The sequence below is a fragment of the Ranitomeya imitator genome, chromosome 3 (genome assembly GCF_032444005.1).
Source record: "Ranitomeya imitator isolate aRanImi1 chromosome 3, aRanImi1.pri, whole genome shotgun sequence".
NCBI lineage: Eukaryota > Metazoa > Chordata > Amphibia > Anura > Dendrobatidae > Ranitomeya > Ranitomeya imitator.
In genome coordinates this window covers 133,171,455-133,243,543 of record NC_091284.1, presented here as the reverse complement: position 1 = coordinate 133,243,543, position 72,089 = coordinate 133,171,455, and positions in this window count along the sequence as shown.

Below are 72,089 nucleotides of genomic sequence, written 5' to 3'. Positions count from 1 at the left end.
GTACCATCAGTAACCACCAGAGGGAGCCCAAAAACAGAACTCACAACAGAGGTGTAAGAGTATGTGCACACGTTGCGGATTTGGCTCCGGATCCACAGCAGATTTGGCCCTGTTTTCCATGCATTGCACAGTACCATGTAGTAACATAGTAACATAGTAACATAGTTAGTAAGGCCGAAAAAAGACATTTGTCCATCCAGTTCAGCCTATATTCCATCATAATAAATACCCAGATCTACGTCCTTCTACAGAACCTAATAATTGTATGATACAATATTGTTCTGCTCCAGGAAGACATCCAGGCCTCTCTTGAACCCCTCGACTGAGTTCGCCATCACCACCTCCTCAGGCAAGCAATTCCAGATTCTCACTGCCCTAACAGTAAAGAATCCTCTTCTATGTTGGTGGAAAAACCTTCTCTCCTCCAGACGCAAAGAATGCCCCCTTGTGCCCGTCACCTTCCTTGGTATAAACAGATCCTCAGCGAGATATTTGTATTGTCCCCTTATATACTTATACATGGTTATTAGATCGCCCCTCAGTCGTCTTTTTTCTAGACTAAATAATCCTAATTTCGCTAATCTATCTGGGTATTGTAGTTCTCCCATCCCCTTTATTAATTTTGTTGCCCTCTAAACGTATGGAGAACCAAATCCACAGTGCACATGTTGCGGAAAATTCCACTCGTAACCGCTGCAATTTATTTTCCGCAGCATGTCAATTCTTTGTGCGGATTCTGCAGCATTTTACACCTGCAATTGGAATCTGCAGGTGTAAAAACGCAGGTGAAATCTACACAAAAACTGCACTAAATCCACTGTAAATCCATGGTGAAAACGCAGGGCGTTTTACCTGCGGACTTTGCAGAATCCTAGAGTAAAAATCCGCAATGGAATCCGCAACATGTGCACATACCCTTAAGTTTATCTCCGATCATTGGTGTCTGCTGATGGGACTACGGCTCTCATCAGCTGATGCCTGCTTCTGCTAATAACAGAGAGAGCATGGGAGTATTCATCAGCAGGCGCTTGCACTGTAAATAAATATATATTTTTTTTAAATGGCGTGGGTTCCCTTGTATTTTTGATAAACAGCCAGGCAAAACTCACAGCTGGGGGCTGCAACCCTCAGCTGTCAGCTTCAGCAAGGTTGATTATCAAGAATAGAGGGGTCCTCACTCTGATTTTTTTAATTATTTAAATAAATAATTTTAAAAAAAGTGAGGGGACAACCCAATTTTTGACAACTAGCCAAGTTAAAGCAGACAGGTGGGGGCTGGTAATCTCAGGCCGGTAAGGGGCCATGGATGTTGCCCCCCCAACCTAAAAATAGCAGCCCACAGCCACCCAGAAAATGCGCATCTGAGGTGGTGGCAAGTGGGGTTCATATCTGTAGGGTTGATGCCACCTTTGTATTGTCTGGTGACATCAATCCCACGGATTAGTAATGGAGAGGCATCTATATAAGATATCTATCTATTACGAATCCTATAGTAAAATGGTAAATAAAGACACCGCCAGAATAAAGTCTTTTATTTGAAAAAAAACACACTTTTCCATTTCTATTTAAAATTAAAAACATAGTTATACTCAATTAACGCCTAATTCCACTGAATCTCTCATCTTCTGTAATAAAACAAAAATAAAAAAACAATAATATCCCCTCACCTGTTCATCATTCTTTCCCACGTCATAATCCATGTCTGGGGGATAAACGGTTTTCAATCTTAACGGTGCCAAGATGCCACCCTCCAGGCTGAGAACCACTGGTTCTAATCTAACCCAAGAAGAGGTGCGAAACCGGCTAAATAAGATCAAAATAGATAAATCTCCGGGTCCGGATGGCATACACCCACGAGTACTAAGAGAACTAAGTAATGTAATAGATAAACCATTATTTCTTATTTTTAGGGACTCTATAGTGACGGGGTCTGTTCCGCAGGACTGGCGCATAGCAAATGTGGTGCCAATTTTCAAAAAGGGCTCTAAAAGTGAACCTGGAAATTATAGGCCAGTAAGTCTAACCTCTATTGTTGGTAAAATATTTGAAGGGTTTCTGAGGGATGTTATGCTGGATTATCTCAATGAGAATAACTGTTTAACTCCATATCAGCATGGGTTTATGAGAAATCGCTCCTGTCAAACCAATCTAATCAGTTTTTATGAAGAGGTAAGCTTTAGGCTGGACCATGGTGAGTCATTGGACGTGGTATATCTCGATTTTTCCAAAGCGTTTGATACCGTGCCGCACAAGAGGTTGGTACACAAAATGAGAATGCTTGGTCTGGGGGAAAATGTGTGTAAATGGGTTAGTAACTGGCTTAGTGATAGAAAGCAGAGGGTGGTTATAAATGGTATAGTCTCTAACTGGGTCGCTGTGACCAGTGGGATACCGCAGGGGTCAGTATTGGGACCTGTTCTCTTCAACATATTCATTAATGATCTGGTAGAAGGTTTACACAGTAAAATATCGATATTTGCAGATGATACAAAACTATGTAAAGCAGTTAATACAAGAGAAGATAGTATTCTGCTACAGATGGATCTGGGTAAGTTGGAAACTTGGGCTGAAAGGTGGCAGATGAGGTTTAACAATGATAAATGTAAGGTTATACACATGGGAAGAAGGAATCAATATCACCATTACACACTGAATGGGAAACCACTGGGTAAATCTGACAGGGAGAAGGACTTGGGGATCCTAGTTAATGATAAACTTACCTGGAGCAGCCAGTGCCAGGCAGCAGCTGCCAAGGCAAACAGGATCATGGGGTGCATTAAAAGAGGTCTGGATACACATGATGAGAGCATTATACTGCCTCTGTACAAATCCCTAGTTAGACCGCACATGGAGTACTGTGTCCAGTTTTGGGCACCGGTGCTCAGGAAGGATATAATGGAACTAGAAAGAGTACAAAGGAGGGCAACAAAATTAATAAAGGGGATGGGAGAACTACAATACCCAGATAGATTAGCGAAATTAGGATTATTTAGTCTAGAAAAAAGACGACTGAGGGGCGATGTAATAACCATGTATAAGTATATAAGGGGACAATACAAATATCTCGCTGAGGATCTGTTTATACCAAGGAAAGTGACAGGCACAAGGGGGCATTCTTTGCGTCTGGAGGAGAGAAGGTTTTTCCACCAACATAGAAGAGGATTCTTTACTTTTAGGGCAGTGAGAATCTGGAATTGCTTGCCTGAGGAGGTGGTGATGGCGAACTCAGTCGAGGGGTTCAAGAGAGGCCTGGATGTCTTCCTGGAGCAGAACAATATTGTATCATACAATTATTAGGTTCTGTAGAAGGACGTAGATCTGGGGATTTATTATGATGGAATATAGGCTGAACTGGATGGACAAATGTCTTTTTTCGGCCTTACTAACTATGTTACTATGTTACTATGTTACTATGGTGAATGAGCTGCTGTGAGCGTAGCATCAGTAACTAGCAGTGACATCATCGAGGTTATCGTCGGTCACTGAGGCTGTGTTTTCAACCTGGCTGAACTGCAGTGACCTCTTAGAGAGTCTCACGGTGCAGAGGCGTGTTCACCCAGTTCAAATTCACCACAGTGAAATTCATCCAGTGAACTCGTCTCTGCACTATGATACTTTTGCTCACTGTGCTAGCAGTGATCTCATCGAGGTCATCTCAGTTCATTGGTTTGGCTGGGAATACAGCCTCAGTGACCGGCACTGTCCAGGTTGAAAACTGTTTATACCCCAGACATGGATTACGGCGTGAGACAAAACGATGGACAGAGGAGGGATATTGTTTTTTTTTTTTTAATTACAGTAGACGAGAGATTCAGTGGAATTAGCCATTAGGTGAGTATTACTGTGTTTGTTATTTTTAAGTAAAAAAGGAAAAGTGTGTTTTGTTTTATTTCAAATAAAAAACTTTTTTCTGGCTGTGTCTTTATTTACCATATAAAGATAGGGTTAGTAATGAATGTGTTAGGGCTAGCGGAACGCACCGAGTAATAGGTAGGTAGCTACAAGGTGCGTTCACAGCCCGGGGTCCACCATGCAGTGATATCTGCTGCTAAGTAACGGCGGATGGACTCTGAGCTCACATGTGGGTTAGGCTTCACCCCGTGTGAACTGGTAGCGAACTCTGTTGCCTCACAGAGTCATGCTGTACACAGAACTAATAACCTAACTAGGCTAATTGCCCCCACTGATGCTAGCTGCCTGCCTGAGTGTACAGTCCCAATGCTAACAGCTTCACACCACATAAGAACTGAGTGGTATAGTATCCACTGGCATAAGCCAAAACACATTTGATACTAGCATGCGAGCCTTAAATAGTTGCAGCACATATAGGGCCTTCAAAGAAGGACCAATGGAGTTGCTGCAGTACCTGAGCATGTGACCCAAAATCTCCACTGAGAGATCTTGCCCTGGGCATGCTTAGAGTGCAAAGCAGGACTTAGTCCTAGCACCTACAAGGACCTTCCAAGAAGGACCAATGGAAGTTGCTGCAGTACCTGAGCATGTGACCCTAGATCTCCACTGAGAGATCTTGCCCTGGGCATGCTCAGTGTGTGCAAAGCAGGACTTAGTCCCAGAAAAGGCTGCTCGCCGCAGATCAGTGCAGGGTACAATAGCAGAGCCTGGAGAGGCAGTAGTAACCCTCTGCACAGTATCAGTCCCAGTAAGATGCTGGGAGCGACGTCTCCGCTGAGCAGGCTGCACTGCGGCCAATGCAGAATGGGAGACCGCAGCAGACATGGATCGAGATTCCCCCTGTGCAGCAGAGGAAACTCGACTTCTAAGATTACCCCCCCTCCTTGAGCCTCACTACGCTCAAAAGCCGCAATGAGCAGTGGAGCCCGAATGTGCTCCACAGGCTCCCAGGTTCTATCCTCTGGACCGTGGCCCTTCCAGTCCACCAGATAAAATTTCTTGCCACGTACCACCTTGTACCCCACGATAGCATTCACCTCAAACTCATCCGTGGATGAACCCGATGCCCCGGCAGATGACTCAGAAAACCGGGACAAATGAACGGGCTTTAAGAGGGAAACGTGAAAAGTATCTGTGATACCAAGGTGTGGAGGAATAGCCAAACGGTAGACCACAGGGTTGACCTGTTCCAGAACCTTGAACGGGCCAGTGTAGCAAGGCGCAAACATAGTGGACTCAACTCACAGCCTGTTGTTACGGGCAGAGAGCCACACTAAGTCACCAGGAGCAAAGGTTGGAGCGGGGTGCCAGTGTGTATCAGCCAAAACCCTCATTCTCTCCTTGGAGGCCCGGGTGGCATCCTGTGTGTGGTCCCAGATATCACGTGCCTCCACCGCCCAGTCTGCCACCCTAGAATCGGTGGATGACACGGGCATGGGCACAGGGACACGCGGATGTTGGTCGTAATTAAGGAGAAAAGGAGTCTGTCCAGTGGAATCGGCTTTTGGCGTTGTTCAATGCAAATTCCGCCCAAGGTAGTAAAGATGCCCAGTCATCCTGCCTAGCAGAGACAAAATGTCGCAAGTATGTCACCAGAGTCTGGTTGGTTCTTTCTACCAACCCATTCATCTCGGGATGATATGCACAGGAGAGATTCAGCTCTATGCTGAGTAAACGGCAGAGCTCTCTCCAAAACCGAGACGCAAACTGGGGACCCCGGTCGCTGACAATTTTATCAGGCATTCCATGTAAGCGGAAAATATGTTTTATGAACAATGCCGACAAGGCCCGTGCAGAAGGTAACCGTGGAAGCGGCACCAAATGCACCATCTTGGAAAAAATGATCGGTGACTACCCATATAATTGTGCAGCTTCGAGACTTGGGTAAGCCCACCACGAAGTCCATCCTGACCATCTCCCAGGGCCTGTCTGCCACTGGCATGGGGTAAAGTAACCCAGCAGGACATTGTCACGGAGACCGATTCTGGGCACAAGAGACACACGCCCGCATATAGTCCCCAACGTCACGGACCATATGCGGCCACCAGTACGTCCTCGCCAAAAGCTCAGATGTCCTCTTGGTCCCAAAATGTCCACCCACTCTGGACGAGTGAGCCCAAGAGAGAACCTCCGGTCGCAAATTCGCTGGTACGAAAGTCTTGCCTGAGTCAAAGCCAGCAGCTGGAGCGCTGTATCATGGGTGACTTGAGGTCCTAAAAAGACCTGTTTCAGTGTCAATGCAGAATGGGAGACCGCAGCAGACACAGATCGAGATTCCCCCTGTGCAGCGGAGGAAACTCGACTCCTAACAGAATGGGTGTCTAATAGATATGCTTTATCTTTGTGGCTGCGGGCTGCTATTTTTAGGCTGGGGGCCATTATCCATAGCCACTTATCAGCCTGAGAATACCAGACTCCAGCTGTCTGCTTTAGCTTGGTTGGGTGTCAAACATGAGGGGGACCTCACACAGTTTTTTTAATCATTATTTAAATAATTTTAAAATACGGATTGTGGAATCCTCTATTGCTGATAACCAGTCTGGTTGAAGCTGACAGCTGAAAGTTGCAGCCACCAACTGTGATTTTTGCCTACCTGGTTATCAAAAATACAGAGGAACCCATGCTGCTTTTTTCACATTTTACAGAGCAGGTACTGGCTAATGAATAATTCATCAGCTGCTCCTGCCTTCACTGTTATTAGTGGCAGCAGTAGTCCCACCAGCCGACACCAATGACCGGACGTAAACTTTATACCTCCGTTCTAGTCTAGTTTTGATCACTCTTTTGTGAGAGCCCTGAAAGGGACTGTTAGCTATTTAAAGCCCTGGTACGTTGACTTCCGCTGTCAGTCAATAGTTCTCTTAATCTGGTTTGTAGGTCTAGTATGTGCATTTGTTGAGTCCTACTGATTTATCCAGTTCTCTGACCTTGTTAGGGTTGGTGGATTGCACTAAATAAATAAAATAGTAAAGTGCAATCGCAACCCGGGGTCCACCATGCAGAGATGTTAAACTACTGCTAGTGTGAACAATGATGGACCACACAGCGAGCGATTTCTTGCACACACTGAGTTAAACACCACTCAGTGTGAACAGCACATGAAATGAACACGCAAGCAGAAACAAAATAGATGCTCTGCAACAGAGCTGTGTCACTCACACACAAAAGGAATAGATGCTGTGCAACAGAGCTGTGTCACTCGCACACATAAACGGAATAGTTATGACGCTAGATATGACCCCTGTTAACCTCATAGGGAACGAAGCCCGCTCATGGGGTAAAAAGCAAACAGTGGTCACACAGTCAGCAAAAGCACTCAACCAACTCCCCTCCGCAGGTGCCAGAATTTTAATGACTAGACACCAGCCCTGAGTTCATACAGACAATCTCCTCTCGGGAGATCCGGAATTCTAACGGCTTACCGCCGACCCTGAGCACATGCTGGTAATGAACACACTGATGCAATGTCTCATACACACACGTAATGAGAATGATACTAGCGCACCCGCGTGCACCTCTGAGACCCTTTTATATGTTCATCTCATGTCCAGTTGGACTGGACCTTGCTCACAGACCAATCCAGAGCTGCCACATCACCAGAGCAGCTGACGTCTGATCACCAATGAGACACAGCCACATCACGAGCGTCGGTTCGTCACCGCCTACCGGTGGTTACCATAGATTTGGCTGAAGAGCCAGGAGTAACCAGACGAACAGCACAAGCCTGAGCAAGATGCTGGGACCAACATCTATGCTCAGCAGCACCCACAGCAGCTGAAGCTGAATGGGAGATGCAGACAAGGCTTGCGATCTACCCTGTGCAGCGGGAGAATCACAGCAGCTAACAAACCTTGGCTTGTATTTAGACAACCTGCTTGCTTTCTGATTTTTCTCTGACGTGATCTCCTGGTATTGATCCCCACATGATGACCCTTCTTGCTGCTAGCTTGCTTCCCTGGACTGTAGCTGACTCTGTGACCCCAGCTCAGTATGTAAGCCCAGATCCCTGTACAGTGGTAAAAAGGTGAAAGTCAGAGCAACCCCTTGGAGGATTACTATATGTAGTTTCAGAGTTTCGGTGCTGATCTACTGACTCACAATGGAATAACTAGCCCCTTTGCCATCAGTTTTGTGCCGAGCTTTCTGAACACATCAATGACATGCTAGTGCAGTTCCCATCTTTTGACTCCCTTGACACGGCCAGGGTGAGTCAAACATTGCTAACTTTGTATCTACGCCTAAATCTTATCCACCTATTTACCCTTACTGCAGAGCCTATGCAGATTGGGATGACCAACAAGCAGGGAATCTTTAATACATGGGTTTGGTGCATCCTGAGAGTGCATTAGTTTTGAGACCTGGGCAGGTAAGCACAGCTGCTCATTTTTTCTGTATTAATTCTTGTATTTTTGAAGGATTTGTAGTGCTCTCTTTGTGGCTTTGCTATTAAGTTTAGTGTTAGTAATCGCAAGTGTGAGGACCTGTCACGTCGCTGTCGCTGCCGCACTCCGCGCCCTGTCATACATACCTGTTCTTGGCATCCCAGCATGTGTCCTCCTCTGCTGCATCTTCCTCTCAGCGCTCGCTGCCGCCCTCTGCTGTCTGTCGGGTGCACACTCATGCCAGAGTCAGCTCTGTGCGTGCACACTTCTAACTTACCTGCCGGCGCCTTCTTCTTCCTCTCTTTCATCCTGGAGGACTGTCACCCAGAAGTGCTGCGCTCTGCAGGTATATTAATCAGCTTCCGTCCACTCTTCCTTGCCTGGTGATCATTTGTTTCTTCGAATGCTCTTGGCCGCACGCTTGTCCTGGTGTTCTCTTTTGCCTAATAGTATAGGGAGCAGAACGGCACTAGAGCAGAATGTTTCCAAGCATGCAGGACTGTTAATGGACAGCTGTGTATTCAGGCGTCACAATCGTAAAGGGTAATGGTGCTCTGCATGAATGTCCAGAGAGTAATCGGTATGCAGTAAAAGAGAAGAAACTAATGCGGCACTCACCCCGAATTTGCTGTGAAGATTGTGATCTTTAATGGAGAAAGATGAAAATTACATCCATCAGGACATCAGGTACATATGAGGGTGCGGTATAGGAGCACGGACGACGGCCGTTTCGCACACACAGGTGCTTCTACGGGTCCAGGCCGTTTCGCACACACAGGTGCTTCTACGGGTCCAGGTCCTGGACCCGTAGAAGCACCTGTGTGTGCGAAACGGCCGTCGTCCGTGCTCCTATACCGCACCCTCATATGTACCTGATGTCCTGATGGATGTAATTTTCATCTTTCTCCATTAAAGATCACAATCTTCACAGCAAATTCGGGGTGAGTGCCGCATTAGTTTCTTCTCTTTACTGCATATCTCTTTTGCCTAACCCTGCTTTATCCTTGGTTTCTTCCAACGCCAGATCCTGTGTCTCTGCGGCCCCGTGTCTCCTTGTTACCCTGCAGTACCGGTACCTCTACAGCCCTGTGTCTCACTCATCCCGTGTCTCCGCAGTCCCTGTATTTCTGCAGCTTCGTACCACAGCCCGCTTGTGACTCTGCAATCCCTTTATCTGCAGTGTCTCTGTCCTTTCGTGTCTCTGCAGTCTCAGTATCCTTTCAGTTCCGTGTCTCAGCCATCCGGTGTCTCCGCAGTTCCTGTATCTCTGCGGTTCTGTGCCTCTGCCTTTCTCGCCAGTCTGGTGTCTCTTCCGTTTCCTCTGATTCCTCGTCACCATTTTGTCTCTTTGTCTGTCTTGGTCCACCAGCTTCCATGGTGATAGTCCTTCACGGGCCTGCCCCTAACTCTCCCTGCATGGGGGCGGTCCACCTGGTCAGCTCATCTGTGAGGGGATCATCGTCCCCTTCAAGAGGGTCCACTAATTCATTTCTCTTCTAAAATTGTCACAGACCCTAGTTGCGTGTTTGCATATCTTGGCAAAAACATCGAACAATACCTTGGACAAATGTCTTTTTTCGGCCTTACTAACTATGTTACTATATCATACAATTATTAGGTTCTGTAGAAGGACGTAGATCTGGGTATTTATTATGATGGAATATAGGCTGAACTGGATGGACAAATGTCTTTTTTCGGCCTTACTAACTATGTTACTATGTTACCTCATATATTATTTATATGTATATTTTTTGCACTTCATTTTTCAGGTGCAGCCAAGCCCAGAATTTTTGGATTGTAAACTAGGGCGTCTGTTCTCATGGGATGCATTTAGATAGTGCTGGGCAGCCCACCTAATCTTATAGCATGGATGTCACTACTAATAGGCTGTAAGCCAAATAGTGTGCATTACCTGTGTGTGAACAGCATCCTATGCAAGCTGCTTTTGTGTAATCTAGTCTGGGCATTCACCCCCTCCATTGGTAGGTTGGTTGTAAGTGGGTTGTCTCATCAGTACTCTGCACCTGTGATGCTGCCATCTTTACTACATGGGTTTGCTGCAGCCTGAGAGTACATTAGTGCTGAGACCTGGAAAAGTAAGCACTGCTGCTGCTTTTTTGCTGTATTAATTGCTGTTAAGTCACCAAATTAGGAGGACCATGGTGAAGCGATGGAAGATGAGGTGTTGGATGATGAAGTCACCAACCCAACATGGGAAGCTGACATGCAGATAAAGGCCAGCAGCGCTGATCACGCTGATGGTTAGGCTTTTACAGGTCAGGCTCTTGCTGATTATGGAATAGCACAGGTTGCAGGTCACCATTTTTTTGTCTCAGAACCCTCTTTAAAAAAGTCCCAGACTGGGGAACATCTAACTCTTTGGTAGAAAAATTCATTAGTCTTGGTGCTTTAAGAAATAGTTGCCCACCTTCTCCCTCTGGTCACCCCACTGCCTCTTCCTGCCTGTATTTGTGCTTCTGATCCCTTCCCCTCAGCGCTGCTGGCCTTTATCTGCATGTCAGCTTCCCATGTTGGGTTGGTGACTTCATCATCCAACACCTCATCTTCCATCGCTTCACCATGGTCCTCCTAATTTGGTGACTTAACAGCAATTAATACAGCAAAAAAGGGGCAGCAGTGCTTACTATTCCAGGTCTTAGCACTAATGTACTCTCAGGCCTACCCCTAATGCCGGTCCTGAATGGGCCCTCCCGTCTCGCCAGGGCCCCGGCACTTGCCCGGGTACGCCGGGTGCTGACGCCGGCCCTGGTATCAATAGATCAGTGTGTGGCATAAAATTGCATAGTGCTCAATCAAAATGGGGCCCCTAACACCCTCTATAACCTGCCATATGAAAAACGCAACTGCCCAGTGCACAATGCATATTTGTAAGCTGATATGTAGTGTATAAGCATTTAGTAAACTTACATAATCAGCTGTCCCGGTAAATAATGTTCCACAACCACCCCGACAGCGCCATTTTGCCTGACATATGCCCCCTATCTGAGGAAGCCAGTCAGACGAAGCGGCGCTGTCGGGGTCATTGTGGAACGTTATTTACCGGGACAGCTGATTATGTAAGTTTACTAAATGCTTATATACTCTGCTTTGCATAGGAGACAAACGACACACCACGGCAGAGTTATTAAAAAGGCATAGCAGACCAGACAGATCTGCGGCTCTCGCCACTGACCCTTCAACAAGGCATGGTCGTGTGATGATGGGCATAACCTGGTGGTGGCTGTAAAGCTTGGCAAGCTTCACATACTATGCTTGGACCACATGTTAAACTTGATCGTTCAACGGTTTCTGAAAACCTAACAGATTTGACAGATCATTTAGTCAAGGTGTGCTGCGTGGTGCCCATTTCTTCAAGTTGGTTACATCTGCCACCACTCTGGCAGTGGTTGCAAGTGCCAGCTTACTCACTGGTATGCGACATCACCACACACTGGTATGCCACACTGCAAGGCTTTGTGAGCTGAAGAGACCAGTGGTTGAGTACCAACTCCAACACTCCCGTCGGTATTCTGGTCTGCCTTTGCACATAACAACTGAAGAGTGGGCATGGATGTCTGACATTTGTGTGCTTCTCCAACAAGACTTTGAAGACTCCACACAGATGGTGAGAGGCGATGAGGCTGCACATCGATAATGCTTCTGTCTACACTTAAAGGGACACTGTCACCTGAATTTGGAGGGAACAATCTTCAGCCATAGAGGCGGGGTTTTCGGGTGTTTGATACACCCTTTCCTTACCCGCTGGCTGCATGCTGGCTGCAATATTGGATTGAAGTTCATTCTCTGTCCTCCGTAGTACATGCCTGCACAAGGCAATCTTGCCTTGCGCAGGCATGTACTATGGAGGACAGAAAATGAACTTCAATCCAATATTGCAGCCAGCATGCAGCCAGCGGGTAAGGAAAGGGTGTATCAAACACCCGAAAACCCCGCCTCCATGGCTGAAGATTGTTCCCTCCAAATTCAGGTGACAGTGTCCCTTTAAACAGTTGCTGCTCACAATTAATGCTGAAACTTTGCATGCTACCAGATGGAGGAGGAAGACTTGAAATGGGGAGATGCTATCCAGCCTGGCCTCATTTCATCTGCCCAGCGTGGAATATGGAGGCTGAGGAGGAGGAACAGGTAGCTACTGCAACAGAGGCTAGTGCCCACACAGGCTTCGTCCCTTCTCTTATACGTGGATGGGCTGAGGAGAGGAATAAGGAGGAAAGGAGGAAAAGAAGGTTGGGGGAGGAGATGGAAAGTAGTCATCATAGTGGAGACAAGGAAGGGTTGACTGGAGGGAGCTTGGCACATATGGCCGACTTAATGTACCACTGACTTTCCCATGTCTGTCGCATTACATTCCACTTGGCTAAAAAAGAGTACAGATTGTTCACCCTACTAGACCCATGCTAGAATGAGAGCCTTGTATCTTTCCTTTCTGAGGTGAAGAGGTCTACTAAAATAGTGCTATACCAGAAGACCATTGTGGAAAATATGTTGAAAAAATTCCCATCAGATAATGCTAGTGGAAGGGGGCAATTTCCCTTGTGCAACCAAGGAGGAGAGGCGAGGGAGGCCAGGTACAGCAGAGGCAGAGGTGCACTGTCAAAGGCATGGGCCAATTTCATGACACCCTCCCAGCATCCAATCTCTGATGACTGGGTATTTTTGACAAAGCGGGAAACATTTTTAAAGATGGTCAAGCAAAACCAACATACTCCCAAATTCCTCTCACATCTTCTGCTATTGGGTCTTAAAACTGGACACCAGGCATGAGCTGTCCCTCTATGCCTTTTAGGTGCTGTGCTGCCCACTCGCTAGAGTCTTGTCTGAGCGGGTTTTAAGTACTGCTGAAAGGGTCATTACAGACAGGCACTTTCAGCTCTCAACAGAAAATGCTGACAGACTCACTCTGATAAAGTTATCAAAACCTGGATTAGGCTCGACTTCTCTACACCACTAGACAACAGCAGCAAATAAAGTGTTTTTAATCTTCACTATTTGATTCAGGCCCACCAGTTCAGTTATTCTGTCAAGAGTCTATGAATGACTGGTTAAACCTGCTTATAATTTTTTCCTGGCTTTGCACTTTGCACAATGCCTTCATGAGTGTAAGAATACATCAACTACACTTTCAAAATATTTGAATAAGGCCCACCAGTTGTTGCCTTCAAGACTCTATGGATGACCCTGCTTGCAATTTGTGGCAGGCTTTGCACTGTCTTCAGAGCTTGTATGAGTTTGGGAGTACAACAACTACACTTTGTTCACAGTATTTGAATGAGATGCTACTAATGGTGTCTTGAAAGTTATATGGATGACCCTGCTTGTAAATTTTGGCAGGCTTTGCACTGTCTTCTGAGCCTTTATGAGTGTAGGAGAGTCACAACTACACTTTGTTTACAATATTTGAATGAGATACTACAGTTTATGCCTTCAAGCATGGAAAGTTCACTTTATATACAAGTCATTATATAAGAAAAAATGTTTCTTAACATTTTTTTCCTGTAAACTCTAATTTCTCTCTGATTTTGACTGTTTTATTGTCAGTCCTTAAAGTCAAGTAAAGGTGTGACGTTGATGTTCTCAGCAGGGATCTGGGAGTCAGAGATGCTTCAGGGGTCTTTCCCATGCTTTTCTCCTTACATTCACCACTTTTGTATCCATTTCGGCATTTCAATGCCCCCCAGACCTACTTGTAGGGTCTCCTGGAAAAATGCTCGGATTTCCCATTATACTCATTATTTGAAACAAGCATCCGTGCATTAGGAATTGCTTGGTTCGAGTAATGAGCATCCGAGCACATTACTGTCTAACTGAATGACATTTTTTATTTATTCAGCTGATATCACACATTGTACGCATAAGTGATGTTCTCCAAAGACCCAAAGAAAAATTGCATTATTGTTTAAAATAAATGAATAAATTATTACTTATTTGCGAATCTTGAAAAATATGTGTTCTTAGTTCAAGAAGTAAATTTCATGGGGTATATCCTGTTCACTAAAGATTTACAAATACACTCCTCTAAAGTCTAAGCTGTTAAGGACTATGGGTAACTAATGTCTCTGAAAGTCTTGCAGAGTTTGGAGTGGGAGTGGCGGTGGTATCTCAGGATAACAAGGTCTCTCACCCAACCAAATTATTTTGTCAATCTTGAATTGTTGGCAATCAGGTGGGTCTTTGATGAATGGCGCCACTTCCATAAAGGCTCCAAACATAAAATCACTGTTGTCATGGACCACAAGATCTGACGTATATTGAATCAGCCAAAATAACAAATGCTCTGCATGCTACATTGTGCTCTGTTCTTCTCTAGGTTTGATATTGTATTGACATTCAGACTTGGTGCAATAAACATGAAAGCCGATGTTCCCTTCAACTGTTTCTGTCCACTCCAAACCGAGGACTAAGAAAACTTCCCATTCTAGCTGGGTATAGTTGTGTCCTCCACTTCTCTACATCTTTCTTGAGGAGATTGGTAAAAATCAAGTGTTAGGCCCTGACAATATGCTTTCTGAAAAATTATTTGTTCAGCTCCACTGTCATCTACAAGTACCCTCTGATAAGTTGGAACCCAAGTTCATTGAAGTATTTTCTGTTTTCTTTAAAAGGAACCTGTCACCAGTTTTGGCCGATATGAATTAAGGCAGATTAGATATAATGTAATGCGACTCCCCTCCATTAATGAGATACGTCAATACAATATTTTCAAGGAATAAACACTAAACGTAAAGATAAAAGAATAAAAATTAGAATACAGAAATAGAAAAAAATGGCAGCAACAATTAAAAACAAGGGAGAAAAGAAAATGATCCAGCGATGAATGCTGACCAGCCCTGCCAAATCACATTTAATTGTTGCTGCCATTTTTTTCTTTTTCTGTATTCTAATTTTTATTCTTTTATCTTTACGTTTAGTGTTTATTCCTTGAAAATATTGTATTGACGTATCTCATTAATGGATATCTAATCTGGCACCATCTTGGATACAAGTATCACGGCATGCGGATATCAATCCGGATCAAGGCTGCATTGGTTTTACATGGAAATGTGTTGTTTTGTTTTTTGTATCCATATGACAGTGTCTACATATTTTAATTATTAATAACCTCTTGATATGTGCCTATGTTTTATATTATGCCCTGATACTGTGCCTTTTTTACTATCTGTTCATGCTGGATTGATGTATTATTTCTCTAATACTGTGTGCCCATACCTTAGCCCTTCTCCAAGATGGCGACCGCGGTGTGCGCATGTGCGGTGGACCCGGGGGTAGTGCACGCCCCTGATGGTGCCGTTCGGGTGAGGAGTGAGTCAGTGACGTCAGGGGAGTGTTTTCTCTCCCAGACTCCCTCCTTCCCTGGCTAGCCGGATGTGACGTGTGCTCGCCTGGAGATCCGCCCCCCATGCGCACCGGTGAGCGGCGCCGATGACTAACAGCTGTGCCGGATCTGTTAAAAGCTTCCCCCTCCGGTGGCAAGCCATACAAGCCTCCCGAGGAAGCTAAAAGATAGCGAAACGTACGTCGAGGCTAACGGACTCAGCGGTAACCAGACCCATATGGGTAAGCACCATGCACTTTGCGATAGCTAAGTGTGCTTAGTTATGCACTGTCTGCACTTTATTATGGGAACTATCCCTATACTGGCTTTCTAAGTGTCGCATCCTATAGCAGTTTAATAGTCTATTATTACACACGTGCCATACAGGCTTTAGGATTTTTAAAGGTGCACCTACAAAATTAGCACCTTTTATGCTCCATGGTGCCGATACTATATATTCAGGTTACTGTTGCTTTCGTCTTTTTTGCCTGTTATTTTCATTGGATATATTTTTTTTGTGTATTGTCTTTTTTATATTGGTTAATAAAGTTTATTACTGTTTTGCTAGTTTTTTGTATTTGATTAGTTATTTGGGGGTGTTATACTCTGGTTCTCTGTAGGCTATACACTATTATGGGAGTTGTCCTATCGGTCAGTTTTAAATTTGTCATCTGCACCCTTGATAGGTGTTAGTGGATGTTACAAACAATGTCGGTTTTTGTTCAATTTATTATTATTATTATTTCCTCTGTAATACAATATTTTGCATTGTTTTAACAAATTTCTATGATACATAGTTGAAAATATAAAATTCCATTGAATAATTCATAGCAAATTATTGCAAAAATTCAGCATAAGAGCATGTATGTATCAAACATATTGAACATGGAGCATGGAAATTGCAGTTCTTAGCAAATAGTGAAAGCCATCACCACAGAATATATAAACACTTGTGTTGTGCCGTACAACAAAAAATAGGGGAGAATGAGAAGCAAAAGGTATACTACAGGCACCAAACACTCCAAATGGCAAGATAAGTATAATAATAACAACAAAGATGAAATGCAAAAATAATTTTCATTGATACTACACATAAACACTAGTGAATGTATTAAAACCATTTAAAAACAGTGAAAAAAGTTCTCGCTTGATAATAAGATTTTATCAGGTTAAAAGGGTATAGAGCAAAAAAGGCTAATATTCTCAAGAGGCGGTGTGGACTGAGTAATTAAAAAATATATAAGATTTTATGAATCCATGCATAATAACTATGCCTATGCCAATCCTAAAAACAAATCTGATGGATGTATTGAAGGCAAATATGCCTTTATTAATAAATGCTAAACATAATGGAACAGTATAAATTGCAACAATATAATCGCACCATTATGGTAGGGTAAAGGATTATATAGAGTAAATCCATACGAACCACCATTCAGTAGAAAGAGGAGAGTAGCCGACCCTACGCGTTACGCCATATCCCTATAGCTTCTTCAGGGGTAAATTGCTTGAGTGCTTGTGTGACGTAGTATAAATAAGAGCTATCCGATGAGTAGGCAATCACCGTGAGAAAAGGTATGAAGTGGAGGCTTGAAACGTCATATCTGCAGCATGCATCTTGCAGTGGAGCGCACCGCTGGAAGTAGTGTACAAAGGAAAGGAGCATGTGACCAGAAGTGATGCAGTCGTGCATCTCACAGTGGAAAGCACCACTGGGCGTGATGTATTGCAGAGGGAGCATGTGACCTGAAGTGATGTAAGTGGGTTAATGAAAGCCATGCAATGTTATGAATATTCAATATTTATTTATGGTTTAAAATATTGTATTAGGGAGAGCATAATACCCTAGTTGGCCCACGAGATGGGGGTGGAGAGTTATTTAGCTCGTAAATATTTAAGTGGGAGGAGCTAACGGCAGTTAATCTGGGAAACATCTGGAAATTGGAATCAGTTGGGCGGGAGCTCCCTGACAGGTCAGATAGCTCTGCAGTGTGGAAGAAAGGAGCCCAGTCAGACAGTATTCTGAAATTTGGCTTCATCGGGGAGTAAAATCAGAAGGAGCACTGACACTGTGGAATTAGTGGGTCTGCAGTTGCCAGAAAAGAATTGAGCAGTACTGGCAGGTCACTCAGAATGTGGCAGCTTTCTACGTGGGTGGATGTACTCGAGACCAGCTCGAAATGGTTTAGAGGTACCCCTACTGAAGCAGGACTAAGCAGAGATGACGCTGAGAGACCAGAGAACCCGGTCCGTCCCGGAAGCGTGCTTGATGACAGGAAAGGAAAGACAGGGACAGAGGAGGAATTGACTAATGGTGAAAGTAAGAAAAGAATCCAGCTCAGGAAAATGTATAAAATTGAAAATTCTTTATTCAAAATAATTTTTAAAACGAGAAGAAACACTGCATGTCAAAAATCAACAATATCCAAAAAATGGAAGGACAACCATGGTACAGCTGAACGCGTTTCGAACACAAAGTGTTCTTAGTCCACAGCAAGGCCCCTTTAAGTTTTTCACTCTTTGTTTCATTGCAGCCATTTGGTATATTCAAAAAAGTTCATTTTTTTTTTCACATTAATGTACACTCTGCAACCCATCTTGACTGAAAAAAAACAGAAATGTTGAAATTTTTGCAAATTTAGTAAAAAAGAAAACTGAAATATCACATGGTCATAAGTATTCAGACCCTTTGCTCAGACACTCATATTTAAGTCACATGCTGTCCATTTCCTTGTGATCCTCCTTGAGATGGTTCTACTCCTTCATTGGAGGCCAGCTGTGTTTCATTAAACTCATAGGACTTGATTTGGAAAGGTACACAACTGTCTATAAAAGACCTTACAGGTGACAGTGCATGTCAGACCAAATGAGAATCATGAGGTCAAAGGAACTGGCTAAGGAGCTCAGAAACAGAATTGTGGCAAGGCACAGATCTGGCCAAGGTTACTACAGAATTTCTGCAGAACTCAAGGTTCCTAAGAGCACAGTGGCCTCCATAATCCTTAACTGGAAGAAGATTGGGACCACCAGAAGTCTTGCTAGACCTGACCGTCCAGCCAAACTGAGCAATCATGGGAGAAGAGCGTTGGTGAGAGAAATAAAGAAGAACTCCAAGACATATGAAAGCCCGCATAGAGTTTGCTAAAAAACACATGAAGGACTCCCAGCTATGAGAAATAAGATTTTCTGGTATGATGAGATGAAGATAGACCTTTCTGGTGATAATTCTAAGCAGTATGTGTGGAGAAAACCAGGCACTGCTCACCACCTGCCCAATACAATCCCAACAGTGAAATATGGTGGTGGCAGCATCATGCTATGGGGGTGTTTTCAGCTGCGGGGACAGGACGACTGGTTGTCATTGAAGGAAACATGAATGTGGCCAAGTACAGGGATATCCTGGATGAAAACCTCTTCCAGAGTGCTCTGGATCTCAGACTTGGCCAAAGGTTCACCTTCCAACAAGACAATGACCCTAAGCACACAGCTAAAATAGCAAAGGAGTGACTTCAGAACAACTCTGTGACAATTTTTGACTGGCCCAGCCAAAGCCCTGACCTAAACCCAATTGAGCATCTCTAGAAAGACCTGAAAATGGCTGTCCACCAACATTCACTATCCAACCTGATGGAACTGGAGAGGATCTGCAAGGAAGAACGACAGAGGATCCCCAAATCCAGATGTGAAAAACGTGTTGCATCATTCCCACAAAGACTCATAGCTGTTCTACCTCAAAAGGGTGCTTCTACTTAATACTGAGGATCTGAATACTTATGACCATGTGATATTCCTGTTTTTCTTTTTTAATAAATTTGGAAAAATTACTACATTTCTGTTTTTTTTTCAGTTAAGATGGGGTGCAGAGTGTACATTAATGTGAAAAAGTGAACTATTTTGAATTTACCAAATGGCTGCAATGAAACAAAGACTGAAAAATTTAAAGGGGTCTGAATACTTTCCGTACCCACTGTAAATATGAATACATAAATAATTTGGGGGCGTTCTGTGCCCCATATGGGCCACCAAATGAGGATAATAGGGGGTACGTATGGGAGAGAGCACGCCAGACCCAATAGTGACCAATAGTACTCTTGAGGAAAAAAGAAGACAAATAGAAGGCTAAGTATAGATTAGACCCCTAGTAAACCCAAATAACTCAATGCCCAATGTACAAGAACAAACACCCCAAAGACAGCATAACCAAGCAGAATCAGTACTGATATATCATACATTCTTTGAAACATAGTAACCAGAGCTTGATTTCTGTTTTCTATAAAAAAAAACCTGTAAATAACAACTCCTCATTAATGCCCCCAGGAGATACAGAATTCAACTAATAAATCCAACGGAACTCTAAACGTAATAGTGCAGGTGTCATGTCCCCACTGCGAATATTAGAGGAAACATAATCCAGCCCAATGACAGTAGTTCCACTGCATCTATAATGTTCATAAACTGCATTACCGTTGTGGAAAGTTTTTTGCCCATTTTAAGGTGCGTCTCCGCTAGAGCAACATTTGAAAAGTGTTGCTGTATCCTTTTACATATCTCTTGGGAAGTTTGACCCAATTATACAAGTGGGTACAGACAGATAAAAGCATTTACAACATTTCTTGACTGATAATTGACGTATTTGTTGAGCACATACTTGTTATGATACCTCGGATTAACAAAAGTATAGATAGAAGGCATAATACAACAAATAGAGCAATCTCCACAAGAATGTGATCCCTTTAACCCCTTAGTGACAGAGCCAATTTGGTACTTAATGACCAGGCCAATTTTTGCAATTCTGACCACTGTCACTTTATGAGGTTATAACTCTAGAACGCTTCAACGGATCCCGCTGATTCTGAGACTGTTTTTTCGTGACATATTGTACTTCATGTTAGTGGTAACATTTCTTCGATATTACTTGCGATAATTTATGAAAAAAACGGAAATATGGCAAAAAATTTTAAAATTTAGCAATTTTTAAACTTTGTATTTTTATGCCCTTAAATCAGAGAGATATGTCATGAAAAATAGTTAATAAATAACATTTCCCACATGTCTACTTTACATCAGCACAATTTTGGAAACAAAATTTTTTTTTGTTAGGGAGTTATAAGGGTTAAAAGTTGACCAGCAATTTCTCATTTTTACAACACCATTTTTTTTAGGGACCACATCACATTTGACGTCATTTTGAGGGGTCTATATGATAGAAAATAATGAAGTGTGACACTATTCTAAAAACTACACTCCTCAAGGTTCTCAAAACCACATTCAAGAAGTTTATTAACCCTTTACGTGCTTCACAGGAACTGAAACAATGTGGAAGGAAAAAATGAACATTTAACTTTTTTTTGCAAACATATTAATTCAGAACCATTTTTTTTATTTTCACAAGTGTAAAAACAGAAATGTAACCATATATTTTGTTATGCAATTTCTCCTGAATACGCCAATACCCCATATGTGGGAGTAAACCACTTTTTGGGCGCACCGCAGAACTTAGAAGTGAAGGAGCGCCGTTTGACTTTTTCAATGCAGAATTGGCTGGAATTGAGATCGGACGCCATGTCACGTTTAGAGAGCCCCTGATGTGCCTAAACAGTGGAAACTCCCCACAAGTGACACTATTTTGGAAACTAGACCCCTTAAGGAACTTATCTAGATGTGTGGTGAGCACTTTCAACCCCCAAGTGCTTCACAGAAGTTTATAACGTAGAGCCGTGAAAATAAAAAATCGCTTTTGTTTACACAAAAATGATTTTTTCGCCCACAAATTCTTATTTTCACAAGGGTAACAGGAGAAATTAGACCACAAAAGTTGTTGTGCAATTTCTCCTGAGTACGCTGATACCCAATATGTGGGGGTAAACCACTGTTAGGGCGCACCGCAGAGCTTGGAAGAGAAGGAGTGCCGTTTTACTTTTTCAATGTAGAATTGGCTGGAATTGAGATTGGACGCCATGTCGCGTTTGGAGAGCACCTGATGTGCCTAAACAGTGGAAACCCCCCACAAGTGACACCATTTTGGAAACTAGACCCCTTAAGGAACTTATCTAGATGTGTGGCGAGCACGTTGAACCCCCATGTGCTTCACAGAAGTTTATAACGTAGAGCCGTGAAAAAAAAAATTGCATTTTTTCTACAAAAATGATATTTTTGCCCACAAATTTTTATTTTCACAAGGTTAACAGGAGAAATTAGACCACAAAAGTTGTTGTGCAATTTCTCCTGAGTACGTCGATACCCAATATGTGGGGGTAAACCACTGTATGGGCGCACCGCAGAGCTTGGAAGAGAAAGAATGCCGTTTTACTTTTTCAATGTAGAATTGGCTAGAATTGAGATCGGACGCCATGTCGCGTTTGGAGAGCCCCTGATGTGCCTAAACAGTAGAAATCCCCCACAAGTGACCCCATTTTGGAAACTAGACCCCCCATGGAACTTATCTAGATGTGTGGTGAGAACCTTGAATGCCCAAGTGCTTCACAGAAGTTTAGAATGCAGAGCCATGAAAATAAAAAATATTTTTTTTTTCCACAAAAAAGATTTTTTAGCCCCAAAGTTTTTATTTTTGCAAGGGTAACAAGAGAAATTGGACCCCAAAAGTTTTTGTGCAATTTGTCCTGAGTATGCTGGTACCCCATATGTGGGGGTAAACCACTGTTTGGGCGCACGGCAGAGCTCGGAAGGAAGGAGCGCCGTTTTGGAATGCAGACTTTGATAGAATGGTCTGCGGGTATTATGTTGCGTTTGCAGAGCCCCTGATGTACCTAACCAGTAGAAACCCTCCACAAGTGACCCCATTTTGGAAACTAGACCCCCCAAGGAACTTATCTAGATGTGTGGTGAGAACTTTGAATGCCCAAGTGCTTCACAGAAGTTTAGAATGCAGAGTCGTGAAAATAAAAAATATTTTTTTTTCCACAAAAAAGATATTGTAGCCCCCAAGTTTTTATTTTCACAAGGGTAACAGGAGAAATTGGACTGCAATAGTTGTTGTCCAATTTATCCCGAGTACGCTGATGCACCATATGTGGGGGTAAACCACAGTTTGGGCGCACGGCAGAGCTCAGAAGGGAGGGAGCACCATTTGACTTTTTGAGCGCAAAATTGGCTGTCGTGTTTGGAGACCCCCTGATGTACCTAAACAGTGGAAACCCCCCAATTCTAGCTCCAACCCTAACCCCAACACACCCCTAACCCTAATCCCAACCTGATCCATAATCCTAATCACTAACCCTAACCATAATCACAACCCTTACCCCAAAACAACCCTAATGTCAACCCTAACCATAACCCTAATCAAAACCCTAAATCCAACACACCCCTAATCCTAATCTCAACCCTAACCTCAAACCTAACCCTAATCCCAATACACCCCTAATCACAACCCTAACCTTAACCCTAATCCCAAACCTAACCCTAATCCCAAGCGTAACCCTAATGCCAACCCTATCCCTAATACCAACCCTAATCCAAACCCTAACCCTAATCCCAGCTCTAACCCTAACTTTAGCCCCAACTCTAGCCCTAACTTTAGCCCCAACCCTAACCCTAGCCCTAAGGCTACTTTCACACTTGCGTCGTTTGGCATTCCGTCGCAATCCGTCGTTTTGGACAAGAAACGGATCCTGCAAATGTGCCCGCAGGATGCGTTTTTTGCCCATAGACTTGTATTGCCGACGGATCGTGACGGATGACCACACGTCGCGTCCGTCGTACACTGGATCAGTTGTGTTTTGGCGGACCGTCGGCACAAAAAAACGTTCAATGAAACATTTTTTTGTACGTCGCATCCGCCATTTCTGACCGCGCATGCGTGGCCGTAACTCCGCCCCCTCCTCCCCAGGACATAGATTGGGCAGCGGATGCGTTGAAAAACTACAGCTGCTGCCCACGTTGTGCACAATTTTCACAACGTGCGTCGGTATGTCGGGCCGACGCATTGTGACGGCCCCGTACTGACGTAAGTGTGAAAGAAGCCTAACCCTAAATTTAGCCCCAACCCTAACCCTAAATTTAGCCCCAACCCTAGCCCTAACCCTAACCCTAACCCTAGCCCTAACCCTAGCCCTAACCCTAGCCCTAACCCTAACCCTACCCCTAACCCTACCCCTACCCCTAACCCTACCCCTAACCCTACCCCTAACCCTACCCCTAACCCTAACCCTACCCCTAACCCTAACCCTAACCCTACCCCTAACCCTTCCCCTAACCCTACCCCTAACCCTACCCCTACCCCTAACCCTACCCCTAACCCTAACCCTACCCCTAACCCTACCCCTAACCCTACCCCTAACCCTACCCCTAACCCTAATTTTAGCCCCAACTGCTGTTCTCCTGCCGGCCAGCAGATGGAGACAGATGGCGGGCGCACTGCGCATGCGCCCGCCATTTTCTTCTGCCGGCGGCCAGGAGGAGCAGCAAGAGGATCCAGGGACACAGGTGAGTATTGTAGGGTCCCCGAATCCCCCTATTTCTCTGTCCTCTGATGTGCGATCACATCAGAGGACAGAGAATTACACTTTACTTTTTTTTTTGCGGTCGCCGGTAAACAGTTAATTACCGGCGATCGCAAAACGGGGGTCGGTAAAACCGACCCCGATCATGCTCTTTGGAGTCTCGGCTACCCCGGCAGCCGAGACCCCAAAGATTCTTGCGGGGCCGGCCGGCGGGCGCACTGCGCATGCGCCCGCCATTTTGAAGATGGCGGCGCCCACCGGGAGACACGAGGAGCATCGGGGGAGATAGGTGAGTATTGGGGGGCTACCTGGGACCCCTTTTCTCTGTCCTCCGATGTGAGATCACATCGGAGGACAGAGAAATTAAAAAGAGATCGCATTTCTTTTTGCGATCGCCGGTAAACGGTTAATTACCGGCGATCGCAAATGCGGGGTGGGTTAAAAAACCCCCGAATCATGTTCTCTGGGGTCTCGGTTACCCCCGGCAGCCGAGACCCCGGAGAAAATCGGCCTCTGGGGGGCGCTATTCACTTTTTCCACAGCGCCGTTAATTAACGGCGCTGTGGTTTAAGTACCCTTAGCGGCCGCCGTTAAAAGGCGTATCGGCGGTCGCTAAGGGGTTAAAGAGAATAACTGGTCTATTCTATTATCGGAGCTGAAATTGCAACAGATTGTGCCCAGCCGGCTGCTGCTCATGGCAAAAAGAGCAAGAAACCTCAAGGATAACCTTGTTAGAAGCCATTTTACATGAAGTATGACCGAACTGGGGAGGGGCTTCTCTTTAAAGGGATCACATTCTTGTGGAGATTACCTGTTCCTTTATGCCTTTCACCTATAGTTTTGTTAATCCTAGGGATCATAAAAAGTATGTGCTTAACAAATACATCAATTGTCGACCAAGAAACGTTGTATATGCTTTGATCTGTCCATGAGGGTCAAACTTCCTAAGAGGTATGGAAAAGGGTACAGAAACACTTTTCAAATGTTGCTCCAGTAGAGACGTACTTTAAAAAAACTCTCAACAGTGGCAATGCATTTTATGCAACATAATAGGTGCAAAATCAGTGGAAGTACCGTGACTGGGCTGGATTGTGTCTTTTCAAATATTCACGGTGGAGACATGACACCAGCACTTTTATGTTTAGAGTCCGTATTCCGTATCTCTTTGGGTGATTAGTGAGAAGTTGTTATATATGACTTTTTAAAGAAAGCGGAAAACAAGCTCCGGTTACTATGTTTCAAGCAATTTATGATATATCAGCACTGATTCTGTTTGGTCAAGCTGTCTTTAGGTGCTTGCTCTCCTTGCCGTGACCATTGACCTTTCTTCTACTAAAAGCTAATATTGTATATTGGGAATTGTATTATTTGGGTTTATTGGGGGTCTGATTTATACTTAGCCTTTTATTTGTCTTCTTTTTTCCTCAAGAGTACTATGGGTCACTATTGGGTCTGGTGTGTTCTCTCTTCCTTACAGAACCCCCATTATCTTTGTTTGAAGGCCTTGTATGGGAAACAGAATGCCCCATAAGTTTTATATGGGATTAAGGTCTGGAGACTGGCTAGGCCACTTCATAACCTTAATGTGGTTCTTTTTAAGTCTCTCCTTTGTTGCCTGGGCTGTATATTTTGAGTCATTGTCTTGCTAGAAGACCCAGCCATGACCCATTACATCCTGGTGGAGGGAAGGAGGTTGTCACTCAGGATTTTACTGTTCATGGCTCCATCCATTCTCCCATTGATGTGGTGAAATAGTCCTGTGCCCTTAGCAGGGAAAAATCCCCAAAACATAATGTTTCCACCTCCATGCTTGACAGTGGGGATGGTGTTATGATCAGGTGGCCTTGGAGCAGCATGAAATGACCTTCGCTGGAGCAGTGGTAACTTTACTGACCGCAAACCCTGATCCTATCACTGCAACTAGAAGTAGCCGTGGGGTGTGCCTAACCAGACCTAGACACCTCGACACAGCCTAAGGACAAAATATCCCTAAAGATGGAAATAGGAAAACTCTCTTGCCTCAGAGTAGACCCCCAAAGGATAGGTAGCCCCCCACAAATAATGACTGTGAGTAGGAGAGGAAAAGACACACGCAGACAGAAAACAGGGATAAGCAAATGAAGCCGCTTCTACCTAGATAGGAAAGGATAGTACAGGATACTATGCGGTCAGCATAAAACACTACAAAATATCCACAGCAGAAAAATACAAAAACTCCACCACCTAACTAAAGATGTGGAGAGTATATCTGCGACTCCAGCGAGTCCAACAGGACTGAGAAAAACATCAGGCACAGTCTAGCAGGAACAAAATAGAAACAAGATAAGCACAGAAAATAAACACACAGCAGTGTGCCTAAAAAATGAATCAAACACTTATCTTAGCTGAATTGGCAGCAAGCAGGAGAGGCCAGGCAGAGGACCAACACTTCCAAAGGAACATTGACTACTGGCAAGGACTAATGAGTCCTGCACAGCTAAATATCCCAGTCAGAATTGCAATTAGCAGAAACACCTGTCCAAGACTGCTGCTCAGGAATAACTGCATTACCATCAACAACCACCAGAGGGAGCCCAAGAGCAGAATTCACAACAGTACCCCCCCCCTTGAGGAGGGGTCACCGAACCCTCACCAGAGCCCCCAGGCCGGTCAGGACAAGCAAGATGAAAGGCACGAACCAAATCAGCGGCATGGAAATCAGAGGCCGAAACCCAAGAATTATCCTCCTGGCCATAACCCTTCCATTTGACAAGGTAATGAAGCTTCCGCATCGAAAAACGAGAATCCAAACTCTTCTCAACCACATATTCCAACTCCCCATCGACCAACACAGGGGCCGGAGGATCAACAGAGGGAACAACGGGCTCCACATAATTCCGCAACAAAGATCTATGGAAGACAATATGGATAGCAAAAGAGGCCAGAAGCGCCACACGAAAAGACACCGGATTAATAATCTCAGAAATCCTATAAGGATTAATAAACCGAGGCTTAAACTTAGGAGAAGAAACCTTCATAGGAACATGACGGGAAGATAACCAAACCAGATCCCCAACCCGAAGCCGGGAACCAACACAGTGACGTCGGTTAGCAAAACGTTCAGCTTTCTCCTGAGACAACACCAAATTGTCCACCACCTGAGCCGAAATCAGCCTGTCAACCACAGAATCCACACCAGGACAATCAGAAGGCTCAACCTGCCCTGAAGAAAAACGAGGATGAAAACCAAAATTACAAAAAAAAGGCGAAACCAAGGTAGCAGAACTAGCCCGATTATTAAGGGCAAACTCGACCAATGGCAAGAAAGCCACCCAATCATCCTGATCAGCAGACACAAAGCATCTCAAATAAGTTTCCAAAGTCTGATTAGTTCGCTCGGTCTGGCCATTTGTCTGAGGATGAAATGCGGAAGAAAAAGACAAATTAATGCCCAGCCTAGCACAAAAGGCCCGCCAAAACCTAGAAACAAACTGGGAACCTCTGTCGGACACAATATTCTCAGGAATACCATGCAAACGGACCACATGCTGAAAAAACAACGGAACCAAATCAGAAGAAGAAGGCAATTTAGGCAAAGGCACCAAATGAACCATCTTAGAGAATCGGTCACAAACAACCCAGATAACTGACATCCTCTGGGAAACAGGAAGATCGGAAATAAAATCCATAGAAATATGCGTCCACGGCCTCTCAGGGACCGACAATGGCAAAAGCAACCCACTAGCACGGGAGCAACACGGCTTGGCCCGCGCACAAGTCCCAGAGGACTGCACAAAAGACCACACATCACGTGATAAAGAAGGCCACCAAAATGACCTACCAACCAAGTCTCTGGTACCAAAAATGCCAGGATGACCAGCCAACACAGAACAGTGAACCTCAGAAATCACTCTACTAATCCATCCGTCAGGAACAAACAGCTTCCCCACAGGACAACGATCAGGTTTGTCAGCCTGAAATTTCTGAAGAACCCGTCGTAAATCAGGAGAAATGGCAGAAAGGACCACCCCTTCCTTCAAAATACCGACTGGTTCCAAGACCTCAGGAGAATCAGGCAAAAAACTCCTAGAGAGGGCATCAGCCTTAGTATTCTTAGAACCCGGAAGGTATGAGACCACGAAATCAAAACGAGAAAAAAACAAGGACCATCGAGCCTGTCTAGGATTCAATCGTTTGGCAGACTCGAGGTAAATCAGATTCTTATGATCGGTCAAGACCACAATACGGTGCTTAGCTCCCTCAAGCCAATGTCGCCACTCCTCAAACGCCCACTTCATAGCCAACAACTCCCGATTGCTGACATCATAATTGCGTTCAGCAGGCGAAAACTTACGGGAAAAGAAGGCACACGGTTTCATTAAGGAACCAACTTTAGGTTGTACAGTACTGATGGTAAATGAACTGGCGATCCTCTTGGTCCGCTTAGGGCAGACAGAAATGACATGGGAAGCGTCGCCACAATAATAACACAACCTATTCTGACGTCTTAAACCTTGTCGTTCCGTTCTAGACAGAATTCTATCACACTGCATTGGCTCAGGAATTTGCTCTGAGGATAACGCCATAGCGCGAACAGTTCTGCGCTCCCGCAAGCGCCGATCAATCTGAATGGCCAGAGACATAGAATCACTCAGATTGGAGGGTGTGGGAAACCCCACCATAACATCTTTAACGGATTCAGAAAGACCCTTTCTGAAAATTGCCGCCAAAGCATCATTGGAATGGAATCACCGCAGGATCGAGGTTTCAATGCAAAAAACAGTTTACAGTTGTTTTTAAAACTCAAAAATTTGGACCTGTCACCAAAAAACAAATCAGGAGTAGGTATCTTCGGTTCTAAAGCAGGAGTCTGAACAATGTAATCAGAAATACCCTGTACTCTAGCAGCAAGCTGGTCTACACGAGAAACTAATTCCTGAACATTCATGCTAGCACAAGGCTCTTCAGCCACCCAGAGATAAAGAGGGAGGAGAAGACAAAACAGACTGGAGAAAAAAAATGTCTCAAGATCTTTCCTCCCTTCTTCTGAGATGCAATTAACTCATTGTTGGCCAGTAGTACTGTTATGATCAGGTGGCCTTGCAGCAGCATGAAATGACCTTCGCTGGAGCAGTGGTAACTTTACTAACCGCAAACCCTGATCCTATCACGCAACTAGAAGTAGCCGTGGGGTGGGCCTAACCAGACCTAGACACCTCGACACAGCCTAAGGACTAAATATCCCTAAAGATGGAAATAGGAAAACTCTCTTGCCTCAGAGTAGACCCCCAAAGGATAGGTAGCCCCCCACAAATAATGACTGTGAGTAGGAGAGGGAAAGGCACATGCAGACAGAAAACAGGGATAAGCAAAGGAGGCCACTTCTACCTAGATAGGAAAGGATAGTACAGGATACTATGCGGTCAGCATAAAACACTACAAAATATCCACAGCAGAAAAATACAAAAACTCCACCACCTAACTAAAGATGTGGAGAGTAGGGTTGAGCGACTTTTTTCTTTTTTAGAGTCGAGTCAGGTTTCGCGAAACCCGACTATCTCTAAAGTCGAGTCGAGTGAAATCGGCCGATTATGGCGTAAAGTCGGGGATCGACCGAAACACGAAACCCAATGCAAAGTCAATGGGATTATTATTTTTTTTTTTCTCTCTCTCTCTCTCTCTCTCCTCCGTCCCTGAACAGAAAAGCTGGTGTTACACATTTCAAATCGCTACAGCGCACAAGCGACAAGATGACGATAGGCGTCCACGCCCCTAAGACCTATGTCATCACTCTGCCCACGCTCCTTCATTGGCTGAAAAAATGGCGCCAAGCGCGTCATACGAAACGCGACTTTGGCGCGAAAGTCGCGTACCGCATGGCCGACCCCACACAGGGATCGGGTCGGGTTTCATGAAACCCGACTTTGCCAAAAGTCGGTGACTTTTGAAAATGAACGATCCGTTTCGCTCAACCCTAGTGGAGAGTATATCTGCGACTCCAGCGAGTCCAACTAGACTGAGAAAAACATCAGGCACAGTCTAGCAGGAACAAAATAGAAACAAGATAAGCACAGAAAATAAACACACAGCAGTGTGTCTAAAAAATGAAGCAAACACTTATCTTAGCTGAATTGGCAGCAAGCAGGAGAGGCCAGGCAGAGGACCAACACTTCCAAAGGAACATTGACTACTGGCAAGGACTAATGAGTCCTGCACAGCTAAATACCCCAGTCAGAATTGCAATTAGCAGAAACACCTGTCCAAGACTGCTGCTCAGGAATAACTGCATTACCATTAACCCCTCTGTGACCTTAGACGTACTATCCCGTCGAGGTGCCCTGGGCTTATCTGACCCTGGACGGGATAGTACGTCATAGCCGATCGGCCGCGCTCACGGGGGGAGCGCGGCCGATCGCGGCCGGGTGTCAGCTGCTTATCGCAGCTGACATCCGGCACTATGTGCCAGGAGCGGTCACGGACCGCCCCCGGCACATTAACCCCTGGCACACCGCGATCAAAGATGATCGCGATGTGCCGGCGGTGCAGGGAAGCACCGCGCAGGGAGGGGGCTCCCTGCGGGCTTCCCTGAGCCCCCCGCAGCAACGCGATGTGATCGCGTTGCTGCGAGGGTCTCCTCACCTCCCTCCCTGCTCGAGCCCCGGATCCAAGATGGCCGCGGATCCGGGTCCTGCAGGGAGGGAGGTGGCTTCACAGAGCCTGCTCAGAGCAGGCACTGTGAAGCAGCCTGCACTCCTATCAGATCAGTGATCTGACAGAGTGCTGTGCAAACTGTCAGATCACTGATCTGTGATGTCCCCCCCTGGGACAAAGTAAAAAAGTAAAAAAAAAAATTTCCAAATGTGTAAAAAAAATAAAAAAAAATATTCCAAAATAATGAAAAAAAAAAAAAAATATTATTCCCATAAATACATTTCTTCATCTAAATAAAAAAAAAAAACCAATAAAAGTACACATATTTAGTATCGCCGCGTCCGTAACGGCCCGACCTATAAAACTGGCCCACTAGTTAACCCCTTCAGTAAACACCGTAAGAAAAAAAAAAAAAAAACGAGGCAAAAAACAACGCTTTATTATCATACCGCCGAACAAAAAGTGGAATAACACGCGATCAAAAGGACAGATATAAATAACCATGGTACCGCTGAAAGCGTCATATTGTCCCGCAAAAAAAGAGCCGCCATACAGCATCATCAGCAAAAAAATAAAAAAGTTATAGTCCTGAGAATAAAGCGATGCAAAAATAATTATTTTTTCTGTAAAATAGTTTTTATCGTATAAAAGCACCAAACCATAAAAAAATGATATAAATGAGGTATCGCTGTAATCGTACTGACCCGAACAATAAAACTGATTTATCAATTTTACCAAACGCGGAACGGTATAAACGCCTCCCCCAATAGAAATTCATGAATAGCTGGCTTTTGGTCATTCTTCCTCACAAAAATCGGAATAAAAAGCGATAAAAAAATGTCACGTGCCCAAAAATGTTTTCAATAAAAACGTCAACTCGTCCCGCAAAAAACAAGACCTCACATGACTCTGTGGACCAAAATATGGAAAAATTATAGCTCTCAAAATGTGGTATTGCAAAAAATATTTTTTGCAATAAAAAGGGTCTTTCAGTGTGTGACGGCTGCCAATCATAAAAATCCGCTAAAAAACTCGCTATAAAAGTAAATCAAACCCCCCTTCATCACCCCCTTAGTTAGGGAAAAATAAAAAAAAATGTATTTATTTCCATTTTCCCATTAGGGCTAGGGTTAGGGCTAGGGTTAGGGCTAGGGCTAGGGTTAGGGCTAGGGTTAGGGCTAGGGTTAGGGCTAGGGTTAGGGTTAGGGCTAGGGTTAGGGCTAGGGTTAGGGCTAGGGTTAGGGCTAGGGTTAGGGCTAGGGCTAGGGCTAGGGTTAGGGCTAGGGTTAGGGCTAGGGTTAGGGCTAGGGTTAGGGCTAGGGTTAGGGCTAGGGCTAGGGCTAGGGTTAGGGTTGGGGCTACAGTTAGGGTTGGGGCTAAAGTTAGGGTTAGGGTTTAGATTACATTTACAGTTGGGAATAGGGTTGGGATTAGGGTTAGGGGTGTGTCAGGGTTAGAGGTGTGGTTAGGGTTACCGTTGGAATTAGGGTTAGGGGTGTGTTTAGATTAGGGTTTCAGTTATAATTGGGGGGTTTCCACTGTTTCGGCACATCAGGGGCTCTCCAAACACGACATGGCGTCCGATCTCAATTCCAGCCAATTCTGCGTTGAAAAAGTAAAACAGTGCTCCTTCCCTTCCGAGCTCTCCTGTGTGCCCAAACAGGGGTTTACCCCAACATATGGGGTATCAGCGTACTCAGGACAAATTGGACAACAACTTTTGTGGACCAATTTCTCCTGTTACCCTTGGGAAAATACAAAACTGGGGGCTAAAAAATAATTTTTGTGGGAAAACAAAAAGATTTTTTATTTTCACGGCTCTGCGTTATAAACTGTAGTGAAACACTTGGGGGTTCAAAGTTCTCACAACACATCTAGATAAGTTCATTGAGGGGTCTAGTTTCCAATATGGGGTCACTTGTGGGGGGTTTCTACTGTTTAGGTACATTAGGGGCTCTGCAAACGCAATGTGACGCCTGCAGACCAATCCATCTAAGTCTGCATTCCAAATGATGCTCCTTCCCTTCCGAGCCCTCCCATGCGCCCAAACGGTGGTTCCCCCCCACATATCGGGTATCAGCGTACTCAGGACAAATTGGACAACAACTTTTGTGGACCAATTTCTCCTGTTACCCTTGGGAAAATACAAAACTGGGGGCTAAAAAATAATTTTTGTGGGAAAACAAAAAGATTTTTTATTTTCACGGCTCTGCGTTATAAACTGTAGTGAAACACTTGGGGGTTCAAAGTTCTCACAACACATCTAGATAAGTTCATTGAGGGGTCTAGTTTCCAATATGGGGTCACTTGTGGGGGGTTTCTACTGTTTAGGTACATTAGGGGCTCTGCAAACGCAATGTGACGCCTGCAGACCAATCCATCTAAGTCTGCATTCCAAATGATGCTCCTTCCCTTCCGAGCCCTCCCATGCGCCCAAACGGTGGTTCCCCCCCACATATCGGGTATCAGCGTACTCAGGACAAATTGGACAACAACATTTAGGGTCCAATTTCTCCTGCTAACCTTGGAAAAATACAAAACTGGGGACTAAAATATAATTTTTGTGGAAAAAAAAATTATTTTTTATTTGCATGGCTCTGCGTTATAAACTGTAGTGAAATACTTGGGGGTTCAAAGCTCTCACAACACATCAAGATGAGTTCCTTAGGGGGTCTACTTTCCAAAATGGTGTCACTTGTGGGGGGTTTCTACTGTTTAGGTACATTAGGGGCTCTGCAAACGCAATGTGACGCCTGCAGACCATTCCATCTAAGTCTGCATTCCAAATGGCGCTCCTTCCCTTCCGAACCCTCCCATGCGCCCAAACGGTGGTTCCCCCCCACATATGGGGTATCAGCGTACTCAGGACAAATTGGACAACAACTTTTGTGGTCCAATTTCTCCTCTTACCCTAGAGAAAATACAAAACTGGGGGCTAAAAAATAATTTTTGTGGGAAAAAAATTTTGTTTTATTTTTATGGCTCTGCATTATAAACTTCTGTGAAGCCCTTGGTGGGTCAAAGTGCTCACCACACATCCAGATAAGTTCCTTAGGGGGTCTACTTTCCAAAATGGTGTCACTTGTGGGGGGTTTCAATGTTTAGGCACATCAGTGGCTCTCCAAACGCAACATGGCGTCCCATCTCAATTTCTGTCAATTTTGCATTGAAAAGTCAAACTGCGCTCCTTCCCTTCCGAGCTCTCCCATGCGCCCAAACAGTGGTTTACTGCCACATATGGGGTATCAGCGTACTCAGGACAAATTGGACAACAACTTTTGAGGTCCAATTTCTTCTCTTACCCTTGGAAAAATAAAAAATTGGGGGCAAAAATATAATTTTTGTGAAAAAATATGATTTTTTATTTTTACGGTTCTGCATTATAAACTTCTGTGAAGCACTTGGTGGGTCAAAGTGCTCACCACACATCCAGATAAGTTCCTTAGGGGGTCTACTTTCCAAAATGGTGTCACTTGTGGGGGGTTTCAATGTTTAGGCACATCAGTGGCTCTCCAAACGCAACATGGCGTCCCATCTCAATTCCTGTCAAGTTTGCATTGAAAAGTCAAATAGCGCTCCTTCCCTTCCGAGCTCTCCCATGCGCCCAAACAGTGGTTTACTGCCACATATGGGGTATCAGCGTACTCAGGACAAATTGGACAACAACTTTTTGGGTCCAATTTCTCCTGTTACCCTTGGTAAAATAAAACAAATTGGAGCTGAAGTAAATTTTTTGTGTAAAAAAGTTAAATGTTCATTTTTATTTAAACATTCCAAAAATTCCTATTAAACACCTGAAGGGTTAATAAACTTCTTGAATGTGGTTTTGAGCACCTTGAGGGGTGCAGTTTTTAGAATGGTGTCACACTTGGGCATTTTCTATCATATAGACCCCTCAAAATGACTTCAAATGAGACGTGGTCCCTAAAAAAAAATGGTGTTGTAAAAATGAGAAATTGCTGGTCAACTTTTAACCCTTATAACTCCCTAACAAAAAAAAAAATTGGTTCCAAAATTATGCTGATGTAAAGGAGACATGTGGGAAATGTTACTTATTAAGTATTTTGTGTGACATATCTCTGTGATTTAATTGCATAAAAATTCAAAGTTTGAAAATTGCAAAATTTTCAAAATTTTCGCCAAATTTCCGTTTTTTTCACAAATAAACGCAGGTACTATCAAAGAAATTTTACCACTATCATGAAGTACAATATGTCACGAGAAAACAATGTCAGAATCACCAGGATCCGTTGAAGCGTTTCGGAGTTATAACCTCATAAAGGGACAGTGGTCAGAATTGTAAAAATTGGCCTGGTCATTAACGTGCAAACCACCCTTGGGGGTAAAGGGGTTAACAACCACCGGAGGGAGCCCAAGAGCAGAATTCACAACAGTATGGTATTCTTTAGGTCATAGGCAGCATTTCTCTTCCTCCAAACTCTGCGAGTTGAGTTAATGCCAAAGACCTCAATTTTTTTCTCTTCTGACCACAGCACCTTCTCCCAATCACTCACAGAATCATCCAGGTGTTCATTGGCAAACTTCAGACGGGCCTGCACACGTGCCTTCTTGAGCAGGGGGGCCTTGCGGCCACTGGAGGATTTTAAGCCTTTATGGCGTAATGTGTTAGCAATGGTTTTCTTTGAGATCATTAACAAGTTCCCACCATGTAGTTTTAGGCTGATCTCTCACCTTCCTCATGATCAAGAATACCCCACAAATTAAGATTTTGCATGGTGCCACAGATCGATGTCGATTTACAGTCATTTTGTATTTCTTCCATTTTCTTACTATTTATTGCACCAACAGTTGTCTCCTTCTCACCCAGCGTCTTACTTATGGTTTTGTATCCCATTCCAGTATTGTGCAGGTCTATGAGCCTGTCCCTGACATCCTTATAAAGCATTATGGTCTTGCCCATGTTGTAGAGGTTAGAGTCTGACTGATTAATTTATTCTGTTGACAGGAGTCTTTTATAAACGTGACTATATAAGACAGCTGTCTTTAATGCAGGTAACTAGTTGATTAGGAGCGCCTACCTGGTCTGTATTAGCTAGAACTCCTACTGGTTGGTAGGGGATAAAATACTTATATCTCACTGCAAAATGCAAATAAATTTATATAATTTTTACAATGTGATTTTCTTGATTTTATTTTTATATTCTATCTCTCAATGTTAAAATTAACTTACCCTTAACAGTATAGACTGTTCATGTCTTTGTCAGTGGACAAACTTACAAAATCTGCAAGGGATCAAATACTTATTTCCCCCACTGTAACTACATAGGACCATGTCCTCATTCTTGGAAGAATGGCCATATCTTTACATCATTTCCGGGGTTCCCCAGTCTCACTTGTGGCTATAACTGCGGCATTTCAGGTCTGTGTATGTGCTATGTATTATTCATTTGACCGTTTGCATAGGAACTGTTGTTTCTCCAGATTGCCACTTACTTTTTTTTTGGGGGGGGCTCTATCATGTTAGCTGGCTTGTGATTGTCACTGCTCATGTGACCTTTATAGCTTGGTTTTTGACTCCAGTTTTGGCATCCAGTTACACAGGGTACCTGTGGGCAGGGCTGCCACTAGAAATTTCGGGGCCCCATACTGGCAAAATTTTCGGGGCCCCCTTGAGACTCCGCCCAGGCTCCACCCCAGCCCTGCCTCCAGGCTCCACCCCTCGAACTGTCCACAGTCCCACCGCTCTCTCTTGGAAAAACTCCACTTCTCACCAATCACACATTAACAGTTCCCATCACCAGATCACACATATAGCAGGCAGCTTTTGTTTTGGCCAAAAGATTTTTTAAGCCGCCACCATAACACGGTAGACACTTTTGGCCGGGCCCTACTCTGCTGTAACCTATTAAATATTTGTTAAAATATGCAATACAATTTAGGTATATTTTTATTTATTTTTCAATTTTTAAAATGCCCAATAATATCACATAGAAGGAACAAATACCACAACACCATGACCAGATGACATATTACCACCACAGTGATCGAATAATATCACATACAAGGAACAAATACCACAACACCATGACCAGACCACATATTACCACCACAGTGATCGAATAATATCACATACAAGGAACAAATACCACAACACCATGTCCAGACCACATATTACCACCACATAGTGACTGAATACTACAATTCTGATCAGTAATTTTTAAAAAAGCACCATACTATCACCATAAGTGCCATTATACACAGGAGATCTGTAATTAGTATGCAGTGTCTGTGTACAGATAATATAGTGATCACTAGTGAAATTATACACAGGAGCTCTGTATACAGTGTATAGTGTCAGTGTATAGGTAACACACTGACTCACCAGTGACGTCTCTAGGTGAAGTCCTTCATCTTTCATCCAGCACAGACCACCATCATTTCATCCAGCCAGGACTTCTCTCTGCAGGAAATAACACAGTTATCTCGAGCTCCGCTTGCAGAACACATTACTTAATTTTTCACAACTTCTACATTACACCACATGAAGAAGGCGACATAGTATCACTCTATACAGTAACAGGACCGCCCCCCATTTAAAACAGTATACTCAAAAAATAAAATAAATACATCACTGCAGTAATAATATCCCTAAATTAGCCCCTATGGTATTAATAATATCACCCAGCCTGGCCCCGTGTGTCTCATTCCTGGCGTCAGCCAGATATTCTCCCATCCTGCCCTCATGAGTATCCATTCTGCCCCATATGATCTCCTTATCCTGCCCCATATGATCGCCCCATCCTGCCCCATCTGTCTCCATCATATCCATCCTGCCCCATGATCCTGCACGATCTGTCTCCAATTCTGCCCCCAGTGTCTCCAATCATGCCCCATGTCTCCATTCTGCCCCCTATGTCTCCAACCATGCCCCCATGTCTGCAATCCTGACACTTGTCTCCAATCATGCCCCCTGTGTCTCCATTCTGCCCCATCTGTCTCCAATCCTGCCCCATCTGTCTCCAGTCATGCCCCCATGTCTTTCATCCTGCCCCGTGTCTCCAATCATGCCCCGTATCTCCATTCTGCCCCGTGTCTCGCATTCTGCCCCTGGGTCTCACAGTCTGCCCCTGTGTCCAGCATTCTGCCCCTGTCACTGTGTCCAGCATTCTGCCCCACTGTGTCCAGCATTCTGCCCCACTGTGTGTCCAGCATTCTGCCTCACTGTGTCCAGCATTCTGCCCCACTGTGTCCAGCATTCTGCCCCACTGTGTGTCCAGCATTCTGCCCCACTGTGTGTCCAGCATTCTGCCCCACTGTGTCCAGCATTCTGCCCCACTGTGTGTCCAACATTCTGCCCCACTGTGTGTCCAGCATTCTGCCCCACTGTGTGTCCAGCATTCTGCCCCACTGTGTGTCCAGCATTCTGCCCCACTGTGTGTCCAGCATTCTGCCCCACTGTGTGTCCAGCATTCTGCCCCTGTGTGTCCACCATTCTGCCCCTGTGTGTCCACCATTCTGTCCCACTGTGTCCAGCATTTCTGCCCCACTGTCCAGCATTTCTGCCCCTGTGTGTCCAGCATTCTGCCCCACTGTGTCCAGCATTTCTGCCCCTGTGTGTGTCCACCATTCTGTCCCACTGTGTCCAGCATTTCTGCACCTGTGTCCAGCATTTCTGCCCCACTGTGTCCAGCATTTCTGCCCCACTGTGTCCAGCATTTCTGCCCCTGTGTGTCCAGCATTCTGCCCCACTGTGTCCAGCATTTCTGCCCCACTGTGTCCAGCATTTCTGCCCCACTGTGTCCAGCATTTCTGCCCCACTGTGTCCAGCATTTCTGCCCCACTGTGTCCAGCATTTCTGCCCCACTGTGTCCAGCATTTCTGCCCCACTGTGTCCAGCATTTCTGCCCCACTGTGTGTCCAGCATTCTGCCCCACTGTGTCCAGCATTCTGCCCCACTGTGTGTCCAGCATTCTGCCCCTGTGTGTCCACCATTCTGCCCCTGTGTGTCCACCATTCTGTCCCACTGTGTCCAGCATTTCTGCCCCACTGTCCAGCATTTCTGCCCCTGTGTGTCGAGCATTCTGCCCTACTGTGTCCAGCATTTCTGCCCCTGTGTGTGTCCACCATTCTGTCCCACTGTGTCCAGCATTTCTGCCCCTGTGTCCAGCATTTCTGCCCCACTGTGTCCAGGATTTGTGCCCCACTGTGTCCAGCATTTCTGCCCCTGTGTGTCCAGCATTCTGCCCCACTGTGTCCAGCATTTCTGCCCCACTGTGTCCAGCATTTCTGCCCCACTGTGTCCAGCATTTCTGCCCCACTGTGTCCAGCATTTCTGCCCCACTGTGTCCAGCATTTCTGCCCCACTGTGTCCAGCATTTCTGCCCCACTGTGTCCAGCATTTCTGCCCCACTGTGTCCAGCATTTCTGCCCCACTGTGTCCAGCATTTCTGCCCCTGTGTGTCCAGCATTCTGCCCCACTGTGTCCAGCATTTCTGCCCCACTGTGTCCAGCATTTCTGCCCCACTGTGTCCAGCATTTCTGCCCCACTGTGTCCAGCATTTCTGCCCCACTGTGTCCAGCATTTCTGCCCCACTGTGTCCAGCATTTCTGCCCCACTGTGTCCAGCATTTCTGCCCCACTGTGTCCACCATTCTGCCCCTGTGTGTCCACCATTCTGCCCCACTGTGTCCAGCATTTCTGCCCCACTGTGTCCAGCATTTCTGCCCCTGTGTGTCCACCATTCTGCCGCACTGTGTCCACAATTCTGCCCCACTGTGTCCAGCATTTCTGCCCCACTGTGTCCGGCATTTCTGCCCCTGTGTGTCCAGCATTTCTGCCCCACTGTGTCCGGCATTTCTGCCCCTGTGTGTCCAGCATTCTGCCCCACTGTGTCCACCATTCTGCCCCTGTGTGTCCACCATTCTGCCCCACTGTGTCCAGCATTTCTGCCCCACTGTGTCCAGCATTTCTGCCCCTGTGTGTCCACCATTCTGCCCCACTGTGTCCACCATTCTGCCCCACTGTGTCCAGCATTTCTGCCCCACTGTGTCCGGCATTTCTGCCCCTGTGTGTCCAGCATTCTGCCCCACTGTGTGTCCAGCATTCTGCCCCTGTGTGTCCACCATTCTGCCCCTGTGTGTCCACCATTCTGTCCCACTGTGTCCAGCATTTCTGCCCCACTGTCCAGCATTTCTGCCCCTGTGTGTCGAGCATTCTGCCCCACTGTGTCCAGCATTTCTGCCCCTGTGTGTGTCCACCATTCTGTCCCACTGTGTCCAGCATTTCTGCCCCTGTGTCCAGCATTTCTGCCCCACTGTGTCCAGCATTTCTGCCCCACTGTGTCCAGCATTTCTGCCCCTGTGTGTCCAGCATTCTGCCCCACTGTGTCCAGCATTTCTGCCCCACTGTGTCCAGCATTTCTGCCCCACTGTGTCCAGCATTTCTGCCCCACTGTGTCCAGCATTTCTGCCCCACTGTGTCCAGCATTTCTGCCCCAATGTGTCCAGCATTTCTGCCCCACTGTGTCCAGCATTTCTGCCCCTGTGTGTCCAGCATTCTGCCCCACTGTGTCCAGCATTTCTGCCCCACTGTGTCCAGCATTTCTGCCCCACTGTGTCCAGCATTTCTGCCCCACTGTGTCCAGCATTTCTGCCCCACTGTGTCCAGCATTTCTGCCCCACTGTGTCCAGCATTTCTGCCCCACTGTGTCCAGCATTTCTGCCCCACTGTGTCCAGCATTTCTGCCCCACTGTGTCCACCATTCTGCCCCACTGTGTCCACCATTCTGCCCCACTGTGTCCAGCATTTCTGCCCCACTGTGTCCAGCATTTCTGCCCCTGTGTGTCCACCATTCTGCCCCACTGTGTCCACCATTCTGCCCCACTGTGTCCAGCATTTCTGCCCCACTGTGTCCGGCATTTCTGCCCCTGTGTGTACAGCATTTCTGCCCCACTGTGTCCGGCATTTCTGCCCCTGTGTGTCCAGCATTCTGCCCCACTGTGTCCACCATTCTGCCCCTGTGTGTCCAGCATTCTGCCCCACTGTGTCCAGCATTTCTGCCCCTGTGTGTCCACCATTCTGCCCCACTGTGTCCACCATTCTGCCCCACTGTGTCCAGCATTTCTGCCCCACTGTGTCCGGCATTTCTGCCCCTGTGTGTCCAGCATTCTGCCCCACTGTGTCCACCATTCTGCCCCTTTGTGTCCACCATTCTGCCCCACTGTGTCCAGCATTTCTGCCCCACTGTGTCCAGCATTTCTGCCCCACTGTGTCCACCATTCTGCCCCACTGTGTCCACCATTCTGCCCCACTGTGTCCAGCATTTCTGCCCCACTGTGTCCGGCATTTCTGCCCCTGTGTGTCCAGCATTCTTCCCCACTGTGTCCACCATTCTGCCCCTGTGTGTCCAGCATTTCTGCCCCTGTGTGTCCATCATCCTGCCCCCCGGGCCCCCCTGGATCGCAGCAGCTCTCAAAGAAAAAAAAAAAACACAACTTCTTACCTGGCCAAGCTCCAGCGCCGGGTGAAGCTCCCTCTCCAGGCTCCACACAGACGCACTCGCCGCCGGGCCCGGCGGCTGACAATGACATCAGATGCCGGCAGCGGCGAGTGCGCACTGCGGCCCTATTCAGCCGCCAGCCTCAGACTGGCTGGCGGCTGTTAACTATTGACGTGCGGGCGCGGGCCCGCACGTCAATAGTGTGCCGCTGCCGCAGCGCCTGCAGGGGGGGCCCGGTGACCAGATGAGACGGGGCCCGATGCGGGCCCCCTCTGCTCACCGAGCCCCATACGCCAGTCACGGCTGTCATGCCCTGATGGCGGCCCTGCCTGTGGGTACATGCTTTTACTGAGACTCCGTTATGCTCGCTATAATTATGTGCCACATGGTTTGGGGGCTCTTTGATTATAGACTTTTTGGATCATTGATATTTTATACCTTTCATATCTCCATACCATGCTTGTGGGGGAGGTGTGCTTGTATTAGGTATGTTTTAATCTTCATTGTTAATAAAGTCTTTCCTCTTATTTACATAATTGTGGTGTGCATTCTCTTCGGTGCTACTTTTCCTCGTTTGTTGTTTCTGTGTGCAAGTGACACAGCTTCTTGTGCAGTTCACAGAGTGAAATTCAATTCTGTGAGTGCAGGCAATCGTTTGCTGCGAGTTCCGCCATTGTTCATATTAGCTGCAGTTTAACATCACTGCACGGTGGACCCCGATTTGCGACTGCACTTTATCATCATATTTATTTAGTGCAATCTGCCAACCCCCTAACAGCTACTTTTCCCCATTTCCACTCTCTCTTTCTTGTCACTGATTTCTTTTTGCCCAGAGGATCTAGTGAAATTACTAACAATGTCTTACAAGGCCATCCAAACCAGTCTCCTCCATAGGGCTTGTTTCCACTTGCAAGAAACATGTCCGTGTCTCGCAAGTGAAAACCAAGCACTGGCGCCGGCACTCTAGAGTGGAGCGTGTGGCCACATAGCAACACATGGAGCTGCACGCTCCGCTCCCAAGTGCCGGTGCCAGAGCTTGGTTTTCACATGCGAGACACGGACGTGTTTCTCGCAAATGGAAACAAGCCCATACTCTACATCTCTGAACTAATTTCACTAAATTTTACAACGCAAAATCTGTGGTCTTCACAAGATCTCTTTCTTTCCTTAGCCCTCATATCGTTCTCACTTAACTGTCTTCAAGATTTTTCCTACGCATCCTATATTTTTGAAAACACAATTAAATAATAGAGCAAAATTTTCCCTGTATAAATATATCAAAGTTTATGCAAAAAATATTTTTTAACAAGCAAAAGAAAAAATATCACAGATCAAATTTCAGACAAAATGGCACCGGCGCATTATGTAATACATTGCTATATTCTGGTCTTCCCATCCACTAAAATATGTATGGACCTTTTACTTTACTCCTGTGTACGATATTAAACTATCCACTTTGTCTGAAATTTGATCTGTGATATTTTTTCTTTTGCTTGTTAAAAAATATTTTTTGAATAAACTTTGATATATTTGTACTTGGGATAATTTTGCTCTATTATTTAATTGTGTTTGCATGAATCATGGGAGCGTCCTGTGCTATTGTAGCCCCCTTCACCTTTGGGTATAGGGTCTTACAGATGATTACTATGTTTTCTGTTCTAAGGTTTATACTTGCATCCTATATTTTCTAAGACTCAATACCTCAGCACAACAGATCCCATCTCTCATGATTGAAATCTTCAGATGCAACCTGAAATTTTATTTTTTAAAGAAAGCCTACAACCTGCAATAAACCCACAGCTACCATGTTACCACAGGAGATATTCCAATTTCCTGATCCACTGTCTCTTTAACATATGCCTTGACGATTGTAAACCCATGAGGGCAAGGTCCTCCTCCTTACTGTACCAGTTTGTCATTATTAGTTTGTATATTGTACTTGAAGTTTATCTATGTATATATGGGTAAACCCTCATCACTTGAACAGGACCCTGGAATTAATTGTGCTATAAAATAAATAATAATATTACAAATATGTGCAAATTTTCAACCTTGTCATTCCAACTTTAAAGAATATTTTGTTTTTATAATTAGGGTACATTAAAAGAACTGTTTTTTTCATATTTTCACTTATATCTCAGAAATTAAATATGCACCTCTGCAATACTGCAGTGCACAAATACATACACCTAGAGGCTAGCTTTATGATAAAAAAACCTTTTAATTACTAGACTGAGGGAAAATAAAGTGTTATCATTTAGCACACAGTTCATTGCCACCACATGATCAATCTTTTGAGTTGACAAACGTCCAGTCAGCATTTTCTGCTAGGTGCTTGACTCAGTGTTAATGACTTTGACTTGACTTACAACAGGGAATTCATACCAGGAGACTAATGTATACATAATTTGTATCATGCTGTAATTGCTATAAGTTATTTTTATGACTACAAAAAAGTATATTTTTGCATGTTTACCAATATCTTCTTACAAGCAATTTGCAATTTTTAAAGAACAGGGAATCATTAAAAAGGAGCCACAATTTCTAACAAGAGCTGAGGTTTACAGGCATAGCCATTGGGAATGCATCAGTTACATTTATGACCTGGCCATCCCCCACCAACAATGTCAGTGTGTCAGTGCTGCTGAATACTACTACATCAATGGGTCACATATTTTAAAGTGACTTTTATTGGAATATGCAACTGCTGCAAGGGAATACTATAGGACTCTTTTTGCATAAAATAGCTTCAAATTGTTAGGGTTGGCGGAACGCACCGAATATATTTTGTAGATGGGATTGGTGCGTTCGCAACCCGGGATCCACCATGCAGGAAAGAACCTGCTGCTAAGTAAATGGCGGCACTATATGGCGGTAAGAAGCAGCTCTGTTAGCTTCACAGAGCAGCCAAGAAAGCAAAGCTCTGTGCCCTGTTAGACTTTCACAGAGGCACAGGCTAACTACCCAAACGAGAGCAGTCAGTGGTCATGCACGCACACAAAACTCCTCGCCGGAGATGCCAGCATTCTGCAGGCTTATTTCAGCCGGGTCCCTGAACACATACAAACACATGACCACACTGGCGCAAAGCACATAACATAGGAAGATACTAGCACATGGCCGTGTGGCCATGCGAGCCTTAAATAGTTGCAGCACGTACAGGACCTTCCTAGAAGGACCAATGGAAGTTGCTGCAGTACTGAGCATGTGACCCTAGATCTCAACTGAGAGATCTTGCCCTGGGCATGCTCAGTGTGTGCAAAGCAGGACTAAGTCCCAGAAAAGCCTGCTTGCCGTAGATCAGTGCAGGGTACAATAGCAGAGCCTGGAGAGGCAGCAGTAACCCTTTGCACAGTATCAGTCCCAGCGAGACGCTGGGACCGTCGTGTCCGCTGAGCAGGCTCCACTGCGGCCAATGCAGAATGGGAGACCGCAGCAGACACGGATCGAGATTCCCCCTGTGCAACAGAGGAAACTCGACTCCTAACACAAATGTTGTAACATGTTTACTCAACATGATGTTGAACAAACTTTTTTCTACGTTTGCTGTTTTCAAGCCATTTTTTGCCAGCTTCACCAAAATAAGTTTGGGTAAGGTGTGGGAGCACCCACCCAAAAGTTAATTGCTTGTTGTTGAGCTGTGACCCATGGCACCACGGATGCCATCTTTATCAGAACCATGACATAACAGATGAAAGCACTGTCAGACCATCCATTTCCTGCCTTTTCTTATATGCTGTCCATCCCTCATCACTGTCTGTAAAGCTTTCTTATATATCCTGTTTTTTTAAGGGGGTATTCTCAAGTTGCCTCTTGAGCAACTCAGAGCTATGCAGGCAGTCTCCTTACAGTCTTTCACTTCCTGGATTCTGGCAGAGCAGGCGATTTTCCTTAAGTGACAGTTGTAGTAAGTAGCAGAGCATAAATATAGCTATAAAGCTCAGCACAAGTTCTGCTATAACACATTCAGCTATTAGTGGTTTGTCCCGCGTCTACTCTATATCACTGTATTTACACAATGAGATAACATGACGTGTGAACAAGCACACAGCTCAGACAGGGAGAGCCATGACTAGAAGACCTGCTATGGGTGAAGATGATGCTAATGCCATTGTTGATTTTGTAAGATATAGAAGAGTGGCTTAGAAGGAAGGGGAGGGAGGCAATAACTAATTTATAGAAATCAGTAGACTAGAGAGAAGTGGTTGAGGTATTAGGAATTAACCCCTGTCTTGTAATGCAGCTGGTATGCACACTCACCAGGGTCTGGACAGGCCCTATTGGCCAAGTCCCATGGAAATGAGCTGAAAGCAAGTCAGTTGCAAACTTGCTTATTTTCATGCTGTCAATCTAAATAAAGCAATTTAATAACTTGAGAATATCTCATCAAGTATGAAAAATGCTGGGGAAGTATATGATGTAAGGTACTAAGTGTTTATTACTGTACTAGATGGCAGCCCGATTCTAAAGAATCGGGAGTCTAGAATCCATATATACTTTATTTATTCAAATGTAAGAATAATACAATTAATAAATAATAGTAAGAAAGAACAAAAAATGGCTGCACTCACCAGCTCTTGACAATTCTTGTTATTTAAGGTACAGTTACACAGGATCCATGAACATGCTTATGAGGGGAGGGATGAAAGACATCAGACGACAACTTTGCGTGTTGTGGCAAATGCCACAACAACGGTTCTTTGCTTAAGAACAATAATGTAAATAATAAATAATATGTATCAATAACTATGTATATTGGTATGTTCTATGACATTTTAAAATATTTCATTATTATGTGGAAAGGCTCTTAGTACCCATACTGGCGCATACTTGTGTGCCCATCAGGTATTTTCACAGTAATTTTACATCTGATGGGTTGGTATGAAACGTTTTTAATCATCTCTTGGGCTTAGCTAAGCCTTCATTTTAAATAATTCTAATAGGTACAACAGAAATAAAAGCCTTTTTGTGTACCCAAATTTTTTGTGTTTATTTTTACAGAAGTGTAAAATTTAAGACATCAACGTTCATAGTACACCGATGGGCTAATATAAGCATGCCCATCAACCACATCACGGTAGCCTTTGAACTGATGGGTCCTAACTAACTGATTCCTATTTCTTAATACTCAGACCTCTTTCACATCTGCATGTTTCTGATATTTGCAGAAGTAATGTTAAAAACAATACAACTTCCACACTTGGCACCAAAGAACTGACCTACAACACACTTTCAGCAAGTGCCATGCAATGTAGATGAAGCTTGGAGTTAACTTGCAGTAAATGCAGCAAACGCGGCTTCGGCAATTGCATTAAATGCAGCCACAACAAAAACACTGGTAAGTGGAGATTTTGTGGCGAAAACAGCAGAAACCACATGTGCCGCACCTGCCGCAAGTGAAGTACAAATTCCGTATACATTGCATGCAACTTACAGCAAGAGTGGCGTGGGTCAGCCCTTAGGCAGGAAGTGCAGAAATAGCCTTTTTTCCACCATAAATTCTCCAAATAGCAGAAAAATGTTGATGTGAAAGCAAAATCTCTATTCTTTCCCTATCTATCTAAAAATGTACCTATCTATATATCTATTTCTATGTACAGAACACACCTGAAGATAGAGATGTGTGTGAACAGCCATCCCACCCGTCTCTTACCTGTTCACAAAAACCTCACCCTTTTTAACCCCTTACCGGCATCGGACGTACTATACCGTCCGATGCTGGCTCCCCTGCTTTGATGCAGGGCTCCGCGGTGAGCCCGCACCAAAGCCGGGACATGTCAGCTGTTTTGAACAGCTGACATGTGCCCGTAATAGGCGCGGGCAGAATCGCGATCTGCCCGCACCTATTAACTAGTTAAATGCCGCTGTCAAACGCAGACAGCGGCATTTAACTACCGCTTCCGGCCGGGCGGCCGGAAATGACGTTATCGCCGACCCCCGTCACATGATCGGGGGTCGGCGATGCTTGTGAATGGTAACCATAGAGGTCCTTGAGACCTCTATGGTTACTGATTGCCCGTCGCTGTGAGCGCCACCCTGTGGTCGGCGCTCACAGCACACGTGCAATTCTGCTACATAGCAGCGATCAGCAGATCGCTGCTATGTAGCAGAGCCGATCGTGCTATGCCTGCTTCTAGCCTCTCATGGAGGCTATTGAAGCATGGCAAAAGTAAAAAAAAAAAGTTTAAAAAAATGTGAAAAAAATAAAAAAAACATAAAAGTTTAAATCACCCCCCTTTCGCCCCAATCAAAATAAATCAATAAAAAAAATATCAAATCTACGCATATTTGGTATCGCCGCGCTCAGAATCGCCCGATCTATCAATTAAAAAAAAGTATTAACCTGATCGCTAAACAGCGTAGCGGGAAAAAAATTAGAAACGCCAGAATTACGTTTTTTTGGTCGCCGCGACATTGCATTAAAATGCAATAACGGGCGATCAAAAGAACGTATCTGCACCGAAATGCTATCACTAAAAACGTCATCTCGGCACGCAAAAAATAAGCCCTCAACCGACCCCAGATCACGAAAAATGGAGACGCTACGAGTATCGGAAAATGGCGCAATTTTTTTTTTTTTTTTAGCAAAGTTTGGAATTTTTTTTCACCACTTAGATAAAAAATAACCTAGTCATGTTTGGTGTCTATGAACTTGTAATGACCTGGAGAATCATAGTGGCAGGTCAGTTTTAGCATTTAGTGAACCTAGCAAAAAAGCCAAACAAAAAACAAGTGTGGGATTGCACTTTTTTTGCAATTTCACCGCACTTGGAATTTTTTTCCTGTTTTCTAGTACACGACATGCTAAAACCAATGATGTTGTTCAAAAGTACAACTCGTCCCGCAAAAAATAAGCCCTCACATGGCCAAATTGACGGAAAAATAAAAAAGTTATGGCTCTGGGAAGGAGGGGAGCGAAAAACAAACACGGAAAAACGAAAAATCCCCTGGTCATGAAGGGGTTAAAAACAAAATGAAATCTCTCAGCAGCTATACTGCTGGAGCTTCAAATACAGGTTCCTATCACCAAATACAGGCATTTGAATGATACACATCTTACATCTTGTACTTAATGTGTGTTCTACTTACCTATAAAAATATGTATTGATATATCATATTTCTAAATTTATGTAGATATGATATAGAGTTATTAACCCTATATGCTAATGAGTACGTATGTTATATACGTATTTCCTACATAAGTACTTAAAATCTATATGTCTATGGCTACACTAATTTTTTTTTATTTATTTTTTTTTTCCTTATCGCTACACATAGAATTTGCCTATTGCTGTCTATGTTATTAGAAAAACTGAATAATGAAAAAAAAGAAAATTAAGTTTAAACTAAAATATTTTTGTACACAATATTACGTGTGAAGACTTTAGTACTATCAGCCAATAATTGTCCTTGAAGTGGTGTATTAACCACTTTAACCCTCACATTGCAACATTGCTTCACCCTGGAAAAAGCAACATACAATTGACCATGGGTAAAAGCAGGTTCTGGTAGATAAATGCCAACTCGATGGAGGGTCTGGCCTTGAGATTTATTTATGGTCATTGCAAATGCGGGCTTGATGGGAAATTGTCTCCGTCTTAATTTAAAAGGTAATCCAGTCTCTGATGGACACAAATCAATTCGTGGAATGAATACCACATTTCCTGCTGCTGACCCACTAATTACTTTAGCCAGTATGATATTGGCATGTAAGGCAGTGACAATGAGCCGCGTACCATTGCAGAGACCCTTGTTCGTGTTCACATTACGTAATAACATGACAATGGTGCCAATTTTAAGTTTCAGCCAATGTGAAGGCATACCAGTTGGTGTTAGTGAATTCAAAAACTCAAGTGGGTATTGATCGAGGTCATCAGCTTCATCAGGATCGATGGAATCATCACTGATGTATTCAGTATAGTCACCTATCAATAAATCCATGACTTGGGAATTGACTTTCTCAACGTCCTCATTTTTTGGACATAAAATCGCATGAGATGCAGCTGTATTTATACTTTCGGTGTCATTCACATCAATACAAAGATTATCTCCAAAAATTTCAATTATTAAAGAGCCAGTACATACCATGTCTGGAGGAATTTCAATTACATCATCTCCAAGGTTATGTTCATTAGATAGTTCACCATTTCCCAGTTGAAGCAACCAACTGCTGTAGTGAGGATCAATGGAGCGCATGTTGTTAATAAGTGGCAGGCGAGTAAAATGTTGCCAGTGTTGTGAATATTTTATACAGCTCTCTACAACATCAGTTCTTGTCACATGAGGGATGACAGGAAGACATTGTCTAAAGTCGCCTCCAAAAACAATCACTTTACCTCCAAACGGTGTTTTTTCTTTGTGAGCTACATTTGTTGTCATATATACAAGAAACTCCGGCACACTAAGAGTCCAAAAAGAATTCATATATTTCATATATTTTATTGATCAAAATGGGATTTCCAAAAGCAAAAAAGAAATCGTTCTGTACACTCTGATGGGACATATATAATTTTTCTCAACGTTTCGGCTAAAGAGCCTTTCTCAAGAGATGTCCGTCTGAAACACATATATATACAAAAGAATAAATCAATACAGAAACAAAAATAACATAAAAGAAACAGGAAAATAACCCCATATATGCATCCTGTGAGGTATAACATGATCTTATATGTATAAGATAAAAAGCAAAAAACGTCATCTGACCGAATAGGGATTCGGAAGAGGCTAACAACCCCAATAAAAGAAACCTTTCATCTATGAATATAACGGGACTCTCAGGAAAAGCCACCAAAAAAAATGCAAACATGAAAAAACGGATCCAAAAAAGGATCAGAAAAAAACCTTTTAAGAAGAAAATGTGCACCATATCGCCATATAACAGTGTAAATGGACCGGCGCTCTAGAAATGCACCCCAAATACTAATCCACCACCACCATAAGTGAGTATAAAGTGAAAGACCATACTTGCTGGTACGCAGAACTAGGCAGGGAAACCCACTGTAGGAAATGAGCAAAAAGATGATATGTATCGGGCGCCTGTATCTGATCCGTAGATAAGCGCCAGAGAAAACCCCCGAGTAATTACCTTGCCAAAATGTCACCAATGAATACCGCATCTAATACAGATGGCCAAGGAACTGTGACCGCTGTGAGAGAGGCACAAATGTGAAAGAATCGGCGTGCGGGCGGCTTTTACTTTATCCGGTGCAAGTACTTCCGGTTTAAAGGTCTGTATACAGACATGCGCCGTGAGATCGGGTGAAAGCCGAAGGGACCGAGTTGTGCCGGAAACTGTCGAGATAGTGCGCACGCGCTGGGGAAACCCCGCCCAGACATTACATGCCGCTGGTATGCTGAAAAAAGAAAAGAAAAAGAGGGGGGGTAAATAAACACTAGACCGCTCTAAAATCTTAATTAGTAGAATACTCCATGGGCATATGTAAAGAACCAATTACAGGATCTGGTAAAATAAAAATGTATATCTATTATCCAGGTTCACATTACTATACATAAATATACATAGATGCCAAGCAACCTAGAGGAACTTCAACATTTATATAATTGAATATAAGGACGGAATCCATATAGAACGGTGAAAACAATTCAATACATCACACTTCCATATAAGAATATAGGAATTTAAAGACCACGTAATTCCACTAGTATGAAACCTCATACTCTCTATTTAAACCATTAGGGGATAATGTCTGCAGCGTGTAAATCCAAAAGGAGTCACGCTCTTTTAACCTCTTGATCCTGTCGCCCCCCCTCCTAGATATTGGCACATGATCAATGACTTGATACCTTAATTGAGCTACCGTATGATTATTCTGTTGGAAATGGGATGGAATGGGTAAGAGAGTCCTGCCGCAACGAATGGTAGATTTATGTTTAGAAATACGGTCTCGGACATGCTGGGTGGTCTCCCCAACATATCCGAGACCGCAAGGACACTTGATTAAATACACTACAAATGAGGAATTGCAAGTGAAATGTCCTCTGATGTGAAAACGTTTACCAGAACGCGGATGTGTAAAAGAATCACCCTTGGTTATATTAGAACATTGATGGCAACCCAGACAAGGGAAGGTGCCATTCCGTGGTGAAGACAGGACCCTCTGTATAGATCCCCTATTGCTAGGTCCCACATCTGCTCTAATCAAGTAATCTTTAATATTAGAGCAACGTTTGTTACAGATGATTGGGTTAACACTGAATTCTTTGAAAGTAACAAACGTTGCTCTAATTTATTTTACCAGATCCTGTAATTGGTTCTTTACATATGCCCATGGAGTATTCTACTAATTAAGATTTTAGAGCGGTCCAGTGTTTATTTACCCCCCCTCTTTTTCTTTTCTTTTTTCAGCATACCAGCGGCATGTAATGTCTGGGCGGGGTTTCCCCAGCGCGTGCGCACTATCTCGGCAGTTTCCGGCACAACTCGGTCCCTTCGGCTTTCACCCGATCTCACGGCGCATGTCTGTATACAGACCTTTAAACCGGAAGTACTTGCACCGGATAAGGTAAAAGCCGCCCGCACGCCGGTTCTTTCACATTTGTGCCTCTCTCACAGCGGTCACAGTTCCTTGGCCATCTGTATTAGATGCGGTATTCATTGGTGACATTTTGGCAAGGTAATTACTCGGGGGTTTTCTCTGGCGCTTATCTACGGATCAGATACAGGTGCCCGATACATATCATCTTTTTGCTCATTTCCTACAGTGGGTTTCCCTGCCTAGTTCTGCGTACCAGCAAGTATGGTCTTTCACTTTATACTCACTTATGATGGTGGTGGATTAGTATTTGGGGTGCATTTCTAGAGCGCCGGTCCATTTACACTGTTATATGGCGATATGGTGCACATTTTCTTCTTAAAATGGGATTTAATCTGTTTTTTTTTCTGATCCTTTTTTGGATCCGTTTTTTCATGTTTGCATTTTTTTTGGTGGCTTTTCCTGAGAGTCCCGTTATATTCATAGATGAAAGGTTTCTTTTATTGGGGTTGTTAGCCTCTTCCGAATCCCTATTCGGTCAGATGACGTTTTTTGCTTTTTATCTTATACATATAAGATCATGTTATACCTCACAGGATGCATATATGGGGTTATTTTCCTGTTTCTTTTATGTTATTTTTGTTTCTGTATTGATTTATTCTTTTGTATATATATATGTGTTTCAGACGGACATCTCTTGAGAAAGGCTCTTTAGCCGAAACGTTGAGAAAAATTATATATGTCCCATCAGAGTGTACAGAACGATTTCTTTTTTGCTTTTGGAAATCCCATTTTGATCAATGAAATATATGAATTCTTTTTGGACTCTTAGTGTGCCGGAGTTTCTTGTATATTTGATTGTTTTTTCTCCTGAGCACCTCCGACTAGTGAAGCACCTTCCTCATCGTGACATTTGTTGTCATGACATCACGTAAAACTCTATCAATGACATGCAATGCATATTTGGATAGCATTGTGCACTCATCAATAATAAGAAGTTTAGTGCTGTGCAAATCTTTTGCTGCATCGGTATCATTCTTAACCCCTTTCTGACATCGGACGTACTATCCCGTCCATGTGGGGTGGGCCCCTATGACCATGGACGGGATAGTACGTCCAGCGCGATCGGCGGCGCTCACGGGGGGAGCGCCGCCGATCGCGGCCGGGTGTCAGCTGCCTATCGCAGCTGACATCCGACACTATGTGCCAGGAGCGGTCACGGACCGCCCCCGGCACATTAACCCCTGGCACACCGCGATCAAAGATGATCGCGATGTGCCGGCGGTGCAGGGAAGCACCGTGCAGGGAGGGGGCTCCCTACGGGCTTCCCTGAGCCCCCAGCAGCAATGCGATGTGATCGCGTTGCTGCGAGGGTCTTACCTCCCTCCCTCCCTGCTCGAGCCCCGGATCCAAGATGGCCGCGGATCCGGGTCCTGCAGGGAGGGAGGTGGCTTCACAGAGCCTGCTCAGAGCAGGCACTGTGAAGCAGCCTGCACTGCTCTCAGATCGGTGATCTGACAGAGTGCTGTGCACACTGTCAGATCACCGATCTGTATTGTCCCCCCCTGGGACAAAGTAAAAAAGTAAAAAAAAATTTTTTCAAATGTGTAAAAAAAAATATTCCAAAATAATAAAAAAAAAAAAAAATATTATTCCCATAAATACATTTCTTTATCTAAATAAAAAAAACAAACAATAAAAGTACACATATTTAATATCGCCACGTCCGTAACGACCCGACCTATAAAACTGGCCCACTAGTTAACCCCTTCAGTAAACACCGTAAGAAAAAAAAAAAAAAAACGAGGCAAAAAACAACGCTTTATTATCATACCACCGAACAAAAAGTGGAATAACACGCAATCAAAAAAACAGATATAAATAACCATGGTACCGCTGAAAACGTCATCTTGTCCCGCAAAAAACAAGCCGCCATACAGCATCATCAGCAAAAAAATAAAAAAGTTATAGTCCTGAGAATAAAGCGATGCCAAAATAATTATTTTTTCTATAAAATAGTTTTTATCGTATAAAAGCGCCAAAACATAAAAAATGATATAAATGAGGTGTCGCTGTAATCGTACTGACCCGAAGAATAAAACTGCTTTATCAATTTTACCAAACGCGGAACGGTATAAACGCCTCCCCCAAAAGAAATTCATGAATAGCTGGTTTTTGGTCATTCTGCCTCACAAAAATCGGAATCAAAAGCGATCAAAAAATGTCACGTGCCCGAAAATGTTACCAATAAAAACGTCAACTCGTCCCGCAAAAAACAAGACCTCACATGACTCTGTGGACCAAAATATAGAAAAATTATAGCTCTCAAAATGTGGTAACGCTAAAAATATTTTTTGCAATAAAAAGCGTCTTTCGGTGTGTGACGGCTGCCAATCATAAAAATCCGCTAAAAAACCCGCTATAAAAGTAAATCAAACCCCCCTTCATCACCCCCTTAGTTAGGGAAAAATTAAAAAAATGTATTTATTTCCATTTTCCCAGTAGGGCTAGGGTTAGAGTTAGGGCTAGGGTTAGGGCTAGGGTTAGGGCTAGGGTTAGGGCTAAGGTTAGGGTTAGGGCTAGGGTTAGGGTTAGGGTTAGGGCTAGGGTTAGGGCTAGGGTTAGGGCTAGGGTTAGGGCTAGGGTTAGGGTTAGGGCTAGGGTTAGGGTTAGGGCTAGGGTTAGGGTTAGGGCTAGGGCTACAGTTTGGGTTGGGGCTAAAGTTACAGTTAGGGTTTAGATTACATTTACAGTTGGGAATGGGGTTGGGATTAGGGTTAGGGGTGTGTCTGGATTAGAGGTGTGGTTAGGGTTACTGTTGGGATTAGGGTTAGGGGTGTGTTTGGATTAGGGTTTCAGTTATAATTGTGGGGTTTCCACTGTTTAGGCACATCAGGGGCTCTCCAAACGCGACATGGCGTCCGATCTCAATTCCAGCCAATTCTGCGTTGAAAAAGTAAAACAGTGCGTCTTCCCTTCCGAGCTCTCCCGTGTGCCCAAACAGGGGTTTACCCCAACATATGGGGTATCAGCGAACTCAGGACAAATAGGACAACAACTTTTGTGGTCCAATTTCTCCTGTTACCCTTGGGAAAATACAAAACTCGGGGCTAAAACATATTTTTTGTGGGAAAAAAAAAGATTTTTTATTTTCACGGCTCTGCGTTATAAACTGTAGTGAAACACTTGGGGGTTCAAAGTTCTCACAACACATCTAGATGAGTTCCTTAGGGGGTCTAGTTTCCAAAATGATGTCACTTGTGGGAGGTTTCTACTGTTTAGATACATTAGGGGCTCTGCAAATGCAATGTGACACCTGCAGACCATTCCATCTAAGTCCTCATTCCAAATGGAGCTCCTTCCCTTCCGAGCCCTCCCATGCGCCCAAACAGTGGTTCCCCCCCACATATGTGGTATCAGCGCACTCAGGACAAATTGGACAACAAATTGTGGGGTCGAATTTCTCCTGTTACCCTCGGGAAAATACAAAACTGGGGGCTAAAAAATAATTTTTGTGGGAAAAAATTTTTGTTTTATTTTTACGGCTCTCCATTATAAACTTCTGTGAAGCCCTTGGTGGGTCAAAGTGCTCAGCACACATCTAGATAAGTTCCTAAGGGGGTCTACTTTCCAAAATGGTGTCACTTGTGGGGGGTTTCTACTGTTTAGGTACATTAGGGGCTCTGCAAACGCAATGTGACACCTGCAGACCATTCCATCTAAGTCTGCATTCAAATGGCACTCCTTCCCTTCTGAGCCCTCCCATGTGCCCAAACAGTGGTTCCCCCCACATATGGTGTATCATCGCACTCAGGACAAATTGGGCAACAAATTTTGGGGTCCAATTTCTCCTGTTACCCTCAGGAAAATACAAAACTGGGGGCTAAAAAAATAATTTTTGTGGGAAAAAAATGTTGTTTTATTTTTACGGCTCTGCATTATAAACTTCTGTGAAGCACTTGGTGGGTCAAAGTGCTCACCACACCTCTAGATAAGTTCCTTAGGGGGTCTACTTTCCAAAATGGTGTCATTTGTGGGGGGTTTCAATGTTTAGGCACATCAGTGGCTCTTCAAACGCAACATGGCGTTCTATCTCAATTCCTGTCAATTTTGCTTTGAAAAGTCAAACGGCGCTCCTTCCCTTCAGAGCTCTCCCATCCGCCCAAACAGTGGTTTACCCCCACATATGGGGTATCAGCGTACTCAGGACAAATTGTACAACAACTTTTGGGGTCCAATTTCTTCTCTTACCCTTGGGAAAATAAAAAATTGGGGGCGAAAAGATAATTTTTGTGAAAAAATATGATTTTTTATTTTTACGGTTCTACATTATAAACTTCTGTGAAGCACTTGGTGGGTCAAAGTGCTCACCACACCTCTAGATAAGTTCCTTAGGGGGTCTACTTTCCAAAATGGTGTCACTTGTGGGGGGTTTCAATGTTTAGCCACATCAGGGGCTCTCCAAACGAAACATGGCGTCCCATCTCAATTCCAGTCAATTTTGCATTGAAAAGTCAAATGGCACTCCTTCGCTTCCGAGCTCTGCCATGCGCCCAAACAGTGGTTTACCCCCACATGTGGGGTATTGGCATACTCAGGACAAATTGTACAACAATGTTTGGGGTCCATTTTCTCCTGTTACCCTTGGTAAAATAAAACAAATTGGAGCTGAATTAAATTTTTTGTGAAAAAAAGTTAAATGTTCATTTTTATTTAAACATTCCAAAAATTCCTGTGAAGCACCAGAAGGGTTAATAAACTTCTTGAATATGGTTTTGAGCACCTTGAGGGGTGTAGTTTTTAGAATGGTGTCACACTTGGGTATTTTCTATCATATAGACCCCTCAAAATGACTTCAAATGAGATGTGGTCCCTAAAATAAAATGGTGTTGTAGAAATGAGAAATTGCTGGTCAACTTTTAACCCTTATAACTCCCTAACAAAAAAAAATGTTGGTTCCAAAATTGTGCTGATGTAAAGTAGACATGTGGGAAATGTTACTTATTAAGTATTTTGTGTGACATATCTCTGTGATTTAATTGCATAAAAATTCAAATTTGGAAAATTGCGAAATTTTCATAATTTTCGCCAAATTTCCGTTTTTTTCACAAATAAACGCAGGTACTATCAAAGAATTTTTACCATTGTCATGAAGTACAATATGTCACGAGAAAACAATGTCAGAATCACCAGGATCCATTGAAGCGTTCCAGAGTTATAACCTCATAAAGGGACAGTGGTCAGAATTGTAAAAATTGGCCCGGTCATTAACGTGCAAACCACCCTTGGGGGTAATGGGGTTAATCCTGGAAACAGATGTTTCATTCACAGGAATTGGAATCCCATAAAGAGAATGAATGGTTCGTCCACCTTGTAGCAAGTTGGCGGCAATTCCAGTAGTGGCAGCAGGTGACACAATGTCTCCTTGTCCTCTTAGCTGATGTAGGAGTAGATGATATAGGTACGTTTTTCCGCTGCCACCAGGACCATCAAGGAAAAAACACTTTGCTGTAGAATTAGTGTCTTCTAAAGCTTGAGTGATAGCATCAAAAGCAAAAAGTTGGTCCTCATTTAGAGTAGCTTTCATTTCAGCAGCTGCTGATAACTCATAATCTTTATCATACTGTGGGAGGAGGTGTTGTTTCTTGACTGGACGTGGCAAATTAAAATCAATATAAGTTTTGCCATGAGCTTTAAGAACATGTTGGACATCTGTCATAGCATAGCCTTCACAATTGACACACTCCAGAGTGTCGGAGTGGTATGCATGGCAGTAGTCTTCTACAAAGTGTTCCTTAAATTCATCCCATAAGTCCCGAGGTTTAGCTGGAGGACCAAAAATACAAATGTAGGCAAACATGTCACGTAGCTCTGCTGGCATGTTGAGAATACTGGCATCAAGTAATGTATTTCTCCACAGACTATCATCAAATAGTAAGCCAAGAGCTAATGCCGCATCTTTGAAGGTTTCATGTGTGACTCCGTGTACAGTTTTTATGCTGTCAAAACTGGTTGCACCTTTGACATGTAACAATAACAATCTTAAATAGTAGCGTTCTTGGTCTTTCACACTGACAGTATACATTCGTCCAATCACAGAACCACCTGCTCGCTTTCTAACTTCCCAAGAACCTTCTTTCCAAACATAGTTTTTGGGAATTTCACGGTATAAATAAATATGAGCATGATGGTCGTTCTGATTAAGCTTGAAGTAGGCCATAAGTGTAGAATTTTGATGGAGCTTTTGTTTGATGTTTCCAATAGAGTCATCCTCATGAAAATAGAGTGGCTGAGAATGCGGTAGATGTACAGCAAGGCGAATGATGCTATGAGATTGTTTATGCATTGGATATGAGAATATTCGCCAAGCTGCCTCTGGTGCACTGACATATCTTGAATCCATGAATTGGTGTGTTTTATCATGTTGGATGTTAGTCTGGCAGATTTCAAGATTGGCTTTATCATGTCCTTTGTAGACGTATTTAAATAAATATTTCAGAGCCTGAATGGAACCACAAACTTCGACATTTATATGGCACTTGTATTTTAATAGCAGGAACGGATTATATGGAACCACCCACGAATTATCAATCATGTTAGAATGGTGTTGAAAAGATGGGCCAAAGTGTCTGCGGTAAGTAGGATAGGCGTCCTTAGCTATGATGGTTCTTGGTTGCAAATCTTTAGGGAAACCTTTTGTACACTTCCCCAGATCCATACAGGGAGAATTTGGGTTGTGTTCTCCACACGGACCATGAATCATATGTTGGAGAACAATTTTATGGAGCTGAGGGTAGTGGGTAGGATTGGGAATTTCAGCCCACACTGTATTGTCTATGTCCTCCTCAGTCCTTAATTTGGAGTTGCTGTCCAGAATAATCAAAATGTGAGCGTGTGGAAGGCCACGTTTTTGAAATTCAATTACATGAACCATAGCGCAAACTTTCCCAAATAATCCATTGTTAATGTCTTTTAAGAGTGCTTCCAGTTTTATTTTGAAAACACGTGCCACCAAATCAGGTCTATGTTCCACACGCTGCCAAGGTTCCAAATTCTCAGTAATCTCATTCCATTTCGGATTACAGGTCATGGTGATGAATAGATCAGGACGACCATATTTAGTCACAATAGCCATGGCATCCTGGTACCGCTGCTGCATATTCCTGGGACTGCCTTCAAACGAAGATGGTAAAATGACCGTTTTTCCAATGGGGATGCCCTTCTCAATGGATTTTTTCTGGAGATGTTCCTGGAGTACACAATAATCCTCTACTTTCAAATCCTTTTGGTGTTGACGGATATAATTTAGGCGATTTGCCTCGATTTTCACATAAGCATCCACTAAGTACTGCTGAGTGAGTTTGCCACCATTCAGGAGTGGATTAAACTGATTACGGACAGACAGCACATAGCAGTAATATTGCAGTTGTGTAACTCTGCGTGGACTTTGCCCTTGTTGCTTGAGGCCATCATGCCAGCCCTGGTCTCCGTAAGGGAAAAATAAAGGATAGAGTAAAGCATCTAAATTACTGTGTAGAATGCTGACCTGTTGTGTTCTTGGCGCCAAAGGATTTTTGGGGTCCGGTTGTAAATGTATTAAAATATCACGATTAAATGGTGGCTCTCCATTGTCATTTTCAAATACGACAGCAACTTCATTGACAGTTGGATTATTATATCGGCGAGGGTCTTGATTCCGATCTTGTTTAAGGGCCATGATGATATTTGGCATGAGAGTGCCATTAGCTTCAGCTTTAAGATGTTCTTCATGTTCCACATCTCGTAACATTTTGTAGGCAGCAACAAAGGGATTCACATTGTCTAACTGAAGAGCAATTATACTCATCAAAGTGGGATGACATTTTTGATTTTGTTCACAGTTTAAACGTTGTTCATTCGCGGTAGCGGTATCCAAAATATACAGTTGGGCATAAGCTGGAACTTGATCATCACTGGGATGTAGAGTTCCAGTACGATGATATATTTGTCCATGTATACGGAAACAGTAAGGGCCATGTCCAGGTGGAGGGGATATATTGGCACCCATGGAGGCGAAAGCAAATGAGCTGTTAATACTACGAATATTTTCCATGAGATTCTTACTGAACTCACTCTCCCCTGTCAGCAATCGTTTAAAGACCTCGGGATATTGGGGTATAGGTATATGCACTTTACTCTTGTGACAACACAGAGTAAAATTTTTATCTGCTGGTATCTCAGCATTAAAATGTAATGCTTGACAATGTTCACATAAATAGTTCATAGGACCACAGGAGTGTTCTACTATGGTACTGTCATCATTAGTAAAACCTGTAGGATGTTGAGGTACAGGTTGTGATAACGGAGCATTGGAATGTTTCTGTAAGCCAACATATATAAAGCGTGGACCTGGTAGAGGATCTTCACTGTCCACAGATTCAATCACTGAGGAGTTGGAAGGTGTATCGTGGTCAGAGTTTATTAATATGGAGGTGCAAGCGGTTTTTTTGCGCCATTCACGGCGTGCACCAGCTGCATTTAGTAATGGTTTGTTTGTTGCCTTAGAAGAGTCAGGTGTGAAGCATGTTTTATAAGCAGACTTAACAGTGTGCAGGCGACGGCGTTTATCATTTGGAGTGTAAGTAGGACAGTGTTTGCGCTTACGTGCAGATTTACCAACGGTTAAAGGAGCTTCAAGCTGCACACATTCTATGAATGGAGACAAAGAAGCTGTATTGTGGGCAGAATCTATGACTGAGGACGTGGAAATATTATGTTTGCAACGTTGAGAGCGTGCAGCAGCAGCTTTATTACTTAATCGATTAGTTTTGTCCTCAAAAGACTCATTAGTAATGCATTTATTGCAAGCAGCATTAACAGTGTCCAGGCGCTTATGTCTGTCCTCTGTAGTCTCGATAGCACGCTGTTTGTGCTTACGTGCGGCATCGGCGGCTTTTCGCTCAGCGTCATTGGTATACTTATTATCAGACCTGATGTTACGTGCGCCATCAGCAGCTTTGGGCTCTGTGTCATTAGTATACTTAACAGTGTCCAGGCGCTTGCATCTCTCCTCTGTACTCTTGTTAGCACGCTGTTTGCGCTTACGTGCGGCATCGGCGGCTTTTCGTTCTGCATCATTACCATACTTTATATCAGACCTGATCTTACGTGCGCCATCAGCAGCTTTGGACTCTGTGTCATTAGTATACTTAACAGTGTCCATGCGCTTGCATCTATCCTCTGTACTCTTGTTAGCACGCTGTTTGCGCTTACGTGCGGCATCGGCGTCTTTTTGCTCTGCATTATTAGTATACTTTCTATCAGACCTAATCTTACGTGCGCCATCAGCAGCTTTGGGCTCTGTGTCATTAGTATCCTTACTATTAGAGCTCATGTTGGCTAAGCTAAACAGCTTTAAGCGTGGTGGTGGCAAACAACAGGTTAATAAGAGGCAGTGTCAGGTAGTAGGAAAATAGCCAGTTAATAATAGGCAATAGTTCTTTGCAGGAATGCAGATATTAATAAATAGGCAGTTTATATTGCAGAGAAATTGCTGGGCAATAATGGACAATGTCCTTATGTGGCAAATAATAGAGCAATATACCCAATGTGGCAAAGAAGAGGTTAATAAACGGCAGTCTCTCAGTATAACAGTCAGTGAATAATAGGCAGTATATGGAGAAAACACCAAACAAAAGTTCAAAATTGGTGTGAAAATGTCACTGAACCACTTCACAACTAAATATATATAGTTTTGGTAAATGGTATTATCATTTTTTTGACGAAATTCGGCAGGAGCTTGAAGAGCAACGTCACTGGGCCCGCCTCCACGCAGTAGAAACTTGCTGTGAGGTAAAAATTCAAAAATCACACCAAAATGGCGGGCGGAGTGTGTCACAGTACGGCAAGTTTCTGATTGGTCGCTCGCAGCAGGCGGCAACCAATCAGACACTGGACACTGTTGACGTCACTTATCTCCGGACATTAGCTCCAGACATTATCTCCGCACATTAGCTCCGGACATTAGCTCCGGACATTAGCTCCGGACAAAGCCACAGAAGTTGGCACAAATTGCAGGAAGTAGTATTCTAGGCAATTAATCTCCGGACATTAGCTCCGGACATTAGCTCCGGACATTAGCTCCGGACATTAGCTCCGGACAAAGCCACGGAAGTTGGCACAAATTGCAGGAAGTAGTATTCTAGGCAATTATATATTAGATTTATCGCATGCCACATTCTAGTCTGTACTACAGACACTATACCAGCACAGGACATGGGGAGCCACACATTGCAGGACAGGACAGGGGGAGCAGACACATAGCAGGACAAGACAAGGGGAGCCCCGCATAGCAAGACAGGGATGAGGGAACAATGCATACCCGGCTTATACTCGAGTCAATAAGCATACCCAGTTTTCCGTGGCAAAAGTAGGTGGCTCGGCTTATACTCAGGTTGGCTTATACTCGAGTATATACTATATATGTGGAGTGTATATATGGCAGTGTTGTGGGTATATGTATATATATACAGTTAGGTCCAGAAGTATTTGGACAGTGACCGAATCTTCGTGACTTGGTCTCTGTAGGCCACTATTTTTTATTTGAAATGAAGCTGAAATTGAAACTGATATGAAACTGAAGTGTAGACTTTCAGATTTAATTAAAGGGGTTGAACAAAAATATCAAGTGAAAAGTTTAGGAATTGTAGCCATTTTTCTACAAATCCTCCTCATTTCAGGGGCTCAAAAATAGTTGGACAAATTTACTTTACCTGAAATAGCATACTCTGGGTTTCCTCCTATGTGATGCTTCGCCAAGTCTTTACTGTGGCTGACTTCAGTTGTTGCCTTAAAACTCCTGAGTTGCTTTCGCAGTATGTTTTGGGTCACAGTCATCTGTACTGTGAAGCTCCATTCAATGAATCTTGCAGCATTTGGTTCAATCTGAGCAGAAAGTGTCACCCCATACACTTTAGAATTCATCCATCTGCTTCTGTCTTCAGTCACCTCATTCATGAGCTGTTCCAAGCCTTCTCCATACTTTCGTCATACTTTCTTCCATCATGCTGAGCGACTTTTACTTTTTTCGGATCGAGTCGGGTTTCGCGAAACCCGACTTTGTCAAAAGTCTGGAAGGGTGAAATCGGCCAATTATCGCGAAAAGTCGGGGGCCGATTGAAACACGAAACCCAATGCAAGTCAATGGGGAATCAAAGTCGGCAGTGAGTGGAGGACAGGAAAACACCTACAGTGCCCATTTTAATGCCAAAAACAACAATTCTTATTACTTAAGCTTGTCAATCTTAATTTATTTTATAATAATAGTTAGGCATTGAAAACTGGGGGTCATTTGGCTAAAGTTGTGGAGGGGTAGGGCTGGCTCAAGATTGTCGTGGGCCCAGGAAACGCAGAATACGTCACGGCGGTGGAGCAGGGAGAGGTAAGTATTTCAATTTTGCAAGTGCTGTGATCCTGAGCAAGCAGGGGGGCCCACTCGTTGGCACTGGCACAGGGCCCCTCATAGTACAGCGGTGTGTTTGACGGCGGGTGGCGCCTCCCACTGGCAGAGACACTTTTGCGTACTATGAGGGGCCCTGTGCCAGTGACGTCGCCAACAAGTATGCCCCCCCACCTGATGAAGGAAACTGCACTTTCATCTGCACCTTCCTCTTTGTCCCTGTGTAAGGTGGTATAGTATGCGGAAAGGGGAACTTGACTTTCAGCAGTGTCAGATTCTGGCTGTGTAGAGTGCAAGGGGAATGTAGTAGTCTGGGTCAATGTACCAGCAGATTCATCTAGCAGTGGCTGGGCAATGGGCAGGATGAGGTGGAAACACAGATATAGGCCCAAATAATAAAATAGGCTTTATGCAGTTCAAAATTGGTACCAGGACTAAACAGGCGGCATTGCTTTGTTCAGTGGAGGACAACTGTAATGAGTGGCAGACACAGTTAGTAGGCCCAAATAATAATGTAGGCTAAATGCAGTTCAAAATTGGTAACAGGACTAAACAGGCGGCATTGCTTTGTTCAGTGTAGGACAACTGTAATGAGTGGCAGACACAGTTAGTAGGCCCAAATAATAAAGTAGGCTAAATGCAGTTCAAAATTGGTAACAGGACTAAACAGGTGGCATAGCTAAGTACAGGGGTGGGCTCCTCTGCTGAGTAGCAGACAGTGGTAGTAGGCGCAAAGTATTAACTGGTCTAAATGGAGGCCAGGGCCCCTGTATATTTTAACTATCATCTATCATTTCAACAAATTTGTATTGGCAGTGCCATTGAAGGATTTAACAGCACAGACTACACAGTGGTGGAGCAGGGAGAGGTAAGTATTGCAAGTGGTAGAGCACTGTCCGAGCTGGGGGGGAACACTCTCTCGTGGGTGGCGGTACTGGCACAGGGCCCCTCATATTACAACGGTGTGTCTGACATTGCTTGGGCACCACCACCGTCGGAGACACTTCATTGTACTATGAGGGACCCTGTGCCAGTGCCGTTGCCCAAGAGTGGGCGCACCCACCTGTCCAGGCAAACGGCACTCGCACGGGTGCTTGCACCAGGTGGTGACCACGGCCCTGTGGGGGGAGTCAGCCCATTTAGGGAGGTATAAAAATGGCCTATGGTGGACATTCAGCAGCTGCAATTGGAGGAATTGGAGAAGTCAGTAAGAGGAGGCCAAAAGCAAGACATTTTTCAGGCAAGCTACGTGTCAGCAGGGGAAAGTGGGGCAAAATAATTTGATATCCATGATTGGTTCATTTTAATGAAGGTTAGATCATCAACATTCTGAAGAGGAGGCGAAAGAGCTAGAGGCTGAGTCAGCAAGGAAAGCCAAAACTTTTTCCTGCTGCTCCAGCTTTAAAAGCTGTTTTCCTACTCCCAGATAAGGGAGCCTTTGAGGCCTTGTGTAGCCAGACAATGACGCTGGCTCAACACCTCCAACCTTAGGTGCTATTGTGCTTTTGCCACTACCACCAGATGCACCACCACCACCATCAGTACCAGCTGGCAACCACCGCCCACGGGCTCTTCCACCAAACTTCCTCATTTTTTGGAAAATCTAACCAAAATAACAACCATTATATGGTACTGTAAAACAAGGTAGAAGGTGTATATAAACTTGTTGAGAATTTAAATCTCCCTTTTTTTTGGGAGACTGAACCAAAACTCAGGCCCAGTGTATATAACAACGCAATCTAAATGGCAGAAAGTGGCTGGCTGACATACAACAAACTAACAGGACTGAAGTATATCCACTTTGTGAGAATTTGAATCTCACTTTTTTGGGGGGGAGACTGAACCAAAACTCAGGCCCTGTGCATAAAACAACACAATGTAAGTGGCAAAAGGTGGCTGGCTGATATACAACAAACTAACAGGACTGCAGTATATCCACTTTGTGAGAATTTGAATCTCACTTTTTTGGGGGGAGACTGAACCAAAACTTAGGCCCATTGTATAAAACAACACAATGTAGGGCAGTGAGAATCTGGAATTGCTTGCCTGAGGAGGTGGTGATGGCGAACTCAGTCGAGGGGTTCAAGAGAGGCCTGGATGTCTTCCTGGAGCAGAACAATATTGTATCATACAATTATTAGGTTCTGTAGAAGGACGTAGATCTGGGTATTTATTTATTATGATGGAATATAGGCTGAACTGGATGGACAAATGTCTTTTTTCGGCCTTACTAACTATGTTACTAACTATGTTAATGTAAGTGGCAGAAAGTGGCTGGAAGATATATGAAAAAATACAAGGACTTTAGTACAATTTCAATCTCCCTACAATGATCTCAGGAAAAGTATGGCAGCAATAAAAGTACTGCTGCACACAAAAGTGTGGACAAATAAGCAAGATAACTGTGCAGAAAGGAGCAACAGGATTTTTGCTTTTAAAAAAGCAGTTGGTTTGCACAGCAGCGTGCAAACAGCAATGCAGCTATCAGGGAGCCTTTTAAGGCAGCCTAATAAGCTACAGAGATGATGCACAAAAATGTAGCCTCCACTGTCCCTGCAAAAAAATGGTGGTGTTGAACAGTGGAAATCGCTACAGCACAAGCAGTTTGGGCGTTAATCTTCCCTCCCTAACTATATCCCTTCTTCTGATGAAGCTGCAGCAACCTCTCCCTATGCTAAGATCAGCAGAAGTAAGATGGCGGCCGGCGTGCACGCCCCTTTATAGCCCATGTGACGCCACTGAAAGCAAGCCAATCACTGTAATGCCCTTCTCTAAGATAGTGGGACCGAGACCTATGTCATCACGTTACCCACACTCTGCGTCCTCCTTCATTGGCTGAAAAATGGCGCTGAAAGCGTCATACGAAACGCAACTTTTGCGCGCAGATCGCTGACCTCATGGCCGATCCCACACAAGGATCAGGTCGGGTTTCATGAAACCCGACTTTGCTGAAAGTCGGCGATTTTTGAATTTGTCCGATCCGTTTCGCTCAACCCTACTGGAGAGTGTTCTTCACTTGAGTATTTGTTGTGAACGGATTTTCTTCACAATGAAAAGGATTTTGTGATCATCCACCACTGTTGTTTTCTGTAGACATCCAGGTCTTTTTGAGTTTCTAAGCTCACTACGGCACTCATTCTTTTGTAGAATGTACCAATCTGCTCATTTGGCCTAACGTTTCTCCTATCTCTCTCATTTTTTCAGTCTAATGATGGTCTGTTTCTATTCCATTGAATGCTCCTTTGACTTAATATTGTGGGTTTACAGTAACAGCTTCTAAGTGCAAGTTCCACACCTGTATTAAGCTCCAGGCCATTTACTTGCTTAATTAATGATGGATTAATAAGGTTATAGCCCATGTAGCCCATTAAAGGGCTTTTGAGATAATTGTTCAATTACTTTTGGTACCTTTAGAAAGTGCTGTAATTCTTAAACCCTTACTCCAATAAGGATGTGTATGCACGTAGTTTGAGTGTGCATTATTTTGCATACAAGCATATCGCATAGTGCCAGGGGGAGAGGTTGGTTACTTTTTTTTACATTTTATAGGAAATGAATATAATAAAAAAAAGGCCTTGACCTTTATTTAACTGTCTAAAAAATAGCACTTTAAAAAGCAAACAAAAATTCCAAAATAAATAGAAATGAGAAAATGAAAGATGTAAAAAGATCCTGAATGAGCTTGGTCTTACCTCAATACAAATGTAAAATATGTTTAACTGTTTGATGTGTTCAACATACATACTGCAGTGTAGAACAACAGGAAATCAGAATTGCTTATTAAATGCTTTTGTTTTTTCTTATAGACATAATAAAAACCCACAAAATAAAATAATGATGCAATGCAACTGGGTATGGTGGAGGAATTACAGTTGACTTATAAAATAAAGTAAGGCGATAATCTACCAGATGTATAATTAAACAGAAAATTCTTAAGGTGTGCACATTTTTAATGAATTTAATAAATTTTGCATTCCATGAAGATAAAATAGCACTAAGAACTTAATTTAAATTTAAAAGTAATAAAAGTGATTATTTCATTCAACTGAATTCTTCATTTTACAAATTACCTTTAAACTTTAATTTGTTAATATGCTATTCAGTGTAATTAAAGTATTTCACCCCTTTTCAGCATTACAAAATCATATCTATCTAGTAAAAAATTCAAGATTTGCAAATACAGAAAATATTGTGAGCCCCACATTCAAGCTATTTTGGGGCAAAATGAAAAAAATGCATGCACCTCTTAGTATATATTAATGTATTATGTAAACACTTTACTCACACGTTATCAATATTTTGGTTCACAGTGGGACCTTTTGCATGCTGAAATACTGAAGGCTGTGAAAGGAAACATATCACCTACATAATTTATTGAAGAAAGACCTTGGCTATTATTCAGTGCTTTTATTTACATTGACAAGTTACTACATTAATGCACTTAGTGACCTTGCTCCTTTATAGGGTGTTCTTCAAAAAATCTATTGGGATATCATGTTAGCAGAAAAATCTATCTAAATACCAGTACAGTGTGTTGAGAAAGTATTCATCCCTTGGCTTTTTACCTATCCTGTTACACTACAACCTGTGTTTAAATATTCTTGTAATTCAATTAGTGGGTGATGCATCAGCACTAAATAGTCTAAGTTGGTGAAGTGATGTGAGGAAAATATAGGCAAAAATTAAATTTATGGGATAAAATAGCTTAAAATTGGCATGTGCATCTGTATTCACCCCTTTTGCGATGAAGCACCTACAAATTTCTGGTGCAAGTAATTACCTTCATGAGTCACATGCCTAGTGGAAGGAAGTCCCCCTGTGTGCAATCTAAGTGTCACATGGTCTGTAAGTATATACACACCTTTTCTCTAAGGCCAAAGAGGCTGCAAAGCCATTACGCAAGAGGCACCAATAACCAAACAACACCATGAGATCTCCAAACAAGTCATTGACAAAGTTGTTGAGAAGGACAAGTCAGGATTGGGTTATAAAAATAACTAAATCTCAATCTCTGATGATCTCCCAGGGCACCATCAGATTCCATTATCATCAAATGGAAAGAATATGGTACCACAATAAACCTGCCAAGAGAGGACCACCAACCAAAACTCTCAGCACAGTCATCAAGGGCATTAATCAGAGAGACAGCACAGAGACTGTGATGAGCTGGCCATGGACTTTTTCCAGCACCGATACGTCAATTTTATCTTTGTGTTTATTAGAGATTTGCTTGCTCGTTAGTTTAAGGTGCACAAATCTCTCCTGGAAAGTGTTCAGCCTCACAAATCAATGTTTCCATCCAGTGACAGTAAGCAGAGGATGGATCTCTTGTATATATTACATAATGGTGGAGGCATGTGTATTTTTGTTCCTCACTGCAGTGGGCATCTCTAATACATAACCCTGCAGACAGGCTGGAGACTAGGATTCTGGAATATTCTTCATTTTTTCAGCTAAAAGCAAATGTTTAAGGCGGAGGGTGTGAACACTTTTGCCCATCAAGGGGCTGATCTCTGGCAGGGAGAGCAATAAGCAAATGTTTAGTTAGGCAATTGGTGCTGTGATACTGCGGGTTGAGGATATCTTGGTGAGGTCATGGTGCCCTTGTATGGATGGCCTATGGAACTTTGAGATGTGTTGCCAGCTAGAGCTTGATAAACATGCTATGTTTGTGATATATATCGTTTGGATGTGAGGCACCATCTTAAGGATTGCTGTTTCCAACTGGAGTGGGAGACATGTGCCACGAACGCGGTATGGAGCATGGACTGTGACTACAGACTACACTTGCGGGAGATACAAAAGCTGTGAGCCAACAAAAGCTTAGGAAGATGACAGTCCATTGTAGTACAAGGTCAGTTGATCAAAGGGTCACAATATGGCTTTCAGAACATCTCCATGGAGCCAGGTGACCACTGGGTCCCATATCTGGCCTTCCCAAACATATCAATTGGGCTCAGGTGATCTGTGCGTCCAAAACAAACATATCCATTGTTCAACTATTTTGTACTAAACTTTCTGGTTTGAACATTTGTGTCCTGTTGGGCGTTCACTCAAGTAAGTGTAGTGTTGCTTCTTTCTATGTTGTAGTTTGATTTGTTTCTAACACATACTTTTTAACTCTTTATAAGTGTAATTTTTAAATGTATCTAAACAGTTTTTCAATAATGAACATAAATCATGACCTGTCAGTTATACAGATGTTTCATCTGAAGGCAGGTATTCTCTTCTGAATTAAATGGAAGTAAGGGGCAAAATTTTCTACTGTTGAAAAAATAAAGGCATTCCAAACAGTATGGAAAAACAGTTTGATAAGTAGGAAAATGTGATAAAACAATATCGTATACATCAATTATTTTGTTCACTTTTGTTATAAAGAAAGGATTTTTGGAATTGTATTCTAAATCTGCTTTGCTTGAAAAGTGTCATGCATTAGTCACTGTAGTGATGATTTCTTACTGAGAGTATCCAAGCAAACAGACTGCAGTAATTATTGCCTTCAAGTAGCACACCTTGTGAGTCATAGGATAATTAAGAGTCAATCAAGCTTCAAAAGATAATTAGTTCTGTCTAAAATCTGTTCCTATGAGCTTCTTTTCAGATAGTAGCATTGTGGCTAATAAAGAAAATTAACTGGTTATTTCTAAATTACATTTAATTGCCTGTGTGGTCCATTTACAAAAAGAAAAAGATAAAATTATTTAAGATGCTTTTTATCTTACTAAAGATCATATATATTGAATGCTATATAAAACAGAAGTAAAAGTACAATAATTTGCTTAAGTTATGATCATAAACTACACTTTTTTTGCAATATACAAACTTTTCCTACTTTTCGTATTTTATTTATTTTTATACATTTTCTATATATATGGATCCTACTGACTTTTATGGAAGAGTATTGGGGATGTACAATATTGTGCTGAACGGGGAAGAGGAAGGAGGAGCTGACCGATCCCGATCAACCACTATAAATTGAGTGATCTTGTGTTATCTGACTCCAACTTCTTATAGGTAAAAAGTTTATCAGAGGTTGTGATGCAGAAACAATTCTTCTTATACTAACAAATTGCCACTTTGACAGCTAGTATGTTGTTTGGAACATGTAAAAAATTAGCTTACTGCTATGATCTCTCCCATACACAATTTAAAAATATGAGGGATGAGCATATTGGTTTCAGGAAATCTGAAGGCAAATTATGCAAAATGTTCTGACCTATCCAAATTTGTTGTGATTTGCTTTGTGTGAATTCAGTAAAATCGTGGCAAACCAGCCACCATTTTGCTGATTTCTAGAGTGCTACACATCTGACTTGGCTTGGCAGGGCTTTCCCCTATAGCCGCTACCCTCTGCAGTGCTCCACTCCGGATTTTACAAGTGACCCTGCATGCTCATATGTGATCACCTGCCTAGGCCTGTATAAAACCCACCAAAGACACATACCTGTGTCTTAGTATGAAAACTTTTAGTTCTGTTTTGTTTGACTGTGCACCAATACATGCTCCATACCAGCTTTCCTGTGTCCTGCCTGCCTGCAGCCTCCAGTGCTTTAAGTCTTCCCTCCATAAGTGCCTTTCTGCTGATGCTTCAACATCTAAGATCCCTCTGTCCACTAGGACCTTGGCTGAGAGGATCCACCTTACAAAGTGAGCCCTATTTACAGAATACCAAGTTTATTGATCCGAAGGTACAGCGGCAACAACACCATTATTTGTGTCGACACCTCGGCTGTTCCATAGACCACAAGCTTAAAGAGACCTGCTATTTACAGAACTGAGTGAGGTAGTGCAGGGAGATCATATCTGCCTACTCTACCAGAGAGCTTAACTGATAAGAGTAGCAGTAGTTCCTATGATACTGGGCAATAGGCACCATGGCTTGAATTTTCACAGAGAGAATATGTTTGATTATTAACAGTGTTTGCTTTGGTCATTTGATTTTTATCATCATTGATTTTAATTGTTGGTCAATTATCTATCACATAACTAAGCCTTATATCACATAAGCTTTATATCAACTGGGTTTTGTTCACAGGGATATTTAAGGCCGATGGGAAGTTTCCATCAAGATTTGAGAAAGAACAACGGATAGTGTCTGAAGTGCGTCACTTTTTTGGCTTTCTATTTTTCTTTTTTTCTGAGTGATCTTTTTAATGTGGCTTAATAAATTGGAATATTTTACCCAGGAGCTGGAACAGCACTTTTTTTGTTTTTCTTCATCTTTATATCTGGTCAGAGCATAGTTCCGACCACCATGCAATTAGCAAAAATGCATGTTTTACGTAGGGGAACAGAGTGATGGAGGCATCTTCTCTATCAATATAAAGCAGTACATCTGTGAATTCATTTGACCATCGATGAAATGCTGCTTCTCGACACCAGGAGTGCTCACGTAGCCATACTATATTTCACTGAGGGTACCATGCTTTTTCTAAATTTAAAAAAATGCATAGTGCTGACAGTGAAACATGGTGGCGGCAGTTTCCATCTATATAAAAGTGGAGTGAAGAAATAAGCTCATTATATGGGGCTACATGAGTGAGGAAGACTTGCCCTTTTCCAATATAACAATAATCTAAAACATACATCTGTTAGATTTTTGAATGACAGCATGAAAGTGATTAAATGGCCAAGTATGATCTGAACCCTACTGAAACACTGATGGAAAATTCTGAAGAAACAAGTTGAGCATTACTCTCCATTCAACATCCAGGGTCCAAAAGAGGTCATTTTTGAAGAACGGAAAAAGATAGATGTTGCAATATGTCATCAACTTGTTCATTCTGTGCCTAGTAGACTTGGTATTGCCATTAACCCCTTTCCGACATCGGGCGAACATTTACACTGATGTTGGACTTTCTGAACTTTTTCTCAGCCTGTCGAGTTCACTTCAGGTCAGGCGGGGCCGCTGCGCAGCATCAGTGACTACCGCCGACGTCACTGAGCATGCGCAGACTCACAGCCTGACCTGAGGTGAACTCGGC